We start from the raw sequence: 72,089 nt of genomic DNA on the forward strand, positions 1-72,089 counted from the left end.
AAATCAATCACGTCAGACACGATCCCCGAGAAAAAAGGAAAACCGTTTAAAAAGATAAAAGCGTTTGGAATTCCAAAAAAATGCGCCTCTTAAAGGCGCGCCTCTTTTAAATTTTCAGGATGTATATATGAAAGAGATACGTGAAAAACAATGGATTTTTGGAGGATGCGCCCTGAAGAAGGCGCGCCTTATAAGATAATATTGGTAAAGTATGAATTTATAAAAATTTTAAAAATGAAGGAAAGAAATTCCAATCCCATTTTCAATAGCATATGGAATTTGGGGGGGGGTAGTTGTTATGCCTGAAATTTGGTATAAACCCTATTTGGGTCAAAATCAGATAGAGTAGTCAAAACTGAGATAAGAATGCCTGGAATTAAGGAAGAGATAAAGTAAGTTTCCTTCCTGAATAGGAAACAGGCGCGCCCTCTTAATAAGGAAAGGCGCTCCCTATATTTGTAAAAGATTGATTGGATATATGCATGTAGTGGACGAAGGTGCGCCCTCATTATCTGAGGAAGGCGCGCCCTGTTATTGGGAAAAGGCTGACTAATTCTCTAAGATAGCTCATCACCTATGGCAGGTCTTATGGCGCGCCCGAGGTGAGAAAGATGGTTTATATTGGACTTCAACATGGACACTTGGACGGGTTCTTAGGAGGATTCAAGGAAGATGGAGATTATTATTACTAACATATTTGATGCAGGTACTCTATTGAAGAACTCTTTCCTGTAATGCAACCACAGGAAGGCGGGGTCCGTGGTAAAACTCTGGTGAGTGCTTTGGGAGCTCTGTCTCTGTAGTCAGCGGGTGTCCTCGTTGGGAGACTTCGGAGTATCCTGCACTTTGCACCCAAAAGCTTGGGATCACTTGTCCTGTAATCTGGTAGGGGCTCCTTATCCCGGGGAACAAGGATGCGTCAAACATTTGGGGTGAACCACGGTTGTACCTGCGTCCACAGCCTAGAGAAACAGCTGGTAGCGGAGGGTTATCCTTGGCCAGGGAGATGCCTTATCTGTGAAGTCTCGAAGCCGTGGACGAGTCTTGGGCCTTTGTGGTTGAGCCTCATCGGCGGACATTCCTAAAGCTAGTAGAAGACGGTTTCCAGTAGGTTTCCTACTGGGCCTCGGGACAAGAGATCTAAGCCCATTAGGTTTCTTGTTCTCCATGAACTACGTTAGCTTGATTCCCTATAAATAGGGATACGTAGGCAAATTATAAAGGGTCAGAAGCGAGACCGCAAAGGAGCCATCACTAACCCTAAGCAATCTAAGACACCAATAATCACAAACACCCAACACTGTTCATACTTTCCGACGATTACTGTTCACGTTTTCCGACGGAAAACCACCATCACAGATCTTGTTTCCAGCTACGAACCTCGAATTTTGTTGCTAGCAAATTCCTCCGTAAACAAATTGATTATGCTACAAAAATAACTAAATCGTGAAAAAAGTCAATAGTTTGTTTCAATATCAACAAGCCTCATTTGAGATGGGCCCAAAATACTGGTCAGATATGGAGGGGCTACAGCTCTACTCATCATCACCATCATCATAATTGAGTGCTAATGTGATTATCATTGCCAAAAACAATATTCTAAACTTAAGTCGTATCAGTACCATTATAAATCATAATGGTAATAAATGGCTAAATGACTAACTTGTCATGTTCTTCCAATAGTAGCTGAAGTCCTAATCTGTTCAGGGAATTGTTTAAATATGTGCTTATTTTGCAGGAATCCGATCTTTATTTAAAAATTCCCCCCTATAATCAAGGATTTCCTTCCAGGAAGAGATGGCTAGATTTTTAGCTAAACCATTTCTTTTCAAATTTTGTGCTAATATTTGGATGGGCTAGTCTTCAGCTCTAAAGAGCTGTAAATATTTGATCGAAAGATGGATGATCTTTAAGAAGAAGAGTCTACAGATGGCATTGCAGCCATAAGATTGTATAATTAGGACTCTCAAGAGTAATACTTTCTCTATCCCATTTTATGTAAGTTGGTTAATATACAGCTGCAGACATAATTACAACATCTGAGGGGACTGCTAGTTGCAACTCAGACATTTCACACACTCGGCCTATACTGAAATACTAGAGTTAAGGGGTAGAAAATTATAGCAAATTGAAAAATGGAACACAAAAAATACTTTGAAGGATGTACAGCTCTGATTATGTCTGCTTGATGAGAGATTATGCTAAAAACTTGTTTATCTTAGATTATTGTGCATGAAAATGAAATCTCGTTTTAATTATTTAATCATGTACTTGCTTCGGAGACTCGCAACCTAGTTATGCACATTCTTTTCCTTGTTACCAAGAATATTGCCATCATATTGTAAAGTAACCAACTCATATAATATCTCAAGGTGCTAGATAAGACCTTACCAGGATCTAATATTAATATCCTAAAACATAGAAGACAAAATTACTTGTTTTAGCAAATAATAGTGATTAGGAATTCAAATATGTAAAATTAACTAAAGCATTTCAGGCATCGTAAACGGCCTGGATCAAAGTTTGTTATAATAATGGCCAAATGAAAGCACTAAAATGTTGATTTCTCTGGGGTGTTTGCCTAGGATTATAGGGACAATTTTTTCAATAACCGACAAGTCTGAGTTATTTGTGTTCTGTTAACAACTTAACCATGGTCTAATCATCTTAGTGTTCGCGTGGCTAGGCGGGTATTTAGTTATCTCCATTTGTAAGTTTATAGTGTATCAGTTTTTTCCTTCATTTACTGGTATGATCTCATTGCCAACAAGTTGTCACGCCCAACTCAGTACTTCAACTTGAACAAATAAAACTTATTGGCACACACAAACATGTATAACAGTATATATCATTGCATTACTAATTGTCAATAATTTGAAAACATTATTAAGAATGATATGAATGATCGTACTGCAACAAGTTGGCAGCACGGCTTTGTTAATCCGTGATTTCTGATGATGTATTGAAGAAGTCTACAATAAGTCAGATTATTAGTTAGTTAGATAAGTATTAGAGTTTTGTTTAATGTTAACTTGGTTAACTGGATAACCTTTGACTTATTTTTAATCAAAACAAACTCTATTTTGGATAAACCTAATCTATTTCAAATAACCAATCTTTATCAGGTTTATCTCTTTCAAGAAACAAACTAACGGATTTCTGGTTTATACTCATTCAAATATTTCAAACATAATCTTATCTTTTATTATCTTCAAAAGAGTTTGAAATTCAATCTATCCGTTATATATTTTCTATATAAAATCGACTTGATATTTTCCAGAAACAACACAACTCTCTGCACTTTCCATCTTACTCTTTTCTGAGAAAAACACTCTCTTGATTACATACATTGCCTATCCAGTTAATTAAGAGATATAGTCGAGTTGTAATCTTTCACATTCTATTCTTTGTACTCGAAAGGTGTATTGTATCACTTGTCCCGGGTTGTGGGAGGTTGATTACAAGATCAAGGCCAAGTAACTATGTGCTAGGGAAAGATTTCTTTCAAGTGGGCCAAGTTTGTAATCAAGGAAAGTTTGTAAGTACTTTGTCTAAGGGGATATAATACATTCTGTATGCTAATTGGCATGGGGACTTGGATGTAGTCCATAGACTAGGTATAGGGGCCAAACCAAGTGAAAAACTCTTGGTGTTCTTGCTTTATTTTATTTCCAGCATTGCACGTTTCAGTTTCTGCAATTTCCATTCTGCTGATAAATAGGGTCTGTCTCATTTAGATTCAGTCTGTCTCATTTGCAATAGAGACTGTCCCATTTGTGAACAATCGTACTTTAACTGTAATTCGATTGTGTCTATGAATTTCATTTGGTAACAGAGCAGGTGCATTTAACTTGTCTTTTCGTGACTGTTTTGCTAGCGATCCATGGCACAATCAGAACGTGTGTCAATTAATATCCCTCCTCTCTTAATTGGAGCTGAAAATTACAATGACTGGAAATTTCGAATGAAGATCTTTCTTCAGCGAGATGCTTATGAATGGGATGCTGTTGAGAATGGCATAACTATTCCCATGAAAGAGGGAAAGCCAAAGCCTCTAAAGGATCTGTCTCCTGAAGAAGTCAATGCTTTAAACTATAATGCTAAAGCCATGAATGCCCTTCTAAGTGGAATGGCTGCAACAGAACTACGCAAAGTTTCTACATGTACTACGGCTAAACAAATCTGGGATACTATCCAAGTTAGCCACGAAGGAACGTCTAAGGTACGTGAAGTGAAACTTAGTATGCTAATAAGTGATTATGAAGCTTTCAGGTTGGAACGAGATGAAAATGTCAAAGATGCTCAAGGAAAGTTTTTGACCTTGATGAATTCTATCTCACTACTCGACAAGATCATTCCTCAAGCTGAAATCAACAGAAAAATCCTCAGAGCTATGCCTAAGAAGTTCTCCTCAAAGGTCACCATCCTTCAGGATTCTCCATACATATCAACTATGGAAACTCTCACTTTATTTAGTGAATTAGAGAAATTCGAGAACCAGCTAAGTAGATATGATGAAGAAGATGAAGCCCCCAGGAAAAAGACTTTAGCTCTTAATGCAGTTGCAGGTGATTCTTCTGAAGATTCTGATGAGGAGATTGCACTTCTCACTAAGAAGTTCCACAAATTTCTGGCCAAAAAGAATGCATCTAAATGACCCATGAAGTCTTCATTTCCAAAGAAAGAATTCAGACCTAGTTCAAGCAAGTAAAACAAAAATAATCAAAACATGGATGCATGCTTTGAGTGTGGAAAGAAAGGTCATTTCAAGAAGGACTGCTACAAGCTCAAAGCCAAAAAGAAAGCTTTACCCACATGGAGTGACGATGATTCTGAAGTGGAGATTGACTCAGACGATGAATTAGCTCAACTATGCTTTGCTGGACTTGAATATGACTCTAGTGACAATGATGAGGTACATACTGTTCAAATTAATAAAAATTCATCTCAGGATGTACTAACCTTGCAGGCTCAAAATAGAAAGTTAAAAGAAAAGAATGCTTATCTTAAACAAGCATTGAGAGAGGTTCTTAATGAGGTTGATGATTCCATCAAAGATGAATCCTTAGTAGAAGAAAACAAGCTATTATCTGAGAAGGTCTCTAAGCTGAAAGAAGAAGTCAACTACCTCAAGAATGAGATCGAGATGAAAGATGCATGTCTTGATGCATTAAAGAAGGAAACTTTTTCTGCCGAATCAAAGGCATCTTCTGATTCTATAGTTCCTGAACTCGAGCAAAAGGTTGCCCAGCTGGAAAATGATCTAGCCAAATGTTTCCATGGAGAAGGAACCCTGAATGCCTTACTTGCCCAACAGAAATCTTCTCTTGACAAAGAAGGTTTGGGGTATGGATCAGCCAAGAAGAAAGTCTTTCAAAGTGGCTACAAAAGAACTCCTATGAAATATAAGATGCCTTATAAAAAATGTCAAGACTGTGGCAAATCTGGTCACACTAATTCTGCATCTCGGTTATGTGGTATTAAGGGTCACGATCCTAACTCTGCAACCAGATCTAAATCTGTGCATAAATCTGTTAATATTGTTCAAATGTGGATTAAGAAATATGACAGGCATTTGTATAAGATTTATGATACTAACATTCAAGGACTCAAAGTCATGTGGGTACCTAAGAGATAAAGGATTTTTTGCAGGTATGCTTTAAAGTCCATGTCCCTCGAAATAAGTGGATTATTGATAGCGGTTGCTCTTGTCACATGACTGGAGATAAATCAAAGTTTCTCTCATTAATCGCTAAAGAGGGAGGCTTAGTTACTCTTGGAGATTCCAATACTGTACGTATTGTAGGTAAAGGTACCATTGGTAACGACAAGTTTGCTATTAATAATGTTCGTTTGGTTGATGGTCTAAAGTATAATCTTATTAGTGTAAGTCAGTTAACTGATGCTGGTCATAGTGTTAAGTTTGATAAAGATGTTTGTTATATTGGTAATAAAGCTAACGAGTTTGCTTTAGTAGCCAAAAGAAAGGGAAACATCTTTGTGTTAGATTTTGATGAGCAGCAAGAAGAAATCTGCCTAGCTACTGTTCAAGAACAACATAATCTGTGGCATAGGCGTCTTGGTCATGTTCATATGGATCTACTTCGAAAGATATCTTCACATGAGTTAGTTCGAGGTTTACCAAAGCTAAAATACAAGAAGTCAGAACCATGTTCAGCTTGCCAGCTTGGAAAACAGGCGAAAACTTCCTTTACTGTTAAGAATAAAGTATCAACTTTTGTTCCTTAGCAGTTGTTACATCTAGATCTCTTTGGTCCAGAAATATATGTAAGTTTGGGAGGTAAGAATTATGCTTTCGTTATAGTAGATGATTACTCTCGCTTTACTTGGGTGTTATTCTTGCGTACTAAAGATGAAGCTTTTAGTGAATTCAAAGATCTTATTACTAACCTTGAGACTAAGTATTCTTTAAAGCTCAAGACTATTCGTAGTGATCGTGGAGGAGAATTCGAGAAAGATTTCGTAACCTTCTACAAATCTAGAGGCATTACTCATGAATTCTCTGCCCCACGTACTCCTCAACAAAACAGAGTTGTTGAACGCAAGAACAGAACTCTACAGGAAACTGCTCGTACTCTACTTCATGAAAGTAATCTGCCACGTAAATTCTGGGCAGAAGCGGTAAACACTTCCTGTTATCTGTTAAATAGAGTGCTTATTCGTCCTATTTTGCTTAAAACTCCTTATGAATTGCTTAAGAATAAAATGCCTAACATCAGTTATTTTCGAGTATTTGGTTCAAAATGTTTTATCTTAGATACACAGAACACTCGAGGAAAATTTGATGCTAAGTCTTCGGAAGGAATTTTCTTGGGATACTCTACTACAAACAAGGCTTATAGAGTTTTTAATTCAATCAAGCACAAAGTTGAAGAATCTATCAACATTGCATTCAATGAATCTGCCTTGAAGTTATCTCAAATTGAAGAAGATGTTGTTGAACAGCCGTCTCATTCTCAAATGAGACAGTCTCAATCTCAAAAGGGTCAAGTTTCTCAGGAAAAATCAGATTGTCCAAGAACTCCTGATTCATCTACCTCTTCGGGAAATTCTCAAGACTCTCCTCAGACTCCTGATCAATGGTCAAATGACTCTTTCACTTCTCAGCAAGGAAATTCTACTCAAGATGAAATGAGACAGTTTCATTCCAAGTCTCAGTCTCAATCAAAAGAGACAACTCCTATTCCTTATCAAGCAGACAATTCTAATGAAGAGGAAATGAGTACTATCCAACTGCCAAAGTCTTCCAGAACAGTTAATAATCATCCACCAGATAATCTCCTTACAGATTTGGATCAAGGAATCTCTACGCGAAGCAGACTTCATAACTTATGTGCATTCTGTGCCTTTGTTGCTGAATTTGAACCGAAAAATGCTCAAGAAGCTATTGCAAATGAATGTTGGTCAGTTGCCATGCAAGAAGAATTGAACCATTTCGAATATTGTTAAGTCTGGGAACTTGTCTCTCCTCCTTCTAATGCCAAAGTCATTGGTACTCGTTGGGTTTTCAAGAATAAGAAGGATGAAGATGGTAACATCATTAGGAATAAAGCTCGTTTAGTAGCTCAGGGATACAACCAACAAGAATGAATTGATTTCGACGAGACATATGCCCCTGTAGCTCGTCTCAAAGCTATTCGGATTCTAATGGCATTTGCAGCTCACAAAGGATTCAAGCTTTACCAAATGGATGTTAAAAGCGCATTTTTGAATGGCTATCTCAAGGAAGAAGTTTACTTAAAGCAGCCCCAGGTTTCATTCATGAAAAATATCCACACTATGTATACAAGCTCAAAAAGTCTGTCTATGGATTGATACAGTCCCCTCGATGTTGGTATGAGCGTCTCAGTCAGTTTTTGCTAAAGAATGGTTTCACTCGTGGTACACTCGATCCAACCCTCTTTATTTATCATAAACATAATCATTTTCTATTAGTACAAGTTATGTAGATGATATTGTGTTTGGATCTACTGATGAATCTTTGTGTAAGTGGTTTTCTAACTGCATGCATAAAAAATTTGATATGAGTTTAATGGGTGAATTGCAATATTTTCTAGGCTTGCAAATTAATCAATCTGCTGCAGGTATTTTCATACATCAAAGTAAGTATGTTAATGATTTGCTTAAGAGATTTGCGTTAGAAAATATTTCTGCTAAAGCTACTCCGATGAGTACAACTGTCAACCTTACTAAGGATGAACAAGGTACACCTGTAGACATTACTAAATATCGAGGTATGATTGGCTCGTTATTATATTTAACTGCTTCTCGTTCTGATATTATGTATAGTGTTTGTCTCTGTGCTCGTTTTCAATCTCAACCTAAAGAATCTCATCTGAATGCAGTAAAACGGATTTTCAAGTATCTTAAGGGAACTAAAGATCTTAGAATATTTTATTCTAGTTCTATTTCTTTTAAGTTAATTGGTTTTTCAGATGCTGACTATGCAGGGTCACAGGTTGATAGAAAAAGTACAAGTGGCGCGTGTGAATATTTAGGCGATTGTTTGGTTGCATGGCACAGTAAAAAGCAAAAATCTGTAGCTCTTTCTACTGCTGAAAGAGAATACATTATAGCTGGTAGTTGCTGTGCTCAAATTCTCTGGATGCAACAAATATTACAAGATTTTGGTATTTTCTATACAAATATTCCAATTTATTGTGATAATACCTCTGCTATTAATATTTCTAAAAATCCTGTTATGCAATCTCGTACTAAGCATATTGATGTTCGTCACCATTTTCTGCGAGATAATGTCTCAAAAGGTAATATTGAGTTAATTTATATATCAACTGATAAGCAAAGAGCGGATATTTTTACCAAACCTTTAGGTGAAGACCGATTTTGTCTTATGAGATGTGAACTTGGTATGTGCACTATCTCTCATTAAGTTATCATATTTTTACATCTGTGCATGCATACTAATTAGTTTATTTATGTCAATTATTTGCATAATTCATCTTTGTGACTAAAATTGCATAATTGAGTGTTTAATTATTTGCTTAATTTAAATGCTGATTGGTCTATAGGATTTATTGATGGATTTTTGTGAATTAATTGTCATGTTTGGTTTAATTTAGTTTGCGTGTTTCAGTCTATAAATATATAATTTATATGTATTTATTTGATGGGACTCTTGAACTTTGGAACTGAACCGAGTTGCATGCATTATCCTTCAAGACTTTCAATTTGATTTGACTACTCAGTCTGTTTCTTCTCAATCTCTGTGCATGTCTCCTCATTTTTCGAGATACACTCCATCTCTCCACTTCTCCTAACTTCTATCTCTTCATATTCTTTTCTTGTTCTATTTAATCTCAACTTCTTTTTCTTTTCCTCTTTCCAAACGTTTATTTTCCTTCTCAACAATGTCGACCCCTAATACTCGATCCAAATCTAAACCCGCTAAAAACCCTAACCCATCATCATCTTCTCTCAAACGTCAAAAGACCATTTTTGAACCTTCCACTCAAATGTTACCCGAGAAATCCTCTCAGCCCAGTTTGTCTAAAATCTTGTCCAAACCTATTCTCAAGGAACGTCTTTGTGACCTTGTTTTGCTTCAACGAGTGGGTGTTGTTGATTTATTCTCCGCTCTTGGTTGTGAATCTCTTTTGTCTCCACTGGATGTTATTTACCCTTCTCTGGTCCGAGAATTTTATTCTAATTTCACAATGATGAAGGAGAATATGGTTTATTCTGAGGTTCAAGGTGTTCCGATTTTTTTCAATGCTAATTTGTTGTCTCGAGTTTGTGACGTTGCTTGTTCCGGTGTCTGTCCGTATACCACGCATGCAGCTTTCATGGAGATTCCGGGACAATAGTATGAAGAACAGCTGAAAGTGATTCTTGGTGAAAACTTTGTCGGTACCTCTCTTAAGCCCATGGTACATGATCTTACTCCACTTGCTTTATTGCTTTTTAAATATTTCACACCAATTTTTTGCCTCGTAAAAGTGGACGTGACCGCGTCACTTATCAGGATGTTGTTATAATTTATGTTTTCATGACTAAAACTCCCTGTGATATTGCTTCGTTGATTATCAAGTACATGAGTCATTGTGCGTCTCATGAGTCTATGAATTTGTCCTTTCATGCTTTGTTTACGAAGATATTTAGACATTTTTCTATTGTTTCTGAGGATGATGACACTGAGCCAGTGTCTAACATGTTTGATCTGTCTGTCTTGTCTGCTAATAATATTGAGGTTATTGAGTCTGGTGTTCTTATTTTTAGTGAGGGTCATAAATCTTTTGGTTCATTTCCTGAGTCTCCTCACTATATGTCTAATCCTGATCAAGAGGATTCTGTTTTGTTGAACTCGTTGTTGTCAAAAGTTTCTGAAAACAACAAATTTTTAGAGCATCTTAAAACACAGTTTCTTTCTATTGAGTCCCTGACATCCTTGACTTCTCAAGTCAGTATGATGCGTGCCTCCTATGAGATGTTTAATAAGTCTGTCACTGCTTCTCTTGAGTCAATAAATGCAAAGTTGGAGATTTTACATGTCCATGATAAAAAGATGAGTAGGGCTATAGATTTTGAGTTTGGTGCGCTGCATGAGGGAATGGTTACCCATGCCAAGGCCTTGGAGGAAGAATTTGTCAAGCTTTTCTATCAACTTGGTACAGAAACCAAGTACATATCTCAGCAGGTCTCTAATCGAAGCATGTCATGGCACCAGAAAAAGGATTGGCTTGGTGATATGACTCTGGCCGAGATTACCTCCCCTTTGCCCCTGCATGCAGTCCCTCCACCTGAAGCTTTTGGGATGACTCGTGCTAAATATCGCTAATATATCTTGGAATGGCTCCGTAGAAGGGATGGGAAAGCTCCAGATGAAGGCCAGTTGGACAAGCTCTTCTCTGAGTATGGTGCTCCGCCAGCCTACCACAACAAGGGAAAGAGAAAGACTCGAGATTCTGCTCCTGTCGAAGTTGATGATTCTGACTAGTTTTTCTATCCGCCTTTTATGATGCTGAGGGGGAGAATTTTTTAGTTATTGTTTATGTTTATTTAAGACGATTGCTTCATCTGGTTGGTTTTTGTTAAGACTTGGTTTTTATCTGTGATGATTTTAGTTTGGATAACACTGGTTTATGTGCTGGATTAAATGTTTAAGGTTTTATGACTTTAAGCACTGTTGGGTGTTTGGTTTTTTAATCTTGGTTTTTAATCTTATTTGATGTCCCATTTATTTTCATGTCTCATTTGATAAGTCATATGTTTCATTTGCATATTCACATGATTATCGACTGATTGTTGCATATATACACTGTTATTATCTAACATATTGCAACAGGTGATTAAAGTGTTTTTGATAGGGGGAGCATAACACTTCTTTACCCTTGGCATCATCATAAAAGGGGGAGAATGTTAATCCATGATTTCTGATTATGCATTGAAGAAGTCTACAACAAGTCAGATTGTTAGTTAGTTAGATAAGTATTAGAGTTTTGTTTAATGTTAACTTAGTTAACTGGATAACCTTTGACTTATCTTTTTCAAAAAAAACTCTATTTTGGATAAACCTAATCTATTTCAAATAACCAATCTTTATCAGGTTTATCTCTTTCAAGAAACAAACTAACGGATTACTGGTTTATACTCATTCAAATATTTCAAACCTAATCTTATCTTTTATTATCTTCAAAAGAGTTTGAAATTCAATCTATCCGTTACATGTTTTCTATATATAATCGACTTGATGTTTTCCAGAAACAACACAACTCTCTGCACTTTCCATCTTACTCTATTCTGAGAAAAACACTCTCTTGATTACATACATTGCCTATCCAGTTAATTAAGAGATATAGTCGAGTTGTAATCTTTCACATTCTATTCTTTGTACTCGAAAGGTGTATTGTATCACTTGTCCCGGGTTGTTGGAGGTTGATTACAAGATCAAGGCCAAGTAGCTGTGTGCTAGGGAAAGATTTCTTTCAAGTGGGCCAAGTTTGTAATCAAGGAAAGTTTGTAAGTACTTTGTTTTAAGTGGATATAATACATTCTGTATGCTAATTGGCATGGGGACTTGGATGTAGACCATAGACTAGGTATAGGGGCCGAACCAAGTGAAAAACTCTTGGTGTTCTTGCATTATTTTATTTCGAGCATTGCACGTGTCAGTTTCTGTAATTTCCATTCTGCTGATAAATAGGGTCTGTCTCATTTAGATTCAGTATGTCTAATTTGTAATAGAGACTGTTCTATTTGTGAACGGTCGTACTTTAACTGTAATTCGATTGTAACTACGAATTTCAGGCTTGTCAGAAACCTATGTAGCACAGGGAACTTAAACATATGGCTTGTAGTGGATTGCAGAGGCTAGTGTAATACAACGATTCAGACCGTTAAAGATACATCAAACAGTTAAATTTATGGACACGTATATGGTGACATTCATGATCATTTTAATCATGTTAGCCTCCATATTGCAGAAAACCTGTTACATTATTATAAAAATGATCAGCTTCCCGTCTGTCAAAAAATTATGTGTTGCCTCTCATGTATCAGAAACTAAAGCACCAACTGGCGCAGTACTCATACTTGAAGCATGTAAGATACACTGAGCAATGTGCATTCCAAGCAACAAAAAGTTTGAGGGTGCAATGAGTTATCCAACACACATTTTGTGTTGCAATGATCTCTTGTTCAAACATTTTGGCCATAACATTCCTATTGATTACTATTTTTTTCATGTTATAAGTTTCACATGTCAAGCCTTTACTAGACCTGGGAGTAATAGGATAATTAAGGTCGGTTTAGTTGATGGAGTGAATTATTTTGTGAGCAGACCATTTATCAATAGTTTATACAACCGGCAAAGAAGATTAATAGGTTAGTATATGGTGGTATAGTTGTTATCTAATACTACTCTATAATTAATACCCTGTTTAGATTAGGCACTAACTTCAGCAAACTCAGTTTATATGCTTTCAAGTTATTCAGTCAACTAAGCAAAGACGGTGGAGGCGGCTAAACGATATGATATACATGAAATTTACAATAATCTAAATATATGATGTGTACGTTTCACTCAAAGAGTGCACTTAGGCTGACCAAACAAATTTTTAAAGACCAGTTAATAAAAATTTAAGATATGTTATCTATCTATACTATACTATATTATAATAGCCGGAATAAAGATAATTTGATTAAACGGTTTGGTTCAACGATAATTCCCTAATTTTGATTATTACAAAAATAGATAAATAGTGTTATATATCTAATAAACTACTAAATTATTAAACTACTACTAAATATATTATACTTATCTTACTAAACTATGAATACAATTTATCCTATTATTAAAAGATATAAATAATAGTGTTAAATATCTGTTAAACTACTAGAAATAATCTATTTATTCTACTAAATTACGACCACATATTATTGTATTATTTTTATTATAAATTTATAATCATTATATATTTATATAAATATTTTAAAAATATAATATAACTTGATAAATAAAAATTTAAAATATTAATGAAAATCCGTGCATCGCACGAGATTTATACTAGTATATTTAACTAATGAACTCCACACAAAATACGCAAAAAATTGCATGATAGTATTTTGTGTTTTCTGTCGAAACTAGTTAATTTTTGTGCGCTAACGTTAAATAATTGTCTTAATTAATTTTTAGATGATACTCATGAATAAAAGGGTGTTTCATTCGATGGTTAATGTGTCCATTTAGTTGAAATCGTACTATTGAATCTTGGATTAGCAATTTAGTATAGTGAATTTCATTTGGTCCGGTCTGGATAATTAAATCAAAACTATTTACATTTTATTTTCATTCACATTAATATCATTTTTTTTATTTTTATTCTGATTCTCATTTTTATAATACATCCAAATGCTGCATTTTATTTTTTTCACATTGATCTCATTTCCTCATTTCATTTTCAATTTTTATTTCGGTGATACATCCTGACGCATTTCATTCTCATCCACACTAGTGTCATTTCTCCATTTTTATTTCCAATTTTCATTCTTATCATGCATTGAAACGCCTCTTATATATTTTTCTATTCGCTTCATAGTTTAACTTGGATCGTGAAGAAGAAAAGTTTCGCTAAATTGTATAATTTAACCGGAACTCGCGGATTAAATTAGTTTCCTAACCAGTTAGTTTGGCCTTAACACCAATCTAATATAATATAGCATCATTTTGTTTTCGATTGGGTGAAAATCAATTTCAGAACATAGTATGTTCTTGTTGAATTGGTGAATGAATACCTTTGCACAACATCGAATCCAGAAATTCAAATTTCTCGGATTTTGTTTTCGATTGAATGAGAATCAACTTCAGAACATAGCATGTTCTTGTTGAATTGGTGAATGAATACCTTTACACAGCGGCGGATCCAGAAACAACTCAAATTTCTCGGACATCATACTCAAGTGAATATGTCATAAGTAGTGGTTCAAATTTATTTATTTTTTTAATTATTTTTATTATATTTTTCAATTTTTTTTAATATTTAAATATTAAAAACTAGTATTTCAACCATTTAATATCCAACTTATAATCATATAATTCTATATAAAATTAAATATGTCTCAAAATATGATAGGAGCACTTAACAATTTTTTAATGAGGACATTTTACAAAAATATACAGATTTATAATTTTTAAATTTTTTTATACAAAATCGCTAATTTTTATTTTTATGATGGCACGTATTTCCGTTGACGCCTATATGAATCCGTTACGGCTGTCAAATGATAATTCGGATACGGATTTACCTATATCCGTATCCGAATCCGAATCCGAAAATTCGTATCTGTATCCGAATCCGGAAATATTTAAAGAATAATATTTGAATCTGGATCCGACGGATACTATCCGGATACGGATAATATCCGGATCCGAATCTGATTTTCAATCAGATTTTTTATTTTTATAATAAAAATTCAAAAAAAATTGAAAAAAATACAGTAAAAATTTAAATTCCATTTTTAAAAATTAAAAAAGAGTTAAAATGATTTAATCCTATTTAATTTTATCAAAAATAATTTTTATTTATCTTTTCAATATATTTTTTAACTTTAAATTGTTGAACTCAATTTTTTTTTTATATATGTCAATACTATTTTTACAATTATATAAAATTTCTATAAATATAATATTTATATATATATATACATATATATGTGTGTATTTATATACATATACACACTATAAATTTATTATAATAAATTTTAAATTATATAAATATTTTAATATAATATATTTATTCGGATTCGGATATTATCGGATATGTATTCGTATCCGTATCCGCATCTGCAATCGTCGGATTCGGATACGAATAATATCCGTTTTCTTTCGGATACGGATAATATCCGCTATATTTCGGATACGAATGCAGATTTTTCGGACGAATATCGGATTTTTCGAATTTTTTTGACAGCCCTAGAATCCATCGTTGGTTGTGCAGACATGGCTAAATCTTGCTCATTATTCGGCAATTAAATATTGTTAAAATATATTTTAGAAAAAAAACAGAATAGACGGAAAGTATGCTAATTACGAAAACGAACTATGGCCAACCTAGTGGTTTTAATATAGGCATAGTTATTTTCTTGGTGGTGCATGTTTTAATTTGAATTAGTAGATTCCAGTGCCTGTCTATTAATAGCACTAGCTAACCTTGGACTACTCTAATGCTAAAGCTACTTCTCTTTTACCTAAATTAAGATTAAAATTTTGACTTCTTTCATCTACACCTAAACCTCCTCTTCATTTTTACAGCATGCACGTTGCAGTTACTTTCCCTTCAGAGATTTGGAGGGAAAGTTTTCAATCATGAATAGCAGTGCTTGTCGTGATTGTCAAGTCTCTGCTTGTTATCCGTTAAATACCGGAAACTAACGACGAAACTACCTTATATTACTAGAATTTTTGCATGCTGCATTATAACCGAGGAGCCTGAGATATATAAATTTGTTTTGGTGCAGAACTTAAAGAACCAATTAACCATTTGGTCTCAAAAATAAAGAATGGTGGTTTTGGCCTTTCAGTTACTCAAACGATTAAGAAATGTTCAAAATGCATGACAAGTGCATATAAGCTTCAGAATCCATTTGGCTTATGACTAGGAAAGAGGACCCTTAATTTAATCTAAAATGTTGATACTCTATATGCATTGTTTTCTGAGATGAATGAGGTGTGATTATATTACCACATTTCTGAGAATGCATTGGTGAAAATTCTTTATTTACTGGTTTTCTTTGTTTGTATATATTCTGATAAAAATGCGGCTGCCCTAACATCTCAGCAAAGTGAAACACACAAGAAGAATCCAATTTAAATGTTCATACTTTTGAAGATGAATCTGAGGCATAAAAATCATCCTTTGGTTAAAAGTGACAATGTTTGGATTATTGTCTACTCGAATGATATGGAATTTTTGAATCTGCTTATGTGACTCTTCTTTTTTGTACACTTTCGATTAAAATAATATATCAACTTTAAGAGGGAGGCCTATATAAAGCCCCTATTTTACGTCCACATTCCCCCTACATTACAATCTCTCATCACCATTATATCTCAGTTTACAAGTATCAGCTGATATCAGAATGGCTTGCCTGAAATTTTGGTTCTGCATAATATTGTTCTTGGTTTCAGTTGCATGTTCTGATGCTCGTGCTCTCGAATCGTTTCCAAATAAGACGAAGCAAGCATTGATCGAGACTGGTACTGAAATTATAAGAGTAAGCATGCAAAAACATGAACTGAATAATGGAGGATTTGACAAGCCTAATCGGCTAAGTCCCGGAGGTCCTGATCCTAAGCACCATTAGCCATTCAGTACAGAAAGACGAAGAAGAGATTGCCCATGATAAATTTTAAAGAAAAAAGGGAGAGGGGATTTATTTTGTTTACCTTTTATGTTTTACTTATTTATAGTTGCCTTGATACATGATCATCTGATAGTGATATTGTAATGCAACATAATCTTACAGAACGAGGAATGCAACGTTTGTTTTTTTGCAATATAAGTTTGTGATCAAGTTCAACTAAGACGCATACTTTATATGACATGTTCGTTTCGTTAAATAAGATGATACTATGCTGTGGCCCTTGGTGCATAATACTAATCACTGTAAGAAAATCTGCATACAGTGACAGATAGCTTGTGACGAATGGAGCGCATATCTTAATTCTCTTGAAATGAACATATCCTACTTTAATTGTGCATCATCCTCTCTTAGTGTACACACAAGCCAGAGATCTGTCAGCCTCTTCGTCATTTTGAGAGAAGGTAAAGCTGTGATAGGCCACATAATACACTTGGCCAAGCTAAAACTCCAAAAAGACCCAAAATAAAGGAATCCAAACCCAAAGACATACACATGATTGTACCCAGAAGGTATTGTGACATCAGAATATTTCTCTGAATGATTGAATGATTAGGTTGTGAGTATGAGAAATATACCCTAATCATGGGTCACGCACATACATGGCACACCTAACACACCCCAACATAAAAAGAAGACACCTGGACACGTGTAACCATCATTGGCGTCCAAATGCCCTGAGTCCAGAAATTTTCATTGTTGTAGATCCAAGGTAACAACCCTCAAACACTAATTACAAGCCTATAGAAGACTCTTAAACAGGTGTTTGTTTTGTACATTTTTTACTCACATGCACACCTATACACACATCACACATATATTTAATTAATTCTTATTAAACCCTTCTTCTCCAAACCCTATCTCATTCTTACGCCAGAGTTTTCGCGGGATGCCACCTCCTCCGGTTTAGTTTTGGAGGAACCACATCCGAGCTAAACCTCAAACACCCATATTCATGGTCAAATGGAGTCTGAATCCGGATAGACAAAGGGGAGGACCACGGAAAAAAATTGGAATTATCATTGGCGCTAGAAGGAGGGGGAGAACCTCCGTTTTGTGGTGGTGTTTTCACCTGCTCATCTCCGTCCAGGAGACCGTAATCTTACACCCAGGTAAGATCGTTCTCATACCCTCAGATCTACTTTTTTAGTCTATCAAAACTATTACTTAGCTAAATAGATCTAGATTGAAGTTAGATCTAGCGAATTAATTTGCTTGCGTACATCTAATTTAAGTGTCGAAGGGTTTGCCTATGATATTGTCGTCAGTTGAACTCTATTAATTGATTGAAATTGCGAAAATTACCACAAAGAAAAACAAACTTATTGGATCAAGTTCGGTACCCAGGAACAGGGATGATCTTGTTGAAGATGCGGAAGATGAGCTCCCCATAACCCACACTTCAACCCAAAATCTCCCACATGGAGATCAAAGGATCCACACAAATATACTGACGTTCCAAAAACTCCTTGGGGAAACATGATCCCAGATAAAATTTAGGCAGCGTTGATTCTGTGGAAGAAAAAGAATCGCCCAGACCCGGAACTTTAGCAGGAAGAACAACATGATGACTCCGGGAACTCACATCATATGTTGTGCCTACATAACAAGACTAAGTCACTTTGACAACCCTAAGAATCAGTTGTATGATAATCTTATTGAATTTTGTATTTGTATTTCTTGAGTCTGTAAAAGTGTTAAGGAGATTAGACTAGAGGATTTTTCTATGAATATCCATCAAGCTAAGGTATAAACTCTAGAAGAAGATCAATCATGATCATGCTTTAGAGAGAAGTGTAGAAGCTTGGATTTGAATAATGTTATTTTTGGAAAATGTTTTAAGTCACATATCGACATGTTACAAATCAAGAAGTATAGAGATGTATGTCGAGAAGTCAAAAATGACTTGTAGAGAAGTCCCAAGAGATATTGACAAGTCAATTCGCTTGTAGAGAAGTCAAGATATCGACAAGTCAAAAAGTCCATGTAGAGAACTAGAGATATCGACAAGTCAAAATCTACTTGTAGAAAACTGGAGATATTGATAAGACAAAATCTACTTGTAAAGAACTGGAGATATCGACAAGTCAAAAGTCTATGTAGAGAACTAGAGATATCGACAAATCAATCTACTTATAAAGAACTGAAGATCTCGACAAGGCATAAACTTATTGAGAAGTAGAGATATCGATAAGTCATTCCACATATCGATATGTGACTTCTCTATATAGCAAAATAGATCTCGACAACAGCCTCAAAATTCAGTATACGAACAACTTAAATATCCAGGATTATCAGTTAACAAATAGTTATACCACTGAATTGGAAAGCTTACAAAAACAACTTAAAGAATGAAAGATTAAGGATCAAGATGAAGTGGACAAAGGAGAGTCACAGACCTGTTAGATTGTATGAAGCTTATGGAATTCACAGTTTTTCTCTTATGACTGGACCTCTTCATTTTTACTTTATGACAAGCCTCACAAACTTCACTTTGAACAAATTCCAGATTTGGCATATCTCTTACTAATTCCTTTTCCACCAAGGTATAATTGCTTTGTAATACAGGTGAGAGAGTTTCTTGTGCCATAGCTTGCTTTGCTCAATGGATGCCTTGGTATAGAAGCAGCAAATTCCATCCTTGTTTGCTGAATTTAGGTCTGCTACAAACAAGCTTCCTTTTCATACTCCTTTCATAGCAGTTTCACCAGTTTTTTTGCTGATAATTGAGCAGTCTTCTTTTTCAAAATTTACCTTGAATCCTTTGTCAGTAAATTGGCTGACACTTAGAAGATTAACTTCAAGTCTAATAACCAGTGCTACATCTTCTATGACAATATTTCCAGAAACCAGCTTGTCATATCCCATTGTGAATCCTTTGAGGTTGTCTCCAAAAGTCACCAATGGGCCAACCATCTCCTCAAATTGTGATAGCAGAGCCTTATCACCTGTCATATGCCTGGAGCATCCACTGTTAATGATCCATATGACTCTTTTCATTTTGCCCTGCACACAATGAGGATTAAGTGTGTTTAGTTACCCGAGCAATGTTGGGTACTTTTTTCCTTTTCACAGAAGTTGCAGAAGTAGAATTTGATGATTCAAAAAGAACAGTATTTATTGATTAATTTGCATTTTCCTTTTTAGATGTAGATCCAAGATTAACTTCTTTGAGGTCTACTCTCAGTTTATGATAGCTTGTTATCATTTTCATATTGCAAGGAATGCAATCAAATTTGTCACAAAATGAATAGGGATCTTCAGCCAATGCTTTATTGTATTTGCAGACTCCCAACTTTGGCTCACTAATAGCCTTTTTACAAAGGTGAGTTAGGTGATTTGTTGATCCACATCTTTGACACTGCTTTCTGGGGGCATTTACAAAAAAGGTATAGTTGTTGTTTTTTTTGCTAAACTTTTTTATATAAGAGAAAAAACAGGAAACAAAATAGGGAAGTTCCCTAGCTCTATGACAAGCCATAGATGGGACTATCTATGATCAATCTAAAGAAGATTGAAAATAGAAAGCAAAAGGAGGCGCCATCCTCAAACAAGCCAACTAGTTATAGTATTTAAACAGTCATGTTTTATAAGCCAACTAGCGTTAGTAATACGAGCTTTAATATCTACAACAATGGCTGGAATAATCTTTGAAGGGCCAAAAATTCATTTGTTATGAGCTCTCGCATTCCATTCTCGCCAAATATGGTAAGCAAATATTTGAGCTGTTAGCAAGGCTAAATCTCGATAACCTGGATGACAAATGGTACCCCGGTGACTTAAGAAATCAAGCCAAGTATCACCTCAGATACTAGTATGGATGATGACAGATAAGGCTCGAAGAACATAGTTACTGTAAGGGCATTGGAGAAAGAGATGATCCAGATGCTCGACCCCTCCAACACAAAAGAAGCAAGCAGTACTGTTGGATATACCAAACGCAGCAAGGCGGATTAGAGTAGGAAGCCTGTTAAGGCAGACCAACCATTCATGATGAGCATACCTAGTGACATGAAGCTTATGTTAGACCCAATTAAACCAGGTAATTCTAGGAAGTCTAAACCTGATGGAATCCTAGATGTGACGGGCCTTCAGCTTGGTAACCATGAAGTCATTCCAGTAAATTGTGTCTGAGGTGTTAGAGTAAAAAATGGGGTGATCAAAGTTGTTTAACCAATGAGCAAAGGTAACACTGAGGTGATGAGTTCTCGTACTTGGTTGAGGTAGGAGCCAATTACCATTATGGATGATGGCAGAGACTGTGGCCGAAGAAGGGATACCTGATTGCGTGATGATGGGATCTGTGTTGATAGGTGCAAGACAGGAGTTGTGCCACCAAGGGTCAAACCACAGGGAGAAAGCAGTGCCATTTCTAACTTTAAATTTGAGAAACTGTAAAGCTAGTGGTCTGAGTTCAAGAATACGTCTCCATATCCACGAACAATCAGTAGGGATGTTCATAATCCAGAAGTGACATCTTTTACACCTATTTTTCCATTCCTGTTCTTTTTCTTTTTCCCAATATTCTCAATTTTAATTTTCTTGGTTGGTGTCTTGATAACTTGATTGACTATTGGTTTCTTTTTAGGTTCATTTGTGGTTGTGGTTTCTACATTTTTCTTTTCACTGTCTTCATCTGCAAGTTCTTGCTTGATGACCAACTCAACCTCACTAAAATTAACCTCACATGCCTTGAACAAAGGTGCATCAACTTTTTTCAGCATAACTTGGACATCTTGATTTACAATTGCTTTCCCTTTATCACCTTTATTTTTATTATTATTGTTCAAGGCATCATAGTCCAAACCAATAGATATATTAACACATGATTTGTTTTTCTCATGGTATTGTCCAATCAACTGAGATGCATTTTTAAACGACTTCAATTTCACTTCGTTCTTTTCCAATTTTTCCCTCAGCACTGCTTCAAAGTCACTTGCACACTTTAGCTTCTTTTTCAGATATTCATTTTCTTGCTTGGTTGTTTCAAGCTCAACAAGTTGCAGTTCCAATTCTTGCTTTTCAATCCCAAGCTTCTCATTAATCTTTGACAGTAAACTAACTTTCTCGGTAGCTGCCACCATGCTTCTGTGGATGTGAAATATTTCTATACTCATCTTTTCAACATTTCCTTAAATTGGATTATATGTAAATCAATGGTAGTTAGAGTTAGTACCTCTGATTTTGATGAGGATGATTCTCATTGCTCTAAATCCATGAGTGCATAATTTCCAAATTCTTCATTATCATCATCTTCATCAGTGTCATCCTAACTCTTGTCTTCAGCTATGTAAGCCTTTACCTGTTATTTCTTCAAGAGAGCTTCATAATTTACTTCTAAATCCACGTAAGCTTTATCCTTCTTCACTTTCTTTGGCTTCCTACACTCAGTTGCAAAGTGGCCCAACTCATCACAGTTGTAACACCTTATTTTTGATCTGTCAACATACCCAGTTCTGTAGACACCTTTACCACCTGAGTTGTACTGAGTTTTTCCCTTCCAGTTATTGTTATTTGAGGTTTGTCCCTTGCTCTTGAAATACTTTGGCCTTTTCACCCTTATTTTAGAAAATTTTCTAGCAAGGTAAGCCATAGATTAATCCATCTCATCTAGCTCATCAAGGGTATAATACTCAACATCTTCTAGATCCAATATGACATGTTTCTGTTGGGTTTCGAAGGCATAAAACGCAGCGGATAAACGTAAATAAAACAAAAAATTTCGAAACCCAAAAACAGGATCCATGTATAATTATGGGCAGATTATGGAGATAACGAATCATACCTTTCAAGAGCTTAACTTTCACGAACTCAACGGAGATCCTAGCTATCACGCTTTGTGTCTACCTCTCGGAGAAACACCTCTATGGTATCCACACGAGCACCTTCAAGAACGTCTCACGAGCTTGACTATGGAATGGATGTACTAGCCTCCTTCTTGACGATCTAAATTGCCTATGCCTCTCTTTGCTGCTAGGGTTTTCTAAAAAAAACGTACACACCTCTTTTAACCTATCATTATGTATTTATAATGGCTGATTAAAAAGGCCCATAATAGCAAAGCCCAACCCTAGTAGGTATTGGATTAAATAATAAAAATGAATTTCTATTATTTAATTAATAACTAAGTCATACTTAATTATTATGGGCAAAAACATTCCTTTTAATTCGAATTTATATTATCTCAATTAAGTCTTACTTAATAATAATAAAATTCGAATAATCATCAATTAATTTAAATCCATAATTTAAATTAACTATTCCATTAAGTGCTCTATTTGTGCGATACTATAGGCTATTATTTAATTGGCAATAATTTTATTCTCTAATAAAATTATAAACAATGAGCGGTATCTAGTAATACATCATTGTTACCCAATTAAACAATAATTAAATCGTGATTAGATAAAACCTTTCGTGATTAATGTTTTTCGTGTAATATAATCCCTTTAACCATACATATTATAGATTAAACTCGAGGCATGTATTTAGTCATCCTCTTCAACATTTAATCCGGGCTTACTTGATCCATGAGTAGATTATCAAGACAAATCATTATTTGAGCATGACCATGCTTTTATAATTTCACTCAATCAAGAGGCCAATAATATCTATCCTAATTATAGGAGGGTTAAATCCTTTATCTATCATTCATATTTCTCATACAACTCATGATATACCCGATGTCCACTTTTATCATCACCCGATCAAAAGTAACTTTTTAATGTAGTCAAAGTATATTAATCCTCGTATAGAAATATAATGATTTCAAGTCAAAGGATCGTTACACCATTATCACTGTGAGTCTTTCTTATGACTTTATTAAACATGAAGAATCTCACTGTGGGTCTGTCCAGTACCATGTACTCTCACATGTACCTATGTATTGACTTTAGTATCACCATACTTATAACCAATGAGATGTGGTTATCTTGTCAAACAACATACTAGTCTATCTATGTATTATTATTGTCCTATATAATAATACTCGACTAGGGACCTTTAAGAATATGATATATTATATAATCTCAAGTTCAAGTCATATACTTAAACTATACAATGTGTATCATGATTCTAAGGACATTTATCATGCTAACAAAATATCGCAGTAATTAAGGTCATAATAAATACATTTATTGAATGATCAACTGACATAAAGATTTAAAAGAATAATGTATTGCCTCTAGGGCACCTACACTAACAATCTCCCACTTGCACTAGAGCCAATCACCCATATATCTAATACCCATAGAACTAGTGTGACCATCGTGCTTCTGCTGCGATAAGCCTTTGGTCAGTGGGTCTGCAATGTTATCATTTGTGTGCACTTTACATATGTGTATATCACCCCTTTCATTAATCTCTCGAATAAGGTGAAATCTCCTGAGTATATGTTTAGCCCGGGAGTGTGATCTAGGTTCTTTAGCCTGTGCAATGGCTCCATTATTATCGCAGTATAGATCAATGGGATCTGCGATCGATGGAACCACTCTCAAATCATAAATGAACTTTCGAATCCAAACGACCTCCTTAGCTGCTTCACAAGCTACAATGTACTCAGCCTCCATTGTAGAATCAGCTACTGTTTCTTGCTTTGAACTCTTCCAGCTTACAGCACCTCCGTTTAAAGAAAACACAAAACCAGACTGTGATACAGTATCATCTCTGTCTGTTTGGAAACTTGCATCGGTGTAACCTTTTACAACGAGTTTCTCTTCTCCTCCATACACCAAGAATGAATCTTTAGTTCTTTTCAGGTACTTAAGAATATTCTTGACTGCCGTCCAGTGACCTTCACCCGGATTAGACTGGTATCAGCTCGTCATGCTCAAAGCATACGAGACATCTGGGCGAGTACATACCATTGCATAAATGATAGATCCAATTGCTGAAGCATATGGAACTTTATTCATGTGGTCCTTCTCATCCAATGATTTCGGACACTGGTCCTTAGAGATTGTTATCCCTTGAGACACGGGGACATATCCCCTTTTTGCATTTTGCATTCCAAAGCGATGCAAAACCTTATCAATGTATGTGCTTTGACTTAGACCGATCATCCTTCTAGATCTTTCTCTATAGATCCTCATTCCTAGAATGTAGGATGCCTCACCAAAGACTTTCATGGAGAAATTGCTCCCTAACCAAGTCTTAACAGCCTTTAGAGAAGGTATGTCATTCCCCATTAGTAGTATATCATCAACATATAGTACTATGAATGCCACATAGCTCCCACTAACCTTCTTGTAAACACACGGTTCATCTTCGTTTTAAACAAAGCCATACTCTGTGACTAATTCATCAAAACGGATATTCCATCTCCTAGAGGATTGCTTCAATCCATAAATGGATCGACGCAATTTACATACCTTGCCAGCATTCCTTGGATCGACAAAACCCTCAGGTTGTGTCATGTACACATCCTCTTCAAGACTTCCATTAAGGAAGGCTGTTTTGACATCCATTTGCCAGATTTCATAATCATGGAATTCTGCAATGACAAGTAAAATCCTTATAGACTTGACCATAGCCACTAGTGAGAAAGTTTCATCATAGTCAATACCATGAATTTGTTTGAAACCTTTTGCAACCAGCCTAGCTTTATAGGTCTGAACATTTCCATCCATGCCCTTTTTCTTCTTAAAAACCCATTTGCACCCTATGGGTTTTACCCCTTCAGGTGGATCAACCAAAGTCCATACTTGGTTTTCGTACATGGAATCTATCTCGGATTTCATGGATTCAAGCCATCTCTTAAAGTCTGGACTGTTCATAGCATCTTGGTATGTGAGAGGCTCATCTTCATCTATGAGCATCAAATCACCACACTGAGTCATGAGAAATCCATATCTCTCTGGCTCATGGCGAAATCTACCAGATCTACGAACAACCTGTGTTTGTTGAGCATTATCATTATTCTGCTCTTGTTCCACTTCAGGTTCAATGCTATTTTGCGGTTCTCGATCTTCATCGAGATCTATAGTTCTCCCACTGTTTCTTTTGGAAACAAGATCTCTTTCCATGAAGACAGCATCTCGAGCAATAAACACTTTTTGCTAAGAAGGACTATAAAAATATACGCCTTTATTTCATTAGGGTATCCCACAAATATGCACTCTTTGGATTTAGGTCCAAGTTGTCAGATTCTTGACGTTTCACAAATGCCTTACATCCCCAAACTTTCATAAAGTTCATGCCTGACCGTTTCTCCTTCCATATCTCATATGGAGTCTTTTGAACCTTCTTAGTAGGAACACGGTTAAGTGTGAAAGCCGTTGTTTCTAGAGCGTAACCCCAGAAACTTATTGGAAGATCTGTATGACTCATCATCGATCGCATCATGTCCAACAAGGTGCGATTTCTCCTCTCTGAAACTCCATTCCATTGAGGTGTTCCTGGCGGAGTGAGTTGTGATACAATACCACACTCTTTTAAATACTCTCTAAATTCGGTGCTTAAGTATTCACTCCCACGATCGGATCGTAAGATCTTAATACTTGCATCTCCGCCAATTTGCTTCTCTACTTCAACCTTGTATTCTTTAAATTTTTCAAAAGAATCGGATTTGTTCTTCATAAGATATATATATCCATATCTACTGAAATCATCAGTAAATGTTATGAAGTAGTAGTAGCCTCCTCTAGCCATTACACGCATTGGGCCACATACATCACTATGTATTAGCTCCAGACGTTTAGTGGCCCTTTGACCCTTACCAGTGAAAGGGGCTTTAGTCATCTTACCAAGCAAACAAGATTCACATTCTTGGTATGATTCAAAATCAAACTTATCCAAGTATTCATCCTTATGTAATTTGGATATGTGTTTCTCATTTATGTGGCCTAGACGACAATGCCAGAGGTATGTTTGATTTGAGTCATTTATTTTAAGTTGTTTGTTTTCTATATTACAGACAGGATTATCTAAATCAAGAACATATAAACCATTAAATAAACGCGCAACACCATAGTTTAAATCATTCAAAGCAAAAGAGCAACTGTTATTCTTTATTATAAACGAAAAACCTTTCTTGTCCAAACAAGAAACATAAATAATGTTTCTGCGAATCGCAGGCATGTAAAAACAGTCTTCTAGTTCTAAAACAAGCCCAGAGGGCATAGATAAATAATAAGTCCCTACAGCTAAAGCAACAACTTTTGCTCCATTGCCTACTCTTAGGTCCACTTCTCCCTTAGCCAAAGTCCTACTTCTCTGCAGGCCCTGCACATTTATACAAATATGAGAAGCACATCCAGTATCAAATACCCAAGATGTAGAAATAGACAAATTGACTTCTATAACATAAATACCTGATCCAGAAATCTGAACTACTTTCATTTTCTTCAGATCCTCCAAGTAAATTGGACAGTTTCTCTTCCAGTGACCAGCTTTCTTACAGTAGTGACATTCACCCTTGGCCACACCACCTTTAGGCTTTAAAGCCTATTTGGGACCTGATTTTGGCTTGGGTGTAGAATCAGATCCAATCTTCTTCTTACCCTTCCACTTGCCCTTCCCTTAGGCCTTACCTTTATTTCCCACCATCAGTATGGGAGCAGGTTCAGCTGTCTTCATGTTGGTCTCATATGTTCTCAACATATGCAACAATTCAGTAGGTGTTTTTTCAAATTCATTCATATTGTAGTTCACAACAAACTGAGTGAATTTGTTGTTCAAAGAATTCATGATTAGGTCAATACTAGTTTCCGGACCAATCGGGAAACCCAAAGTTTCAAGGTACTCAATGTAACCAATCATCTTCAGAACATGTGGGCCAACTGGTTCACTTGCCCCTTGTTTGCAATTAAAAAGTGACTTACTCGTGTTGAACCTTTCTTGATGAGTTTGGCTTGCAAACATGCTTTGCAAGTGCTCATTGATAGTATATGCATCCATATGCACATGTTGTCTTTGAAGCTCAGCACTCATAGTTGCCAACATAAGACATGCAACATTATTTGCATCATTCTCATTCCTTGTGCGTGCTGCTCGTTCATCAGCAGTAGCACCCTCAGGAAGGGGGCCTGGAAGAGGAATATCAATGACATGAAGCTTGCGCTCCTGCCTGAGGACAATCCTCAAATTCCTCTGCCAGTCTAGGAAGTTGTTTCCTCCTGTCAGCTTGTCCTTCTCAAGAATTGAACGTATGGATAGTGTGTTTGTGTTGTTTGCCATTACTCAGTATCTACAATAATAAAAGCGCAAAATAAACATTAGATTGTCTGAGTTAAAATTTTATGTTCATATGATTATGATATATTCATAATATATCTCCCACTATTTTTTTATCAAATTAATAGCCCTAACTATTAATTCGGAAAGTATATCCCATAAATCTTTCTAGTGAGCCAAGATCCATATTTCGTCCTGTCCTAAGTCAACCACTGGTATCCTTAAAACATGATTATTTAGGTAGACAACAATTGTCAATTATATCATATATAATTCTTGGATAATTTGGTGAACAACAATTGATCTTATCTATCCAATAGATTTTTAACCAAACTCTATGCTTCTAAGTTCATAATAGTTGAATATAACCGTTTATATTCACCTTATTATGATGACTCAGTTAAGTTAGACCCAATGATACAACGTCCGAATATAACCGTTTATATTCGTCGCATTTCACCACGATAGATAGGAGTCCCCTGCCACTAACAGCCCTTCCCCTTATCGATCTAGGATTCAATGAGTGTTCATTCATTGGAAAGCATCTGATTAAAACTTAATATTTTTACTTAGGGATTTTTAATTTAGAACGATCATGATCCCATCATAAAGAGATTCCCAATTTTTCCTTGAATAAAATACTTCAAATCAATACTCGTCAATGGTTTGATTTCCAGGTAGTGGAGGAGTCACATCGGTCTCGCTTAAAACCCACAGCCTTACAAGTTCTATGAACCCGTTGTCGACAAAATCGCCCCATGTCAGAAATAAAGAAAATTTGTATTTTATTCCGTGTTTCATAAACACGAGAATCTCATGATCGTTTGTTGATTTTAAATCTTGAGTCGTTACAGATTTTATCTTGTTTAAAGGCATGGCATGGGTGATGTATCTAATACATACATGCATCATTAATCTAATTAAAACATGCATTTTCTACTCTACACATACTATTTATACATCATATGAAAAGTGCGTAAAGTAAACGTGCAATAGTTATGGCCCAATCCTATGTGATCTTTTCAGGCTAATGAAAAGATCAAGGTCAATCTATGGTGTAAAAATAACTATTGCATATGTCTTCTCTATTGCTTCCATTGTCTCCTTGGCCTCCATAGGATGTCTCCTTGTTCCCTTGTCCTTCTTGGATGTTACATTAAGAATTATACTAATGAACTTACAAAAGAACTCGAGTTACATTCAAGATAAAACAACTACAAATAGAAAATGACATGCAAGTCGTATTTCTAACAAACCAAAAGAATAAACCATTACAACTAAGGTCTTAAGGCCATAACTATGCACCATGCTCAAGTAACCATTAAAGAACATTATAGATCATATAAAGATGACATACTATTTATCACTTATCATGATCCAATCAAGAATAATAAATAAGTAAAGCATATGTCATAAGCACAAATTAAAAATGAAACCCTAAGCACGCGGATCGACCTCCGCGGTGAGGTCGCTGGGGGGTTCGGGGGGGCAGCGAGCCCCCCGATGGCGGAAATTTTTGCAAAATCAGGTATCAGAATACTAGCAAAACATGTATCATAATACTATTCCAAAAGCATGTATCAGTATACACACGACCCATATCCCAATTACCAAAAACATGTATCAGTATACATATTATAAGAGATCGCATACATATGAGTTATGGCAGATCTTAAACATACTAGTATCATCATATAGATCATTAACAGATTTATCATATCATTCATATAACATAACTGTTATCATGGCAGACTCATATAACATAACTGTTATCATGGCAGACTCATATAACGTAATTGTTATCATGGCAGACTCATCACACATGCATACTTGTAAAAATACAGTAAACACGTAACCAAATCAGCCCCTTATACACGTAGCTCTGATGCCATTGTTGGGTCCGAAGGCATAAAACGCAGCGGATAAACATAAATAAAACAAAAAAATTCGAAACCCAAAAACAGGATCCATGTATAATTATGGGCAGATTATGGAGATAACGAATCATACATTTCAAGAGCTTAACTTTCAAGAACTCAACGGAGATCCTAGCTATCACGCTTTGTGTCTACCTCTCGGAGAAACACCTCTATGGTATCCACACGAGCATCTTCAAGAACGTCTCACGAGCTTGACTACGGAATGAATGTACTAGCCTCCTTCTTGACGATCCGAATTGCCTCTGCCTCTCTTTGCTGCTAGGGTTTTCTCAAAAAAAACGTACACACCTCTTTTAACCTATCATTATGTATTTATAATGGCTGATTAAAAAGGCCCATAACAGCAAAGCCCAACCCTAGTAGGTATTGAATTAAATAATAAAAAAGAATTTCTATTATTTAATTAATAACTAAGTCATACTTAATTATTATGGGCAAAAACATTCCTTTTAATTCGAATTTATATTATCTCAATTAAGTCTTACTTAATTATAATAAAATTCGAATAATCATCAATTAATTTAAAATAACTATTCCATTAAGTGTTCTATTTGTGCGACCCTATAGGCTATTATTTAATTGGCAATAATTTTATTCTCTAATAAAATTATAAACAATGAGCGGTATCTAGTAATACATCATTGTTACCCAATTAAACAATAATTAAATCGTGATTAGATAAAACCTTTCATGATTAATGTTTTTCATGTAATATAATCTCTTTAACCATACATATTATAGATTAAACTCGAGGCATGTATTTAGTCATCCTCTTCAACATTTAATCCGGGTTTACTTGATCCATGAGTAGATTATCAAGACAAATCATTATTTGAGCATGACCATGCTTTTATAATCTCACTCAATCAAGAGGCCAATAATATCTCTCCTAATTATAGGAGGGTTAAATCATTTATCTATCATTCATATTTCTCATACAACTCATGATATACCCGATGTCCACTTTTATCATCACCCGATCAAAAGTAACTTTTAATGTAGTCAAAGTATATTAATCCTCGTATAGAAATATAATGATTTCAAGTCAAAGGATCGTTACACCATTATCACTATGAGTCTTTCTTATGACTTTATTAAACATGAAGAATCTCACTGTGGGTCTGTCCAGTGTCATGTACTCTCACATGTACCTATGTATTGACTTTAGTATCACCATACTTATAACCAATGAGATATGGTTATCTTGTCAAACAACATACTAGTCTATCTATGTATTATTATTGTCCTATATAATAATACTCGACTAGAGACCTTTAAGAATATGATATATTATATAATCTCAAGTTCAAGTCATGTACTTAAACTATACAATGTGTATCATGATTCTAAGGACATTTATTATGCTAACAAAATATCACAGTAATTAAGGTCATAATAAATACATTTATTGAATGATCAACTGACATAAAGATTTAAAAGAATAATGTATTGCCTCTAGGGCACCTACACTAACAGTTTCTGAGGCTCCTTGTTCTTTTTCTCAACTGCATGAGTGACTGGAGTTTGAACTTCTTGTTCATCTTCAAGTATTGAAATGGCATTGACCATCAAGGCACTAGATCCATCAACCACATGTCCTTGGTTTTCCTTTAATGACTTTTTCTACAATATTTCAAGCTCATATGTTTTCAGAATCCCATATAGGACCTCCAATGTCATTCTGCTCAAGTCTCTTCCTTCTCTAATAGCAGATATCTTTTGTTCAAGATGGTCAGGAAGGGCTAGAAAAAACTTTAGGTTAACCTCCTCAGCTTTATAATATTTATCATGAAGTTGCAAGTCATTAATCAATTTGTTGAACCTTTCAAAAACTTCAGCAATTCTTTCTTTAGGTCTAGCCATGAATCCCTCATACTGAGACACCAGTAATCTCCTTTGATTTCATCTAACTTTCTCTGTATCTTCACACGGAATTTCAATTTTCTCCCAAATCTGCTTGTTTGTGTCACAGTTGATAATTTTGTTGTACATTACATTATCAAGTGACTCGATCAATATTAGTTACAACTTACAAGCCACTGTCCAGGGAGACCTTTTCCATTTTAGGCTCTAAGTATGTTGCAGGGTCTTTAGGTGCAAAGTGAGCTAGAATGACCATATCTCCATCAGTAGACTCGTGAACCCTTTCCATAGAAATAAAAGGTCCATTCTTGAGAATTTGAATGTACACGGGGTTGGTCATTCTTATAAATAACATCATTTTCTTTTTCCATAGTGTGCAGTTAGCTTTGTCAAAGGCTGGTATCTCTGAGATCTCTATATGAGAAATTGACTTGTCGATATCTCCAATTCTTCACATCTTCATTTGACTTGTCGATATCTTTGAGATCTCTACATGCAAATATGACTTATCGATATATCCAGTTCTCTACATTTTCATTTGACTTGTCGATATCTCTGAGACTTCTTTATAAGCCATTTTGGACTTCTCTACAAGTCATTTGGGCTTCTCGAATGACTTCTCGATATAACTTGATCTGTGAGTTGTCGATATCTTGACTTAAAACATTGTTCATAGAATAACTTTATTCAACTCCAAACTTCTACATCTTTTCTCTGAGGCATGATCGTGGCTTGATCTTCTTCCAGAGTTTATTCCTTAGCTTGAATCTGTTCACAGAAAAATCCCCCAGTCTAATCTTCTAACCATTTTTACAGACTCAAGAAATACAATACCGAATACAGATTTAGATTATCATACAACTTAATCTTAGGGTTGTCATTGTGACTTAGTCTTGTTATTATACATGCATGTCTTGCACAACAGTTGTTCATCTCTTTCTCATTGGCTTGTCTTATCTTCTTCTCTTTTTTTTATCTCTTTCACTCTCTCCTCTTCTCTCAATCCCTTTCTCTCTTCACCTCCCTCTTTCATAAAAATAACGCAAGTCCCTTTTTTTTTACAAACCCTATCTCTTTTTTTTTTCTTTTTTTAAACCCTCATTTTTTTAATAAAAGCCTTACTATTTTTTAACCAGCACTCTTAAACTAATATTTTGATTATAAATAAAAAAAATTACTTAAACAAACTGATTTAATTATAACTCACTAATATATAATATATTTAAATCAATTAGTTTAACTAAAAATAATCATAAAATATCGGGATGTTACATAAAGGCACTAGGATTCACCTCATTTACCTAAATAGTGCCCATGAATTATATCCTTAGTGAACCCACTTGAGCCTTTTATCAGTTATTTTGATATGTCACCACTCTAAGTGCTTGAGACTACTTATTTATTCTTGTCTTGATTTACTAGTAGAGCATTTTGATTTATTTGAGGATTGGTGAAAATATAGTATGGGGATATCTTTGTTATAGTATGTTAGTTTTGTGGGAATTGATAAGGTTGGCTAGCTACTCCCTTTTTTTATAAGTTTGTGGAAAGAGGAAGAAAAAAAAGTGAAGTTTTCTAGAAAAAATATCAATAAAGAAAAAAAAAAGAGGTCAAGTGTTTTGAGACTAATGGCGAGTTCAATTCCATATGAAAGGGACGATTATTGTGCATGTGATGATATTAAGTGCATTGTACTAGAAATTAAGGAGGATTAACTTAATACTACTTATTTTTCTTCGTGACTTTTCACTACCTTTGGTTACTGGAGAATTATTTGACTATGAAAAAAAAAGAAAAGAGAAGATCATGTAGAGGTGTGTTTATTAGTTCGTACAATGTGAAGTGGTAAAGTACACGGCAACATGTGCTTAAACTTAATATTCTTAAGAGTTTGCTAACTTTTACATGATTTGATTTCATATTTGAGTGCTTAATTAAAAAATGAACATTATGCTCTATTAGTTTATCAAGTTACCCACTTGTTGGTTTTTTTCTTGATATCCTACCCTTCACCTTAGTCATGTTACAACCCTTAATGAAGACATTTTGATTTGTGCATGCTTATATTTTAAGTAGTGGAGATTCGGTGGACAACCAAGATAATGGTAGCACATGACTTCATTGATTGAACTTGAGAGAATACACTTAACCTATACATTTGTGTGATTTGAGAGTTCTGTGAGCTTATCTATCCATGGCATGTTACTTATAAAAAGCGACTTTAATGTTTGTTTCCTGTTATTTTGTCTATCTAGACAATGTGTGCATACTTGGATAGTTGTGTACAAATGATGTACGAATAAGAAAGACTAACGAAATTGTGTAATTGCAGTTTACATGTGTGAACTACTATGATATATTTGCACACTTGAAACTTGGCAGAAAAAAATGTATTTTGTGGGTATATTCGCTATAAACTCTCATGAGACAACACTCGTCCTATTAGGAAGATCAAGTAGAGGTGTGTTCATTTGTTCGTACAATGTGAAGTGGTAAAGTACATGGTAATATGTGCTTAAACTTAATGCTTGTTAGAGTTCACTCAACTTTTACATGATTTGATTTCATATTTGAGTGCTTAATTAAAAATTGAACATTATGCTCTATTAGTTTATCAAGTTACCCACGTGTTAGCCTTTTTCTTGATATCCTACCCTACATCTTAGCCATGTTACAACCTTTAACGAAGACCTTTTAATTTGTGCATGCATATATTCAAAGTAGTGGATATTCGATGGACAGCCAAACTTATGGTAACACATGACTTTATTGATTTAACTTGAGAAAATACACTTAACCTACACACTTGTGTGATTTAAGAGTTTTGTGAGCTCATCTATCCATGACATGTTACTTACAAAAAATGACTTTGATGTTTATTTCATGTTATTTTTGTCTATCTGGACAATGTGTGCATACTTGGATAGTTGTGTACAAATGATGTGCGAATAAGAAAGACTAATGAAATTGTGTAATTGCAGTTTACATGTGTGGAGTACTATGATATATTTACATACTTGAAACTTGGCAGAAAAAATGAATTTTGTGGGTATATTCAGTATAAACTCTCACGAGACAATAGTCGTCCTACTAGGGTTGCCTGGGGGTTTAACGGCTTGTTGCATATACTCAATGCAATCGTGTCATCGACGAAAGTGATGTTAGTTAGGACTTAGTTTTTATTTATCTTATTTTCCCGATAACGTCAAATGCTTATTGTGGGATGTTTGAGATAATGTGTATATATATTTTTTAAAATGATTTTGTCATCATATTTATTATGTTTTGCACTGATTTGGATATTAATTTAATAGGTTTTGGTGTTTTACTATAGGTTACAAAGAAATTCTAGACTTGGAAGAATTTGGAGCAAAAATAATATTTTAAAGTAAAAATAGAGGAATATTCGTATTATTGGGCTACACGGGCTGCCAATACTATTTGAGCCGTATCTTGAGTTCCAGAAGTCCGTTTTTGACGATTTTACAGCCCACGCGAAATTTTTGAAATTCTCTTTAATTTAGGGATGACCCATAAGGAGAATTCAACTGGAGAAGCCCAGTAACTACAGTGAACAGACACCTACGAATTTTAATTAAAGAATCATATTCGATTTAGAAATTTCACTTTTAATTTTATTAGAATAAGAAAATACTTTTATTAGACTAGACATCAGATTTTATTATGGGCAAACACAGATACACGCGTACGTTTATATAAACATATCGAAGGTTTATTTTATTCTTCATATCTTCCATTGTTTTAGCTTGGATTCATTATTCTCCATTAGTATAAAATTTTAGGTATTTGGTATATATTTTACATGTTGTTCATCAATATTTTTAGTGCTTTTATATATAGTATGAGTGAGTAGTTTCATTTCAGGGTGCGAGGGGAATCCATGTTTGCACCGTAAATATGTTTTAATTTGATTAGTAGTTTAATGAGTAAAAAGTAATAATAATCGATATGTTTTAATACTTAATCTGTGTAATTAGCAATATCATAGATTACTAGTATGCAATAGGAGTAATAGATCGAGAGATTTTACTCACTAGAGGCACACATACGATAGCAGAATTGAAAGTGAAAGCGAGAGTATCATTGGATTTCCGAAAGTGTTAAAGCTCGAGATAGATTAACTTTTATTTTAATTACTTGACCCACTGAATTGTTATACTTTGTGATTAGTTTGGTATAAATATGATGAACCAACATCTTTCTAGATCTTTAGTTAATTGATTTTAAGTCATATTTAATTAGCATTAGTATTTAGTTAAAAATCTTCAATATTCGTTCTTCTCTCGAAAATCATTTATAATAGTTAAATTGAAATTCTTGAAACTTGTCTACTTGTGGATAAGACATTCACTTGACACTTTGTACTAGTAATAGACACGGTGCGCTTGCAGTTAGATATAAAATAACACATCACGTATTGCCTGGATTATGTATTGAATATTCACAAATACATCGACAAAAATTGTACGATAATCTACATATCCCAAATTTGATATAATATCAATTGAATTTAAGATTTTTGGAAATAAGCGTCATATCTACATATTATGTCGCTCGCTATTGCACTTCATAATAACTTCATTATTACGAGAATTATTAAATTATACCAAAAACAAATATGTGTATACTCGAGGCAGAATGAAAAATATCATATTAATGTGATGTTAACGCATGATAACAAGTAAAACATAACATTTAAAACATTGTTATGCCATAATATATACATTTATAACATTATATATATATGTCTTTTTTCAAGAGAGAACTTTCTTATAAAGAGAACCGTACAAAACTCTTGATTCCATTATAGAATTTTATCAAATTTGTTATTAATGTAGAATAATAATTATATTTAAATATAATAAAAAATTTAACAACTGAAATTTTAAAAAATATATTTTTTAAATTTGATTCTACTATGAAATAATTTTTGATAAATATGAGTTTACTGTGATTCCACTACAGAACCACTTTAAACTATTTCATCAAATTTTAATGATTTTTTAAAGAAAAAAATTGTGCAACTTCGTTTTTAATTTGGTAATTAAAATTTGTAACTATATATGATGAAAAATGAAATAAATTATATATTTATACTTTATTATATAATGGTTCTCTACGGACCTTCTAAGTGAGCCCTTCATGAATTGCCACACATATATATATATATATGATAGCGTATATATAGCATTTTATGAATAATTCTCTTATATAGAGAATTGTGTAGAATCATTATTTAAAAAATATAAAATTTATAATTTATTTCATTTTTCATCATATATAGTTACAAATTTCAGTTACCAAGTTAAAAATCAAATTTACTCAATTGTTTTATTTAATTTTTTTGAAATTAATGAATTTTTTTTAATTGGTTCTATAATAGAATCATAATAAAATCACACTTATCAAAAATTATTCCACTATAGAATAAAATTTAAAATCAATTATGTTTTCAAATTTTTAATTGTTAATTCTTTTTTTATTATAATCAAATATAATTATTATTCTAGATTAGCATCGAATTTTATATTTTTTGAAATAAAATTTTACAATTTATGATAAGATTCTATAACAGAATCAATGATTCTCCACGATTTTTCATATAAAATGGTTCCCTATAGAGTAAAGGCATGTATATATAAAGCGAGACTTGAATCTAAGAATTATCATATTCAAATTCGATTTGATAGCTTTTTATGACATATTTCATTCGAATAAAAAGTACTAAAATCCCCAAAAACAAGTCATCAAGTAGTATCTATAAATACTTGTGACTTATCTGGAAGACAGAACACAAAGAACTCACCAAGATAAACTTCGTGTAAAAACCGACCGCCTTAAAATCACAAGGCGCGTACGATCCCAATCTCTCTATAAATAAGTCTCTTTTCCCCCAAAAATATCCACAACTTCGGATCTGCTTCGCTCTCCCCCAATCCCAAACCCTAATTTACCAGGTTTGTTTTTTCTATAAACCCTAATTCTATTCCAATTAATCCTCTTTATCATGTAAAGTTCACATCTTTATATTCTTAAACACATCTTTATCATACCTTTTTGTGTGATTCGTGTTTAATTTTGTTATTGATAATAAAGACCTAGTTTTTTGATAGTTTAATTTATTGGGGGAAATCTAGGGTTTTTTTTGTTGGGTTTTGTGTATGTATGTATGGCTACGAGTGAATTTCAAGAAAAGAAAAGGTGGGGTGATTTGAGTAAGGTGTATACGCGGAAGAAACGTAATAAGCGTCTCAAGAATTGCGATACGGGTGAGGCTGAGGCTGATACTTCCTCTGCCACACCCGTAAACGAGGCGGTTTCTACTGAGACTGTTACTGATATTACTAATAATCAAGAGAGGGGTGGGTTTGAGAAGGGTGGTGATAGCGTGAGTTTGCGGTTGGACTTGGTTGATAAGGATGGTGATTTGGCGCGGAAGAATTTGTTGAATGTGGTGTCGGATGAGGATCAGGTGCAAGAGGGGGGTGATTTGACGAATAAGGTGCGGGAAGTGGTGAATGGGAATACGGTGATTAATCCTGTTGTAGTTAGGGTTGATGATCGGGTTAGGATTAATTTTGCAGCGGCTAATTCGAGAGATGAGATTTGGGAGTTAAGGAGGAAGTTACTTGATGAGCTTGATCAAGTTAGGGCTATGTCTAAACAGCTTGAAGCTAAACAGGTTGAACTAAGTGGTGTTTATTCTAATACTGCTACTACTGTTGCTGCTGCTGCTGCCTATAGTCTGTCTCAGCATTCGGAGAACAATGAGAAGAGGGAATTTGTTAAGGCAAATCCTGAGGTGGCTTCGGTGCGTAACCTTAAGTTTAAGCCTTTTCGTGCTGCAAGTCTGTCAGGAATGGAGAATAATGGTTTTGCTTCAGTAAGGGAGAATGACAGTTTGATGGGTGGAAGTCAGTTGATGAGAGTGAATTCTGAGTTGGATTCTGTTGTGACTGTTCAAGAATATAGGCCTTTCCGGCAATTAAATATATCTGTGCCGGAGAACAATAATCATAGTCACGGTTTCATTGAATATGAGAAAGAGAAAAGGACTCCAAAAGCTAATCGGTATTATCGGAACTCCGATTTTCTCCTTGCTAAGGATAGATTGCCTCCTGAAACGAACAAAAAAGCGAAATCCAGTGGTCGTAGAAAACATGGCCAACTGGACTATGCATCCAGTATAGATAGATTTTGGAATCAAGCTTTTAAGAATTGCAGCAATTTGCTCCAGAGGTTGATGAAGCACAAACATGGTTGGGTTTTTAATGAACCTGTCAATGCCAGGTTGCTTAATCTACATGATTATCATGATATTATCAAAAATCCAATGGATTTGGGGACTATTAAGAGTAGGCTAGCACACTACTTATACAAGTCCCCCAGGGATTTTGCTGAAGATGTAAGGCTCACCTTTCGTAATGCCAAGACATATAATCCCGTGGGGCATGATGTTCACATTATGGCGGACCAATTATTGGCAATTTTTGAAGAAAGATGGGCTGTTATAGAGAACAAGTATAATCCTGAGATGATCTATGACATGAGTCAATATGGTGGACTGCCAACTCCAATGTCAAGGAAGGTAGTCCAAACTCCTCGCCCCGTACCTATCTTACCAGCAAGGCATTTGGATAGATCCGAGTACATGGCAGAACCTGTTGAATTTAGACCAAAGCCATTTGTTCTTCCTGCCGCTAGGACCCCTGTTCCCAAGAAGCCTAAAGCGAAGGATCTGAATAAGAGGAACATGACGTTTGACGAGAAGAGGAAACTTAGCGTAAACCTTGAAAGCCTACCCGTGGAGAAGCTTGAAAGCGTTGTTCTAATAATTCAGAAGAGAAATTCTGTACTCAAACAACAGGATGATGAAATTGAATTAGATATTGACAGTTTTGATGCAGAAACGCTTTGGGAACTTGATAGGTTTGTTACAAATTACAAGAAGAGTTTGAGCAAGTACAAGAGAAGAGCCGAACTTGCTCAAGCAAGAGCACAGGCTCAAAAAAGTATTCATGCGCCTGTAAGTGCTTTGACTATTAACTCCTGGATTTTATTTATATAAGCCAGATTATATCATAGATTTATGTTCTGTTTTAAAATTAATCATTGCAGAAGCTAGACCCTGCCTATACAGTAGCGGCTGAAGAAAGTAAAACAGGTGACATATTAAAACTGTTGTAGGTTGTCTGCAAGCCAGAAATGCACTGTAGACTTGTTAACATATTTCTTTCCTTCAATTGGTTTTGTTAAGCAGGTGAAAACAGAGTTGCTACCAAATCTCTCGTTCAAGCCGAAAAGCAAGGTGATGACGTCTCAAGTAGTTCTAGCAGCTCTTCTAGCGACTCTGATTCGTCATCAAGTGGTAATTATATATTCATGGTGTTAGTTCATTTTGTTTTATGGTTTGACTTGGTGGCCTTCTTGTTGTGCATTTCTTTTAATACAAACATTGGCTAATTCTCTTCACACTATTTATGCAGATTCAGACAGTGATAGTTCTTCCGCTCAAGGTTCAGATGGAGACTGATCATCTAGGGCTAGAATGGAGTAGAATAAGGAGGGATTTCCTAGTGCCTAGCTGACTGAAGTCATTTGTTTATGGTTCTCTCACTTGACCTTTGCCAGTTTTGTCTTTGAAGAGCATTCATTTCCATTGTATTTTGCTCATAAAGGAGTGTAAATTCTTGACGAGCTAACTGTGGTCCATCTCATGCTTGCTATTAGAAGAACAAGGACAAATAATGAAGAATTGAGCTGGAAAACTATAATGAGTCTGGTTAATCCCTTGCCATTAATGGATAACTTGGTATGAAATTGAAACTGGCCAGTTTTGAAAAAGATCAATTGCCTGTTATCGAAATTGAAATTGTATGACCATATTGTTGTTGCTTGATCAGATTGCTATTGCTGAATCAGATTGCATAAAAAGATTGCTAATAATAATCAGATTTAGATCAGACTTGCCCTTTTGTAATTGGATGTTATAACTTGTAGCATAATTTATGCAATTTTAGTTTTAGCTTTAAACATATAATCTAAGATTTGCTTTATTTCAGTGTAGATGTGGAGTAATATAATATTTTATTGTCTAATTGTTTTACAACCTGCATATAATTCTTTGGTTACCATTAGTCTCCTTGCAGAAAGTATCTTCCAGTTAGATGTTATTATCTCCGTCGTTTCTTCTTTACATTTCTTTTTCACTGCACGGCATTCATGTTAAAGTGTATATAATGTTAAAGCGTATATAAAGTATAGTTTCATAACTCATTATTAAAATTTTCTTTTTCTCAATAAAAATTTAATTGAGAATAATTTTGTTTAAAAATAATAATTTCTGAAACTATACTATATAGGAGTTTTGAAATGTGTGCCGAACCATTAAAGAATTAAGAGGGATGTAAAAAAAATTAGAGGGACATAAATGAAATTTGTTTTGATTGAAATTTGTCTAGATTTTCGCATGCATATTCATGCAATCTGATCTGATACATGCAACTAAAAGCATGTACCTTTGTTTGTATCTAGGGTATGTTTGGTATTGCTGTTGCAGCAGCTTTTCGCTGAAAAGCAGTTAAAAAACTGTTTGGTAAAATTTAAAAGCTGCTTTTCTGAAAAGTGCTTTTGGCTTAAAAGCTGCTGTTAGAGAAAGCAAGTCCCCCATGCTTTTAGAAAAAGCTGATTTTCAGCTGTTACGGGAAGCAGATGCTGATTTCACCATCAAACCTTACCAAAAACATCATTATATTTAATTTTTTGCATCAAAACATATACGAATCAAAAAAATTACCAAACAGTCATCTGATTTTTACAACAGCACTTTTTGCAGCAGCACTTTTTCTAACAGCACAGCAATTTTTAACAGCAATCCCAAACAGAACCTTAGTCTCTAGCAATCAATTTTTTTTTTTACTAAATAGGAAATTACATTCAAGTTTAACATGGCAACAAACAATGTTGGACCACTCTACCAAGCCAATGATGATGATGTGTCCCTACAAGTAAAATACAACCGAGTCAATTTAATTGTTCTTGGAGATGCCTGATGAGAGTCCCAAATCACTACAATTATTTGCAAGTTCTTTCAACTACCTTGGTATCAATGTTGCTAATGAAAAAACTTCCTTGTCCTTGAAGAGGAACATAACAAATATGGTGGGGGTTAAAACTTTGCAAAAATGGAGGTACATATAATAGTGGTGTGGTGGCATGGCAATACTCAAGATACTCGGAGAACTTATTTAACTCTGATTGGCAAACTTAACGCCCTTCTCAATAGAACTTTTAAGCTCGGGCAAAAGAGCTTCTAGTCCTTGCTTTTCATAGTCTGAAAGTGCACCTAACCCAAGGACTTCCTCCACACCATTCTTTCCGAGCCTCACCTGCAGCACAAGACAAAGCACCCATATGAAAACTGCAGGAGTAGAACAATCAATCCATGACAACCAATTTTAGGTGCTTCGTAACAACATTATTCTCCTGTCTGTTTGCAAGAAAAAAAACTCAAGAGTTTGTGCTCAATGTTCACATAAAAATATTTAAAACATACATACAGACATTCTTCTTAATCACTTTTCAATTGATTTTATAGGAGCTATTAGCCTCACATTCCCCTGGGGATTGATTTACTAATGCAGGGTTGTGAGACACGATTACTAGCACATTTTTTGTAGGAGCAAGATTTTGAAAAGTAGCAGTTTCTTTGTAAATTTCAAAGCAGAAATAAAGCGTCAATCAATACAAAAAACTCAGGAAATAATGGTTCGATACTTCGATTTAAATTAACCTTTACAGAAGAAACATAAAAATTACCATTTCTCTCCCACCTAAAATGCACTCATGGGATTTCAACTCTCGGAAACAAAGGATTAACTGCTGAAAATGCATTAGTCCGAGGGGTTTCCAACCATGGAAGGGACAATATTTATTGGTTGCAACACTTTAACAAAGAGAATCAATTTAATTCGATAACATGCGAATATTCAAGTCTTGTAGTAGGCACTATAATACTTATAGAGGAAATAAAATTTTAGTAATAAACCTAACGGACCCGTTAATATTTGGGATTATTATACAGAATCTTCTACATATTTGATAAACTACCGCCCTGCATTTAAAATACGCTAATTACCTCACACTAGATAGGAGTAAGCTATTTACTAATAAAAAAATATAAAATAAATTAATTCTTACTTCCGTTCCTCATCACATGACACGGAAACAAGACATAAAACCAATGTACTTTGGTACACAATACCCAGAGTACAGGAAACGTGACATTACTACCGCATCTGCTAAATATAGTATAACTATAGCAAATAATCAATAATCCTGCTCAAAGTTAAACAGTGCTAATGGAATTAACTTCCAAAAAGAAGCAACTCGAAAAATGATCACTTAGTCATATTATGCAAATAACCAGGTGAAGCCATTGGCCAAACATCAAGAGAAAATAAATTTTTTTTGCAAGATTTCTCTTGATCAACAAAGATAATCAGACTAACAGATCACCACTTACTGATTAGCTTTCTATGAAACAACTTACTAAATTTCCAGTAGATGTGTTCAAGGAAGCTTTTTAAAAAAAAAAAATTGGGACTGAAATGAGATAAGGGTTACCTTAGATGCAAAAAATGGTAGTTCAGTTATGCTTGACTGCACAAATGAACATTCAACAACGTCTGGAACTCCATTAAGTCCTTTCAAACATGCGTCAGCAAATAAAGCTCCAGCATAACTACAGAATCAGAAACAGATATTATATCTTCTATTATATTATTACATCACGAAGAAATCTAACTGAAATCTACTTACGCCATAGAGAGTGTAGCTGAACCCTTTCCAGCCTTAGCTTCCACAACTTCTGTCCCGCCATCTTGTGTACGTTTCGTCAGAGCTGTAAGTACTTCATCAGACAAATTGTTTGCTTGTGGTGTAGCCTAATGGCATTGAAACATAAAAACAAGTGAATAATCAAACAAAACATTGACACTTGGTTTTTTGAAGAAATGAACACCAACAAATCAAGTACCTGTGAAAATAATGGGAGAATAGTTACTCCCGCATGACCACCAACAACTGGCACGTTGACCTCTGCAACAAAGAACCGCAAGTTGAATATCAAATGGAAGCAATTATTTTAGGCCTAACAATCTTCACAAACTTAAAGCAATGGATACCTGCAACATTAACATTGGCTTTTCCGGCATAAAAAGTCTTAGCCCTGACTACATCAAGTGTAGTCACCCCGAAAAGTCTCCTCTCATCATAAGAACCGGCTTTCTTAAACACTTCGGAAGCAATAGGGACAGTGGAATTAACAGGGTTACTTATCATATTGACAAGAGCCTGCAATTAAAAAAGACCAACATAAATTAAGAACAAAAGCAACTTAACATGCCACTAAAACAACCAAAAAAGGGAATTAAAGCACACACATTAGGACAATACTTAGCAATCGCAGTGCATAACCCTTTGACAATACCAGCATTGATGTTAAAGAGATCATCACGAGTCATTCCAGGCTTTCTCGGGACACCAGCAGGAATGATAACAATATCACATCCCTCTAGTGCCGTACCTAGCTGGTCTTCACCCACGTAACCCATAACCTAAAGGAAACAATTCATAGATAACTAAATTATGATCATTATGGATGATTTAAACAATTAATTAAATGCATAAAAAAATATATTCAAAATGCAGACTAAAACCCTAAAAACAAAATGAAATTTCACATAAATACTTATACCATCTATCTACATAAACATAATTGCAAATGTGTGAACATTCACAGAAAGAGAGGGAGAGGGAGAGGGAGAGAGGGAGGGTGGAGAGAGACAGAGAGAGAGGGAGAGAGAAACAGGGAGAGGGAGAGAGAGAGGGAGAGGGAGGGGGAGAGACAGAGAGGGAGAGAGAAACAGGGAGAGAGAGAGATGGAGAAAGGAGGGAGAGAGAGAGAGAGAGGGAGAGAGATGGAGAGAGGAGGGAGAGAGAAACAGGGAGAGAGAGAGTCAGAGAGAGTCAGAGAGATGGAGAGAGGAGGGAGAGAGAGACAGGGAAAGGGAGAGATGGAGAGAGAGACCTGGGATCTGGTGTTGATGTGGCTGACATCGGCGGCGACACCAGGAGTTCCGGCAATATCGTAAAGAGAGAGTTGAGAAACGAGAGGGTTCAGTTTCATAAGAAGCGAAAGCGGCTGACCGATACCGCCGGCAGCACCCAAGACGGCTACTTTACGATGCGGTTTGGACGAGAAGTTACGGGCATTGAGTTGTGAAGCTGAGGAGCTTCTTCCTCTCCTTAGAGATAGTTGTATTGCAGATCTCAACATCCCCCTTGATTTTGTATGTCCTAATTATAAAGATACCCAGAGAGAGATACAATAGTAACCAGCGAGCGAGGGGAGTGAAGAAGAAAAAATAGAAGTTACGGGATACAGTTTAATTTTCAGAGACGGAGGATTATAGGTTTGTTCCGACCAAAATGTCACAATTTCAATAAAAAATGCTCAAAATATTAAAATATTATTTTTAAAAGTTATAGTCCAAAATGTCATTTCAAATACTCAAAATATTAAAATATGATTTTTAAAAATTATAATCCAAAATGTCATCTCAAAACGAGCTAACGCGTAGTGTTTAGAAAATTGGTGTAACTTTACTCTAGTTTAGACTATGTACCGTTAGTGTTGTAGGTTGTTTTTTTTTGTTTTTTTAGCCTTTTATTGTATATTATTTTGTGGCCAAAAAATACTACTTAATGTTATGTGTTTAGTAGTCAGTTTTAAATTAATATTTTAAAATTTAATAGGTACCCTAATTTAACCATTTTTAAATTTTAGGGTTCAATAACCCCCTTTTGGTTTTTAGAAATATTAAAAAAATGAATAAAATACTTATCTAATTTAACAATTTTTAACATTTTAGGGTTCATCAATCCCATTTTGGGTTTTAGAAATATTAAAAAAAAATAAATAAATTTTACATCGATTTAGAGTTTAGGGTTTAGGGTCTAAACACTAATTTAAGCTAGGGTTTAGGAGGCCCTAAACCCCATGAACCAAAAATATAAATTTTAAATTAATATTAAATTTAAAAGTATAACTTAATTTAATAATTTTTAACATTTTAGGGTTTTTTATCGTAGAGAACCCACAACCGCTACCCTTCGGGTGTGTACTGGGTAAACTCCACGGGCACATGCAATAGCATGTAAACAACGTAAATCATGATAAACTGCATTTAAGTGACATGCTTTGGCTCAGGAGGCATAATCATAAATTCTCCTCCCCTTGTGACCAAGAGGATATTTATCCCCTCTTTAACCAACTGAGCTAACATTTGCGGGCACATTTTAGGGTTCACCAATCCTGTTTTAGGTTTTAGAAACAATTTAAATAATTGTTTAGTATTTTGGGAATTAACAATTTTTATTTGAGGTTAAAAATATATATTTTTTAAAATATATATGTGTAAAACGCTAGATGAAGTAGTGATTTGGGGCCAAAACGCTACATGATGTAACGTTTGGAACCAAAACACTACTTAAAGTCATGTTTTGTACATTAAATAAATAAGCACAACACTACTTAAAGTCACGTTTTGTACATTAAAAAAAATTAAGCAAAACGCTACATAGTGTAGCGTTTTGGGCTTCTTGCCTAAACGCTACACAATATACTGTTTTGATGTGACATTTATGGCCATAATTTTCAGAAATGACATTTTAGACCATTTTCACCTCAAAATGATATTTAGGGCCACCACCTGGCACGAAAGGTAAGAAAAAATATGATTTTATAAATAAAAAAGAGTGGGTAAAATATAAGTATCATTTGTAACATTATGCACATTTTCCCTCGGAGACAATCTCCCCTCCAAATTTGATGCTTGGAACAACTTCGAGAAGTAGTTAGTAATAACACCTTGGATATCTTCTTTATATCATTCTATTAATCATTATCATCTTTGATCCTTTTTATCAGAAAATTATTTCTCCTGAATGATGCATACTTGTGGAAAAAATGAGTGTTATGGTATTCATCTTTTAGCCAATGGAATTTTGCTAGTTGTTTCCAGTAACTCTTGCCTCTCCAACAAATTGAGATACTCCCACAATACTGCACTTTATTTCTGAATGCTCAGGTTATCTCTTCGACACTTAATCGATAGAGTAAATGATAAAAAAGATATTTCTTTGTTTCTACCATCACTCTAGCAAGATCACCAATATTGTTCAAATGAGCAAATCTCCAATCTTCTTTTACATTGTCAATCTAGCAATGTCCATGCTCAATAGCAATCTTCTCCGCATAACTAAAATCATCAGGATAAAAATCAACTAATCTCATTAACTTTAATGAGTCAAATGCACCAAATGAATTGCGTGGATCCAAGGCAGCCATACAAGTTAGCAACTCGGAGTTTACCTTATTAAAACGATCATCAAACTCTGCAAGTTGCATATCTACAACAACATTAAAACAATAAAAAGAATAATGATGTTCATACGTAATTCCTTTTTTTTGTCTTCTATTTTTTGGCTTAATGAACAGATCAGCCATATTCAACTTTTCTATGCCACGATTGTCACAAAAAGAAAAGATCTTCTCTAAAAGATTAACACATCCATCAAGTCTAGACTTCTGCAATTACCTTTTAGTTGATTTAACTAATGAAACAGCATTCAAAAAATCTTGATCTTTTCTTTTAAAGTGCTTTTGTCAAAGATTCAGTTAGCCCAGAAATGTGCAACATCAAGTGCAAATAGAATACAAAATCAAAAGATGTAAAATATATTTGAAGACCATTTACTTGACGTCTTTGCACATCTTTTTCACCCACTTCAACGTAATTAAGAACATCCATAACATCTTCATACAAATTAACCAAACACAAAAGTGTTTTGTAATGAGAACTTCATCGTGTGTCTCCAGCTCCATTTAGAGAAGGCTCTTGATTTAATCCACGATCGGTTTCTCTTTCACCACTACCTATCTCTTTGAACAATTTCTCTCTTTGACTATCTCGAATCATACATGTTTGTTTGTAAGAACCACCAGGCACATTTATCAAGACTGATATCATGTCAAAGAAATCTCCAACAACAAAATATTTCTTCGCAGTAGCCACAATAACCAACTGAAATTGGTGAGCAAAATAATGTACATAATATGCCGACCTATTTTCTCTCAAGATTAAGGTTTTTAACCCATCAAACTCACCACGCATATTGCTTGCACCATCATAACCCTGTCATCTAACTCTTTTTAATGTCAAACCAAATTCACTAAGTAAAGAATCAATAGTCAACTTAAGATTCAAAAAAGATGTCTCCTTCACATGAACAAGATCAATAAATCTCTCCTTAATCAAACCACATTTGTTCATTCTTAGAAACATCACTAGACTCATCAACTAATAAAGCAGACACATCATCACCAATTTCCATAAGAATATATTTGAGTATTTCTTGTGCAAAACAATGACATATATCTTTTTGAATCTTTGGAGACACCATTTGATTATTTCCCGAACACTTTTTAGTATAACCTTCCGAACAATTTCACTTTGGTTTTGAGTTTATTTTACTATTTCTAGAAAATGTCCTCTATAAAGAGAGTTTTCAGACTCATCATGACTACGAAAAGCTAATGCACTATTCAACAAACATCTTGACACATCAATTGAAGCATTTAATTGAATCTGGTATTCATTTTTCGAGATATCACTTTGCTTATGTAAAGCAACGACAATATATTGATGTTATCTCATTAGATCATCATAATTTTTAACAGCCTTATCATGGTTACTACCAACATCTCAAATATGAGACTTAAGTCCTTCATGTAATTTATTCTAACTGCTAAAACCTTCCAGTACGAAAGTATCACCCCCCCTTCTTTCCAACTTGATCTTTAAATAAGTAACATGGCAAGCTAAAAAGACTATCGTCTTTTACACTATACTCTAACCAATCAAAGTCTTCATACCATTTAGGACTAAAGCGTCTCAGCTTATCCCCAGCCATCTTTTGTGGATATACAAACCCTGCGGGTCTAGTAGGCCCCCTAAGTATGTATGTTTGTATTATTTCATCTCTTTGATTAGGATGATAATCTAGAATTATTTCCCTATCACAGGGATCCGAAGGAAGTTCTTTCAAATCAATTAGTTTAGGCATCATGGGAGTTGAACTAGATTGAGACACTTTAACATTTCCACTCGAGATAATATTAGTAGCGGTAACAATTGAGATGGCTCCAATGATTTTCTTTTAAAATATCTTTTCATTTTAAATCTGTAAATAATCATCAATATAATTCAACAATTAACATTTATTTATTATCATCAATATTCAAAAATTAAACATAAAATAAAATAAAAAAGAATTAATCATCAATGACAATAAAACTAAATTATGTAGCACATACTAATAGAATATAGGCATACAAAGAAAGAAGAGTTAAAAACTTACAAAATAAGGGAGTGAAAATGATATTTTGTAGACTTGGAAATGATTCTTGAAGTACTAAACAAAGAGCCAGATATGAGGGAATAGGGATGATAGGGCGCCAGATTTTTTTTCACCGAGAGGCGGTAAGTGATTGTGAGATCAGGAAGATAGAGACACACAGTAATGAATTATTGGTTTGACTTGATTTACTAATTTTTCTTTATCTACCGTGTTCAATTATTTGGACTTGTAATGGGCTGATTTCTTTTTTTTACCCCATAGTCTTTTAGATGAATGTTACTGGGTTGGGCTGCTACTACATAGAGTGGGTTCCTATCCAAAATTTAAGTGGTTCCCAATTAAATTTATACTATATTAATGCCCTAAACCCAGAACCAAGTGGTTCCTGGGCACCCTCTTAATACTATGTCGGCCCGCCGCTGCATAAATCCATCCATTAGCAACCGCGGGTGTCTTCTTCCACCTCGTTTCTCATCAACGTACATCAAGTCATTAAAATCCCATGACACATCATGGTAGCATTGAGTTACAAGATAAACCTTGTAAAATATCCTATGATTCCCTCCTTCCTCGCTTTGAAAGACCATAAAAACCAGTATATCTCCACCTCCGCACTTGCTCATTCTCCACTTTAAAATCAATATAATTACATCTTTCATCAATAATTCTAATAATTTTACTATTTTTCAAAAATATCGTTAATCCTCCACTATGACATTGCATATCAATAATCTAATAATGAGACCTAATTGTCTACTTACTTCCTCTACTTTATTATTTACAACTTATATCTCTGGTGAAAATACAAAACTATGACTTATTTGATAGGTAATTTCCTTAAGAAATAAACTATACATGGTTTGGCCAGCTCACGATAGTTCCAGGCTATCATAGTCATTGTACTAGGCAAGCCTGATCCACGGGGTCCCGCTTAAGAAAGTTTTTTGGCTCATTATTCAACTTAAGCCCATAATCTAATTTGTTTTGATTTCCAATATCATCACTTATTTTTGCATGTTAAACCCTTTCTCATTTACGATCGACAACAATTGTTTCCCCTTTTGCGTTTCCTTATTCATTATTTTCTCTCTTGTATGCAAAATATAATTCTTCGTAACAACCCCCTAAATTCTCTCTACAATTTGAATCACCCATTCTCCTCCTAAGTTTTATCTCAGATTTTTATCTACTTCGATAAAATTCTCCTCATATCTCCACCGTGCATGGCCGCTGTTGGCTTGGCACCACCTTCGAATGTCGCTCATACACTACTTCTATCATATACATTACTTAACCATCATGCTCCTGTATTCTTATTACAAGCATTTTGACTAGGTGTTGTAACCACACACCATAAGCTTTATCAAATTCCATCTTTGGATTTGCATATACGAGTGCACAATTTCTTTTTGAATGTCCCATCATACCACAAACTTAGCAGAAAGTACTGAATCTTTCGTATTTAAAAGTAATCCAACTTCATGTTCCTCCATCTCTCTTAATCTTCATTCTTCTCTTGATAGGTATATCTATATCCATTGTCATTCTAATTCATAAACATAATTTGTTTGTCCCAAACTATCGTAGAAGGGGGTTGAATACGAGACTTACAAATTCTTTTCAATTCATTTCAAGTTCTTTGTTCAAAGTAAGGAATAAAAATAGGCACAAAATGATTCAAGGAATATATTAATAATATAAACCTTGAGGTTATTACACTCTAATCAATAATGATGCTACAACAAATTCAACAACATAACGGTATGTTTACAAGCTTAATAAATATGGCCTTCAATAGAGCTCTCGTAAAAATACAGTAGGGTTACTGAGAAGATGAAGTAAATACACTTATGCTTTTTTTGGTGTAGACTTCAAAATCTTTGGACACGTGGCATCGTGTTAGCCAATGATTCTGATTTTGCTTCATTTCTCATACAAGTCGACAATGTTCCTTCTTCAATCTCCACAAATCGACTGCACGAATTTGTACTAGTCGACTTCTTTGATTTTATTAATCTTACCTATGTTCCACTAATCGACAACTTCTTACATTTTACTAATCGACATCACTCTTCTACTAATCGACAATAGAGAGGTCGATTAGTAAAGATCAATACTTGCTTGGTCGATTAGTAAGATTTGGATTTACTAGGACTTAGTCGACTAGTAGATATTAATAACATTGATTATGAGCCTTGGGCTTGATTTCAATTGGCCTTTGCATTTGCCTTGGAACAATTTCCAACCTAGTTCATTTCTTTTTTTCTTCAGTCTTTTCAAACCAAGTCTTGTATTAAACTGAATTCTACTTATTTGAACTTAAAGAACTGTTTCTTGATTTGCTGATATTTAGTGCACTAGTCTGGTTCGCAAATGACTAGCATTGAGCTGATTCTTCTTGTTCTCCTTATTTCATCAGTTAATGTATGCCATATATAGCTTCTTGAGATTAGTCCATGTAAAGCCTGAGATCTTTAATACTATGAATCAGTGCATTTTCTTGTCACTCAGCCTTTTGATCTTTTATTCTTCACGGAAGCTTGAACATATTAATGAACATCTTTCCATAACCCTGTTACAGACTTAGCACGTTAATTTCATATTTTGATTCTTTGTATTTATCCAATCTCCGCCTTCTGGATTCTTGTGCTTCATAATTAATATTATTTACCTGTTTCTTTTTCATGTTGAGTTATATTTCCTCGATTACATATTACATTACATTATGCTTTATATGGTTTCTACATGCCATCAAAGTTTGCAGGATCTGATTTAACAAAAGCCCTACAAAACTTCCAATATTTTGCAATATTTCTTCGATATACAACCTTGTCGAAAATCATACACTTGCACTTAGATATCCATCGAGTTCAAAATTTTCATGTGAGGATCTTCATTCTCTCTTAACTAATGATATACCAATAATTTTTGCACAAACACCCATGGACCTCCATCCAATACTTTCTTTATATCCAAGACATTATAAAACACATGCGAGAAGCGTATCCCCCTAGATCATGAACTTTCATTCCCTCTTTCGGTCGCATTAGTGATGCAAGGACATTTTGCATCGCATTAAAGTTTATGTTCTTCCCCGTAAAAAAATTCCTACTAGCATATATGTGTTTTTGGATTGACGTTATTCTTCTTCCCCATCATAATTCGACCATCATCCTCTTTCTCTAACAGGAACCTTAAATATAGTTTTTCCATGCTATCTCCTAATGACTACATATCTTACTCAATTTGACTAAATATTGAGAGAAAACTAAATTTGGTATAACTGAAAACTTTTAAAAAGAAAACTTATCATAGAGATAAGATAAAACTTGCTAATATGTAACACATTTCCATTTACATTAATTGTTCTGAAAAAAAAAATATTCTTAATTAAGTGAGGCTATAAAAACGGAATTTCGGATTAAAAATTACTTCTGATTAGTTTAAAATTATGATTCATTTTTTCTACTTTCTATATAATATCTCTTAATTTTTAAAGATGAGTATTATTAAAAAAATCCTATTGGCAATTTTGTACTCGTACACATCTGATCATTGATATCGAGTATTCGTGTGAATACCGATAAAACGTAGATCGCGAGAAGCGGGATACGTTAGTGTTACATGTAATTAAGGACCTCCATAAGCCATAGAATCCAAATTGTTAAAGCGTTTGAAGGTAAAACAATCATACTCTGAAATAAATATTATTATTTTTACATGAATTTTGATTTTAAGTTTCAATTCTATTTATTTTAGTTACCGTTTTTCGCTGCATTTATCACCTAAAACCCAACAAAAAAATTGAATTCGTGTAATTTTGAAGGGTAATAATAGTTAACTGCTCCAAGCTGAACATGTCCGAAAAATAAAATCACAAAAATAGATACGAATATATGACTAAAACTGATAAATTAAGTATGGTACATATATCATTATAATTTTATATATATAAAAAGAATGTTATTCTCGCATCAATTTTATAAAATTAAACTTGTTATTTTTTTAATATATAATTAGCTTATAAGGTTAGTGTGATTCATCCATCAAGTTAAAGCAGAGTTGTAAACGAGTCGAGTCGAACTAAACACTGTGAGGCTAGAGTTCAAGTTCGACTAACTAGTTCGGGTTGGAGTTCGAGCTCAAAATCGACATATCCATAAATTTCAAGTAAAAAACTCAGTTGCATCAAAGTTTGATATGTTCGAGTTCGGCTTGAAAGCTTGACTTTACTTTATCAAGTATTGAGAAAAACTCGAATGCAATAAGTTTGGCTCGATGAAATATGTTATATATATATAAATATTAAATATTTATTTAATAATATATAAATAACATATATAAATAGATAAAATTATTAAAAATTTGATTAGACTTGCGAGTCTTGCTAACCAACTAATATGAAGCACGAACTCGAGTTCGGCTCAATTACTATCGAGTTAAAATTGAATATTTTTTTAGCCGAACTCGAGTAACTCATAAACCATCTGGATTATTTACACCCTAGGTTAAAGTAATCATATCAAAAAACAATTATATTTTTAACAACAAAATCATTTTGATGAAGTTAAAATGTGATTTTGTTATCAGTTTCATCTTACACGGATTAAAAGCTTGTATGATGTAATTCTAGTTATGATTGTGCAAGTACTTACTGTTAACCAGATCTTAAAAGTTGAATAAAATACATTGTATGGTCGAGTACAAATAAAAACTAAATAACACTAAATGAAATACAAACAACGCCAATCAGAATAAGTAAACATACAACGCATAATAAGCATAAAAAACCTCAAAACCACTAATAACTTTTCATTAGTATTTTATCATTGAAGTACCAAATCGGAGCTTTCACCTCTAATATGACAATAGAGTAACAACATTAAATCAATATCTTCAATGCAGTTGATTATGCTCCACTAATATTGCGATTATGTGATAGAATTGATATGTGGACTTGTAAATTTATGAGCACTGCAGGGTGGCTTCAATTACTAAAATATATTTCATTTGGTATTCAAAACCATTGGAGCATGTGCTTGTTTTTACCAAAGCCTGTGTTGAAGAGGGTTAAAGCTATTATTTGTAATTTTTTGTGGAGTTGTGAGCATAGTTATTCAGTTTTGCGCAAAGTCTTTTCAGAGGAGTGTTGCATACCAAAGTGTAAAGGTGGATCACACATTCAGGACCTAATAGAAGTCAATAGAGCAGTTGTGTTTTATCAACTTTGGATTGTGATTCAATAAGATTCTCAGTCCCTTTGGGTGAAGTAGTTTTATGGCTACTTTCTTCGTGAAAAGCCTTTCTAGACGACTGTAATCCTCATAACCTTGGGGGCTAGACAAATTCTTAATGCAAGATCAGATGACATTGTGTAACTAAATTACAAGGTAGGACTGAACTCCAAGTTTTTTCCCTGGCATGATCAATGAAAAATGGCATCTAATCAAATTTTTGGGGGATATAATAGTCTTAGTCATGGAAACAACATCTCTTATTCAAGTTAAAGCAGTCATTGGAGACTATAGGTGTCGAGAATTTGATTTCAATCATGTTCTAGCTATTGAAACTCGTCATCTTGCTACCCTACCCATTTTAGGGCGTGACAGTATTAATTAAGATGATTTTAATTCTCGTCTAGTTTGTTCCTCATTAGTTTTTCTGGTCTTTGCATATGGCTCGTACTCCACCAGCTAGGATCAATTACATTTGGCATCAAGTAGCTATCCGTCTGTGTGCTTTCAGTTTGTAGTTAATGCTGAAAAATAGAATACTCACGAAAGATAATAAGTTAAATTCAACATGTTAATATATGGTTCTAAAAATGCTCATACACTTCCATTTTTCTAGTAGATCTACAATGACCTATTACGAGAAATTAGAATGACTGGAAGGATGACTTTGGGCAATGTCACAAAGCTAGAAAGAATATGTGCATATCTAGTGTATTAAGTGGTATTTTATTTGATATAGAAGGAAAGGAATTTCCTAATTCATGAGCTGAGTGGCAGGAAAAAGAATTCTATGGTAGAGGAAAATTGCATATGTACTCTCTTTATAAAAAAGGTGTAGAAAACATTAGTTTAAATACTAGATTGTACTAGGTGATCTAATATGATTCAGTTGCTAGTTTTAACTTTTTTACGGGGTATGCCTTTAAGAGCATCTGCAACGCGAACAACCTACTTCCCTCTTTATAAGACCCCACTTGATGCCACGTAGATTGTAAATGGGCTAGAAAAAATTTGGTCATCCTCGTCCAATGCTACCAGCCTAATACCATCTTTTACAGGACCTACATTTTAATAAATATACAAATATATGGGTAAAGTAACAGAGATTGCTGGATAACGTACAACAAAAAATATAAAAAAATCAAGTTGGCCCTGCCCACTTTGGTGACCAATCCCAACTTATATAGCTTCCCTCCAATACAAAAATAAATAAATTGATGAGTCCAATTTTATTTTACAAGTCCCAATGCATTAAATGGGCATGCATTGAAGGTGCTCTTAGGGTCGTTCCTAAGTCCAGGGTGACAAAAAAGGCCCCTAAACATGTTGCTCTGGTTATTGATATAAATTATTACGTCGAAATACATAATAATCGTTAAACAACTAATGTAAAAGATAATTTTCTTAAAAATAATTCGATGCAAAATTGTTAATAATAGTATATATCAATGTTCGCCTACATATATTTATCACAGAATTATATTGTAACATTTGGATTTTAAAATTTAGCAAACTGAACAACCTCAAACGCATAAACAAGATCACCATTTTAATAGATTTACAAAACTAACAATTATTGGTCAAAAAAAATTATTCCAACTATCTTAAACTATAAAAATATATAATATAATTTTCTAAAAATTGGGCCTTCTAAAGTTTGTTGCCCTAAGCGGTCGCCCTCGCTTCAAGACCGACCTCGTTACTGTCTTGGTTTTCTTATGAGAAATAAAATTTAATTAGCAAAAAAAATGAAAACATCAACCAATGCTACTTAAAGAGTCTTCAGTAATTATAAAAGTGATACATCGGTACAAAATCAAGCTAATTTTTCCATTTGAAAGTTCATACTTCTTTAAAAAGGTAAATTCTATCGAGTTTCTAATGACGATAAATACTACATAGTTAAAAGAGTAAAAGATCAGATTTATAATGCAAATTTAACAGAAACATTATTGAATATCTAGCTTTATAGTGCAAATTATCAATATCTCGATTTTTATACCATTAGAATCATGTACTTGCAAAATGGAGGTTATGTAAATAAATGCGTTAAGACATATTTACAAGTTAAAATCCTCCACCATAAAGTATATAAACATACCTCGACCTTCATAAGTTTCTATCAGATCGACTAGCAAAGTTTGTATTAGTTTAAACACATATAAAACATGTTAAAATTTTCATTCAATCAAAGAATTTTCTTCACTTTGTTGCTCCTAGCTTGCAGTATGTTCTCCTTTTCTTCAAATATTTACAATTTTTACAGAATTAAACTCTAATAATATTGTGATAATTATTTATTCAGGTTCTATACAGATTGAAAAGGCAAGTGGACAACCGAGATGCAAAACTACTGCCGATTGCCTTAATCAAGTATTGCCTTGCGATTTTGTTGCTTGCGACCAGGGTGTATGTGTATGTGATACTGTAACTACAAATTTTCCGGTTCTTGAAGGACAAAGACCATAGAAGTTATTGTCGCAAATAATCGTGTGCACACTGGGATGATGGTGAATATTTGTGTGATTATTAATATGTAATTCAAATGCAATTTAAATAACTTATATGATAATTATAATAATGAGAATTACAGATTTGGTTTTGCCAATGTAATTTTTCTTTTTGAATAATTTGGCTTAATGTGATTAGCTATTCTGACAAATATCGGGTGTAAACGAGAATCGAAGCCAGTGCCTAGCGCTGAGACGACAATAAATAATCCCTTATCACTTGAACCCATTTACTAATTTATGCTTATGGATTTATTTAAAATGTACACGCTAAGCAGCAAAAGAGAGTTGATATTAGAGTCTAGAAAATTATCATAAATTAGGCTGACTTTGCTTGAGGGAGAAATTTGATGATAAATTTTTGTGCAACCATATAATAGGTTAGCTGATATCAAAAACCTTATTATAAAAATTATTGTTAAGAACTAACTAACCAATCTTGGAGCTGCCTAGAAAAAGTAATGTATATCAATATCATTCTCCGAATCTCTGGACATGAGATCCTGGGCCTAGGAAACTATTAAAGATATAAACGAGTATAAGAAGTATCACGAATGTGATTGAGTGGGTAGCTGAACTTAACCAAATTTACACAAGTCGTGCATATATTTTTCATTTCTTGTCAAAATACGACTCTAAATCCTAACAAATAGTATAATTTTTCCAGAGTAAGGAACTAATACAGAAGTAAGTGGTTAAGCTTATTCCCTTTCTCCTTCGCCCACGTCAAAAATTAAAGAAAAAAGTAGAATTTTAAATAGACCGGTTCATTACGCTGATAAACATTCCCATGCCCGTCTTACAAAGAAATTTTTAACCTCATAGTCGCCTCATTTTTTGCAAGAATTCTACTTTTATCTCCATTATCACTCCACAGTGCAAGATTCAGTCTTATCTGACCATAGCGGAGATTCACGAAGTAGTATTGCGTTATTTACCGGTGAGTGGTATTATTGGACTGATCTTTTGGTGGGAAATGTTCTTCATTTTAGATAATGAAAGCGGGAGAAAGTTTTGCTTTCTAGGATCGAGATGTTGCCACGGGTTTGCCGTAATGCTGAAACTATGGCGAATGCGGCTCCCCTTTCCATCATGGCAGGAAGTGATTCGGCTAGGAGGGCTCGCTAGACTAGCAGAGGGGTACGAAGTTGGACTAATTTGGAAACATTGGGCAATTCTTCGGAATATCCTCATCTCTTACTCGTAACTGGTGGTAACCCGATCTCAAATCTATCTTCGAAAAGTACTTCGCCCCTTGCAGCTGCTCTTTCATCTCCAACCACTTTTAATAAATAATTTTTATTTTCAAAATTAGTTAAAAAATTATTATAATTTAATGGAGAATTGACTTTTTGACATGCATATTAAGGCATTAAAAGGTAATAGTTGTATTTAAAATGAATTTTCGATTTTTATGTCAAATTGAAGTTTAAATTATTTTTTTAATTTTATTTGATACATATTTTAGAAATGATTATTATGTTCTTTTTTAATACCTTAATTTACATGTAAAAAAATCAAAAGTAGTTAAAACTGGACAAAGCAGTATATATTGTAGAACATTAAAGCAAATACATAAAATATACAATAAACCTATGGATATTTCTAAATACATTATATAAAAAATTATAATTTATTACATATTAAAAATATATTATAATACTATATTAAATTGGGGTCGAGAAGGTTTTCCAAGGATGATGGCCTTTTGTGCCTAAATTACAGAAACAGTGGCACAATATGCTGAGATGCGGAAGTAGCGGCCTTTTATACCTACCAAACACGCATTTTTAAAAACCGTATCACCTGATGCGCATGATAGACATGCGTGTCGGTATGCACGTATTTCAAGCAATCGTATTTTGGCAGGATAAACTTCTTTTCTCAAATACCAGAAATCATCTTTTCTCAAATACTAGAAATCGTGAAAAGGACATAGATACGCAACCCCATCCATCGTATCGTAGATACGCATCATTGAATAACGTATTCCGTCTTGATTTCCTGCACCGCATGACTTATTAAAAACAAAGATGTACCAGCATGCATAAACAAAATCAACAAAATGAGTGCAACAATCTCAATTTGAAGTCATGGACATGAAAGTGAAACATAACTCTAAATTGCCAATTGAAATCATTGTTAGTGGATTGGAAAAGAAGTATATAAACACCTCTATATCCTAAACTAACATATAACCAAAACCCCCAAATTAAATATAAACTTAGATATTATGTATGAACCCTATCAATGATTTAGAGTAGATAATTATAGATGAGATGAAAAGCAGTAAGGAATTCGGGAATCACAGCAAATACTGGTAACGAGTATACAATTTTGAAAGAAAGGGTAGAAACGGAGGAGGAATAATGTGTATATTTTTGTTGTGGGGTATGGTATTGTGGTATCGAATCACATACAAAGAAGGTGTTAATAATAGGAATAAGATACGCATTACCTGGTACGCATGTCATGGGTATTTAGGGCCATAACGCCGAATATAGGTAAATCAGGCCTTCCTTCCTCAAAAATAGGTATTTTGGGCATTTTCTCATTTTCCTACACATAAGTTATATAAATACTATAGTAGTCCCATCTTTAAATGGGACAAAATATTAATCTTCTTCATCGCCCCATTTTTCATTTAGATAGTCCATTTTCATCGGTTCAAGTTACAACCTCACGGGTTTTCATTTTTTCTATACTACTCAGAAGCAAGGAAAATGCAATCTCATCATAAGCAAGGTGATCTCCGTAATAACAAAATAATACAAAGCACAATACAAATAACTCAGAATGAAGAAGACATAAACGTTATAGTAAGTATCTTGCACAAAAAGATATGCAGCTAAATCTTAATAAACGGTATTACAAACTTGTCCTCATATCCTCTAGACGGAGGATCATACTACAGTTAAACATCTTTAAAGTAATAGGGTCGGTACCAAGAAAAAATATTACTTTAGCGAGTTTATTAATTTACCGGGAATAAAAATAAACTGTGTCCATTAGGTTGGGACCTGAGAAAAATATTATTTTAGCGAGATTATTACTTTATCGATTATTACTTCATCGAGGTCTAACTATACCAATAACTAAATAGACAAATACTGTAATACCCTTCTACTTGTGAGTCACTACATGGATTACAAGACAAAGTTATGACCCTACATACTCGACTGTAAAGGTTACAAAAAGCTACAAATAAGAGTAACCACGGAGAGTAGGATTATTTAATAGTAATGCAATTTCATTGATGGTAATCTCCTTCATTACTCCCCCTCAAGTGGAGAGGAATGCTTAGCAGAGGTTCCAAAATTATCCAGGAGATAGCAGTGTTGCTTGATTGATACTGATTTGGTGATGATGTCTATGACATGTGCATAGGATGGGACATAAGCAGTTTAAATATTACTTGCATTGATTTTGTCACGTATGTAGTGAAAGTTAATTTCCACGTGCTTTGTTCGTTCATGTGAGACTGGGTTTGCTGCAATTTGAAGAGCTGCCTGATTATCTAATTTTAATATTGCAGGAGGCATATTGGGAAGACCCATGTCTTTAAGAAGTTATGGATTTCACAAGCTATAAGATCCATTGCTCTATTCTCGAGTTCTGCACTGGATCGAGTAACAACCATTTGCTTCTTTGTCTTCCAGGATATAGGTGAGGAACCAAGCATTATGCACAAACATGTAGTGGATATTCTAATGGATTGGTAGCTTGCCAAAATACTATTACTATATGTAACCAGCTGTGTTGTCGTGGATGAAGCCAGTAGTATGCCTTGAGCAAGATTTTCATTGAGATATCAAAGAATTCTCTTGGCAGCCTACATGTGAACAGTAGAAGGTTGTTGCATAAATTGAGTTAAATATGAACATAGATGTCTGGTCTGTTGACTGTTAGGTAATTAAGTTTCTATTAGGTCCCGAATTATCATAGAAAGGGGGGTTGAATACGATAATCACTAAATTAAAAATTCTTTCGAATCTTTAGCGGATAAAATATTTAGTGCTCGGTTAGTGGTTTCGTGTTTTTGAGAAGAATAGTGTTTGAAATGATAAAAACGAGGAACACAAGACATTCGGGGAAATATATATTCGTATATAAATCCTCGAGGGGTGTTGCTACACTCCGGTAAATAAATTAACCGGCTACAATCTAAGAACAATAAAGTTCCTAGCTACTACAAAGATTTACAAATCAAATCCTATACAATAATCTAGCTTTTGTTTGTACTAGGATTTAATTACCGGGTAACGATTATAATGCCACTAAGAATATACAAGTGTTAAATCGGGCATTATAACGTTACTCCGGTGAGAAGTTAAACGGATATTCAAGGTGCCGGAGCTTCTCTGTAAATCTCCGCTTCTTGTTTTATCAGCTCTCTTTTTGTTGGAGAAGATGATAAACAGAACTATATCAGATCTGCTGCAAAGTGTAGACTTTATACACCATAAAATTGTGTGGCTGAGAATTGAGTACTCTGTGTGGCAACAGCTTTTCTCTGTGGCGACAAGGGGGCACAACTCTGCTTTGTGGCGACAACTACTAGTACATGCAAAATTGATTATTATTAATCTAACACCCCTGTGGCGACCACAGGGGTTACTAGCAAATATTATATGTTAGATATATTTGATAATGTCATGGCTAATATGTTTTATTTTTAGATTTCAGATCTTATTTGAACAGAACAAATCAGTACTTAACTGATCAGTACTTATACTGGACGACAGAACTTAAGGGATATCAGTACTTATGTTATCAGGAGATAAGCATCAGGAGATAGATATCGGAACTTAAGTGCTGAAGGACGATCAGATAAGGACAGTAGCTGATTAAAGTTAAGAAGATCAAGATAAACATAAGAAGAGATATGCATGAAGAAGGAATTCCGTGAAGAATGGAATACTTGGAATAGAAGATATCTGATTGATATATTTTAGGAAGCAGAATTATATTCCATATCAATTAGCGATTATCTTGTAACTGTGTAGTATATAAACACAGACATAGGGTTTACACTATAAGTGTTATCATTATCGAGAATATTATTTACTATAACCCTAGCAGCTCTCGTGATATTTTGTTCATCACTGAGAGATAACAGTTCCAGATTGTAACAGAGTTTATTGTTTAAATAAAGTTTGTTTTCTGTTACATAAGTTCTTGAAGTTTGATTTGATTGTAATAAACACTGTATTCACCCCCTCTACAGTGAAAGTGTGACCTAACAAGTGGTATCAGAGCCTTCTGTTAACACACATACAGTTAAAGATCCAAACACAATCATGTCTGACACAGAAACTCCAACTAAGCCTACCAAAACTGAGGAATCTTCAAAGACATCAACTCAGAGTCGATATGAGACTATCAGAGTTCCCATATTGAGACCATCTGAATATCCCATATGGAAGGTAAGGATGACCATGTTTCTGGAAGCAACAGATCCAGAATACCTTGATAGAATCAAGGAAGGGCCTCACAAACCTACCAAGCTCGCTGTTGTAGTTGCAGGTGAAGCAGCAATGACCGTACCAAAGGAAAAGAGTGATTACACTGCTGAAGATATAGCATCTATTGCTAAGGATGCCAAGGTACGACACTTATTGCATAGTGCCATTGATAATGTAATGTCAAACAGGGTAATCAACTGCAAGACTGCTAAGGAGATATGGGATGCACTGGAGACAAGGTGTCAAGGAACTGAAACAGTTAAGAAGAATAGGAAGACAATACTCACTCAAGAGTATGAACACTTTGACTCTAGGACTAATGAGTCATTGACTGATGTATATGATAGATTTGTCAAACTCTTGAATGACTTGTCGTTGGTTAATAAGGAGTATGATCTTGAAGATACAAACCTTAAATTCCTGTTAGCTCTTCCTGAATGTTGGGATTTGAAGGCAACAACAATAAGAGACAACTACAATCTTGATGAAACAACTCTTGATGAAATCTATGGAATGCTCAAGACTCATGAACTTGAGATGGAACAAAGAAGCAAGAGGAAAGGAGGAAAGTCAAGGACAGTTGCTCTCAAGGCTGAAGAGGAATCCCCCAAACCACCTTCCTCAAAGAAAGACAAGGGTAAAGCTCTTATCATAAAATCTGATACTGAGTCATCAAGTTCTGAGAGTGATGATGACTCAGATTCTGAAAGCTTGCCTGAAACTGATGCTGATGAGGAGATGATGAAGCTGTGTGCTCTTATGGTGAAAGGAGTCACAAAGATTGCACACAGGAAGTTCAGGAAGGGAAAGAAGTTTTCCAGAAAAGGCATAATTTCTGATAAGAAGAATTTCAGAAGATCTGAAGGAAGAGGAGGAAAGTCTGACAGAGGAGATTACGCTAATGTTAAATGTTATAATTGTGGTGAGAAAGGCCACATATCTCCTGATTGCAAGAAGACCAAGAGTGACAAAGGCAAAGCTCTTGTCACAAAGCAGAAAAGCTGGACAGACACCTCAGACTCTGAAAGTGAGGAGAACTATGCATTGATGGCAAATGCTGATAAATCAAGTTCTGAGAGCAGTTCTGAAGCTGCTGAAACAAAGGTACCTCAGACTACTTATGCTTTTCATACTGATGATAATAATGAGTTGAGAAGATATCTTAAAACCATGTTTGTTAGTTATAGAGATCAAACTTTAACATGTGAAAGATTAACTTCTGAAAATCTTGCTTTTAGGAAAAGAAATGATTTCTTAGAAAAAGAGTTAGTCATGTTCCATCAAACTCAGCAGGATAGAGATGATGCTTTTTATGTTAGGGATGAAGTGCTAAAAATGAATGAATCTCTAAAAACTGAGTTAGAAAAGGAGAGAGAGATTATCAGAACTTGGACTAACTCTGGCAAAACAACTCAAAATTTGCTAAGCAGTGGAAACTGGAAAGAGGGCTTAGGTTATGGAGAAAATAAAAATGAAAAAGGAACTGTAGAAATTAAGCTTGTTGATAAGCAAAAGCCGAAGTTAAAACCTGTTAAGTTTGTAACTGAAAAATCTGAAAATGAGAAATCAGAAGTTAAAAAGGAATTAGCTTCTGACAAACTAAAACAGGAAAAGACAGCTGAAGTTAACATAGGCTTAATGACAAAGAAGCAGCTTAAGCATAAGCTGAAAGATGTTAAGAATGCAAACAAGGTAAAATCACCTAGGAGAAACAGGAATGGAAAGGAAGGTGTGAATAAAAGCAATAACTATAAATCTGTTCCTGATGCTCCTAGGAAAGCATGTCATAACTGTGGAAGTTCTAACCATCTGGCTTCTTTTTGCAGGAAGAATAAGAATATTAACTCCTTATCTACAAAGTCAGGAGTTAAGAGTCAGTTTGTTAGATACAAACCACAAAATCCTTATTTTCATTGTGGTAGTTTATGGCATTCCATTTATACTTGTAAGGAATATCATAGTTTGTACTATGATTATTATCAAATAAAACCTTCTTTAAAGAAAGTTTCTGTTGTTCCTTCTAGTGTAAGTTCTGATTCAAAGTCTGGTAGTATAAGTTCTGATGAGAAAACTGTTAACATAAAATCTGATGCTAAATCCGCTGCAAATGTTAACAAACCTAAAAAGGCCAAAGGATCCAAGCAAGTCTGGGTCCTTAAAACTAATAATTAGTGGTCTTTTTGATTGCAGGGCAACAGGAAAAATATTTTAGTTCTGGACAGTGGATGTTCAGGACATATGACTGGAAATAAGGCCCTGCTATCAGACTTTGTGGAGAAAGCTGGCCCAAGTGTTTCTTATGGAGATGGCAACATTGGAAAAACTTTGGGATATGGCAACATCAATCTTGGGAATGTCATCATTAAAGATGTAGCTCTGGTCTCAGGACTTAAACACAACTTACTGAGTATAAGTCAAATTTGTGACAGAGGTTATCATGTTGATTTCTTTGCAGAACATTGTGAAATAGTTAGTAAATCTAAAGAAAAAATTGTTCTGAAGGGATTCAGGCATGGTAACATTTATGAAGCTAAGCTTTCAACAAGTTCTGATGGTTCTGCAATCTGTTTAGTGAGTAGAGCCTCAACTGAAGAAAGCTGGAATTGGCACAAGAAACTCTCTCATTTAAACTTCAACAAGATAAATGAACTGATCAAGAAAGATCTTGTGAGAGGACTGCCAAAATCAGTGTTTGTTCCTGATGGTCTTTGTGACTCATGTCAGAAGGCTAAACAAAGAAAATCTTCGTTCAAGAGCAAGACTGAATCATCAATTCTTGAGCCTTATTATCTACTTCATGTTGATCTATTTGGTCCAGTGAATGTCATGTCTATTGCAAAGAAGAAATATGCATTGGTCATAGTAGATGAGTTCACCAGATACACATGGGTGTATTTCTTGCACACAAAAAGTGAAACTGCATCTATCCTGATTGATCATGTCAAACATCTGGATAAATTGATCAAAGATTCTGTGAAAATTTTGAGGAGTGATAATGGCACTGAATTCAAGAATCTGATAATGGAAGAGTTCTGCAAAAATCATGGAATAAAGCAGGAATTTTCTGCTCCTGGAACTCCACAGCAAAATGGAGTTGTTGAAAGGAAGAATAGAACTCTCATTGAAGCTGCACGAACAATGCTTGAAGAAGCAAAGCTTCCAACCTATTTCTGGGCTGAAGCTGTGCAGACTGCTTGTTTTACTCAAAATGCAACACTCATTAACAAGCATGGAAAAACACCATATGAGATGGTGAAGAACAAGAAGCCAAATCTCAAATACTTTCATGTATTTGGATGTAAGTGTTTTGTTCTCAAGACTCATCCTGAACAGCTATCCAAGTTTGATCTAAAAGCTGATGAGGGAATCTTTGTGGGATATCCACTTTCTACAAAAGCCTTCAGAGTCTATAATTTGAGAACAAAAGTGGTCATGGAATCTATCAATGTCTCTTTTGATGACAAGAAGATCACTGGACTTGAAGATTGCATTGATCATGATCAGCTGAGATTTGAAAATGAAGATTCATATTCTGATACCTCAAGTCCTGACAGTCTAAGTCCTGATACTGTAAATTCTGATGGATTAAACTCTGATGTTATTGAAACTGTGGTGACTACGTCAAAGGAAGATGCACCAAAGCAGGGGGAGCATACTCAAGATATTATCACATCTCAAGAAGCATCAGAACATACATCTGGCTCTTCAAATTCTGATTCGTCAAGTTCTGATAAGCCAAGTACTGATAGTACTGAAAATCTAAATACTGAAGGATCCAACTCAGAGAGCATAGTTTCAGGGGGAGCATCAGAAAATGAAACCGAAGACAGCATGAATGATGGGGGAGCATCCAGTTCTATAGAAAATCTTCCATCTGCAAGGAAGTGGACAAAATCACATACACCTGATTTGATAATTGGAAATCCTGAGGCAGGTGTCAGAACTAGAACAGGTACTTCGAATGAATGTCTTTACAATTCTTTTCTCTCTCAGTCTGAGCCAAAGAAAGTGGAAGAAGCTCTTCAAGATGCTGATTGGGTGCAAGCAATGCAGGAAGAGTTGAATGAATTTGAAAGAAACAAAGTCTGGACCTTAGTGCCAAGACCTAAGAATAGATCGGTTGTTGGTACAAAGTGGGTATTCAGAAACAAAACTGACAGTGATGGCATAATTGTAAGGAACAAGGCAAGGCTGGTTGCAAAAGGATATTCTCAACAGGAGGGAATTGACTATGATGAAACATTTGCGCCAGTTGCTAGGTTAGAAGCCATAAGGATATTCATGGCTTATGCTGCTCACAAAAAGTTTACTGTCTTTCAAATGGATGTGAAAAGTGCTTTTCTCAATGGAGAATTGGAAGAGGAAGTATATGTTGAACAACCTCCAGGCTTTGTAGATTCCAAACATCCAGATTATGTCTACAGGCTTGATAAAGCACTTTATGGACTTAAGCAAGCTCCTAGAGCATGGTATGAGACTTTAGCTCAGTTTCTTCTGGAAAGTGGATTCAACAGAGGAACTATTGACAAAACACTGTTCTATCTCAACCATGGCAAGGACTTACTTTTGATCCAGATTTATGTTGATGATATTATTTTTGGGTCTCCAAATGACAAACTTTGCAAAAAGTTTGCCAAACTAATGCAGTCAAGATATCAGATGAGTATGATGGGAGAACTCAGTTATTTTCTGGGCCTTCAAGTCAAGCAGAGTGAAGAAGGAACTTTTATTTGTCAATCTAAGTACACCAGAAACTTGCTGAAGAAATTTGGAATGCAAGACTGTTCAAGTGCATCCACTCCCATGGCCACTGCAACAAAACTGGATAAGGATACTGGTAATTCAGTAGATATTACTGATTACAGAGGTATGATTGGCTCACTTCTCTATCTAACTGCTAGTAGACTAGATATCATGTTTGCTACATGTCTTTGTGCAAGATTTCAAGCAGATCCAAGAGAACCTCACTTAACAGCTGTAAAAAGAATCTTTAAGTATCTTAAAGGAACAGCTGATCTAGGATTATGGTATCCTAGAGACTCAGATTTTAAATTAATAGGTTACTCAGATGCAGATTTTGCAGGTTGCAAGATTGACAGGAAAAGCACAAGTGGTAGCTGCCAATTTCTTGGAGGCAGGTTGGTTTCTTGGTATAGCAAGAAACAAAAGTCAATTTCCACATCAACTGCAGAAGCAGAGTATATTGCTGCAGGAAGCTGCTGTGCACAGATTCTCTGGATGAAGAATCAGTTACTGGATTATGGGTTAACATATTTCAAAATCCCTATTTACTGTGATAATCAAAGTGCTATTGCTATGACAGGTAATCCAGTTCAACACTCTATGACAAAGCACATCAGCATCAGGTACCATTTCATCAGGGAACATGTGGATGAAGGTACAGTGGAATTGCATTTTGTTCCCACAGATCAACAAGTAGCAGATATCTTCACAAAACCACTGTGTGAAGCTACCTTTTCAAAATTGGTAAATGAACTTGGAATGATTTCAGGTTCTTTCTCTAAATCTGCTTAAACTTGTTCTATGTTATCAGACTTTATGATCAGTATTTACAGAATTAATCTCTTTGTATATTCTGTGCATTAATTGATAAATGTCTTTAAGTACTGACTGTTGTCTGATATATGTTTCTAAACTCTGATAAGTGATATGTCTGTTTCAGTAACTATTCAATCCTATGAGGATAACTGTGCTAGATACTGACCTACTAGTCTTCAATAAACAAATGATCCCATGAAAGAAGTAATTATTTCTGTGGAAATCTTATGACACAAGCAAATTCTGATACTTGAGCTTAGTTTAGTTTACTTTATTCATCTTACTACTAAGTCCCAAATTAGAATAATGCTACTCATCTGTTTAAGTTCTGATTCTAGTAAAACTGCTGAATGTACTAAGTGCTGATAAACCTCACTTATCAAAAGAAGAAGAAAAAGATCAAAAAAAAAAATCAGGTACTCCTTTGAGATCTAGAGTAAAAATGTGGAAGGGACGACCCAAGTGAATTGCTGGTATTAAGTAAATATGCATCAGAAAAGCAAAATATTTTCTTGGTGACTTTTCACACTCTATGATTACTGGAGAAATACTCTGATAATAGCATAAATTCTGATAAACAGTCGTGACTCACTTACACTGAGAAGCCACTGTAAAATAGAATTTCAAAAGATGCATAAAATTAGCACAAAAACAGTTGAGGTGGACTCATGCATGAACTCATTTATCAGTAGGTTTCAGGATAATGACAGCTCTTTAGCAAAATTTTAATTATGACTTATTTCTAAGATGTACTGAAGTGAATCAGACTTTACTCTTTGTCTGTTATTTAGCTTAATGCACACACACATCACTCCATATGAATGATGAAATTTCTGTGGTGGTCTATGTGATTTTAGATAAACAGTCATTGTGTCACTTTTGCACAAATTCTGAGGACAAGTTCTAGTTACACGTTCTGATGATTAAGTTCTGACGTTCATAACTAAGAACTTGTATGAGTATTTACTAAGATAGATATTCCTTGTTCGAGTTAAGACATTATGTTCTGATGACTGTTAAGTTCTGGTATAGGTCTAAGTTCTGATTTGTCAGTCTAACCCTTTACTTGACTTATCTATGAGTAAAATTTGGTAACAGTCTCAGATTAATTTCGAAATGTTGAAGTGGAAGATTAATAGTCTATGGTTAAAACATAATGGCACTCATCCTTGAACAGTTCACTCTTGTTACATGTGCACATTCCTTTTCCAATGACTGTTATTCTTTTTCAAAGTCTAGGGAGACGAGGTAGAATTAATTCTACCTGTCAGCATTAAATATCTTTGCGTCTCTTGGCATTCTCTTGCCTATATAAACAACCACTTCACATCAGTCTTTCCATCACATTCTTCTCACACACTTATCCTCCTTCTTCTGTCAAAAACACAATGGTTCGATACAACATGTTTTTGAACACATAAACCTTCACAATGGAGCTAAGTTGTGCCGAGTGGCAGCAGGAGTGGCATATAACAGCCATTCCTGAGGAGATCTGGGACTCTGTCCCACAGGAGGTGCTGGCTCACCTTCTATTCTTCGAGATGGATTACCATCGCCATCTGGAGCGCCTAGAGGAGGAAAGGCGGGAAGCTATCCGTCAGCAAGAGCGAATCATTCGACTCGCTATCTTGTTTGTCGAAGATAGGAAGAGGAAGATGACTTAATCTCGTCTTCTTCCTGTTCTTCTTCATCCTCAGCTTTGTCAGGCTTCTTAGCTAGGACTAAAGCTGTTGACGTTAGGATTAGAAGCTTAGGGAAAATCTTGTATTGATGTAATTTCTATTTCATATATGTATTGACTTGATATATTAATGAAAACTGATTTTACTTCAAGATTTTGTCTCTGAGTTATTTTTTTCTTGTGTTATTAAATCCTGCTTGATATTCTGCTGACCATTTAAATTTTGTCTTTATTTAAGTTCTGATTCTTTGTCAGCACTTATTCATCGAAATTATCTCGGTCATTTTTAACATGATTCATTTTCAGAATATTAATGTTGCAGTGCAAAATAATTCAATCAGTGCTAACGGTTTCAATTTTGAATTAAAACTGTGTCTCTTGATAACTGAAATGGTTTTTCCTTGAAACAAGGCAACTGGGTAAGTAATCATTCCTGTTTTCTCGAGCCCAGTAACTATCCGTTATTACTGCATGTCTGACAGGTGTCCAACGGTAACATTTTTTTCAGAGTATAAGAACAACAGAGAGAAGATTTCTTTAATCTTTTATTTTCTTTATACTTTATCTCTCTTCTTACTTTTACTCTCTTTCTCATTCTTTCTCACGTTGGTTTTTCATACAGACATTATCTCAAACACCTAACAGGCATACTTGAATTTCAATATTTTTTCACATGGCACCAAAGGATTTAATCATTGATGGAGCAAAGTTTGTTCCAAACAACTATGCTGCAATTCTTGATCATGCTGAAGCTCCATCTGAATTGCATTTTGTGCAAGATCTTCTTGCACATAGTGAGGTTGGGTACGCCTTAACTCAGCCTGAATTCTTTTCAAGTCAACAAGTTCTGCGGTTCTGGAGGACTGGAGTTTTTGATGATGGTGGTAAACGAGGAACTCCCAGTATTATCTTCCAAGTGGGTGATTCATCCTATGTAGTCACTCCTGGTACAGTACGAAGAGCATTACATCTTCCAGAAGATTGTACCTTCTCTATACCAGAGGAATCAGAACTTCGGGGGTTAATGACTGATTTGGGATATGAAAAGAGTCTGATGAAACTTGGACAGTTGAAGCGGGCTAATATCAGAAGAGAATGGAGTTTCTTCTTCGATTACATCACCAAGGCTTTTGGCAACAAGTGTTCAAATTTTGATGCCATCCCAATTCTGAGTCAGCACATCGGGTATGCTATTATCCATCAAACTCATTTTGATTTTGCAACTGGAATAATTGGTTTTATTGGGGATAGGATGACAGAGGATCGAGATGTTGTTTATTTTGCTAGATTCTGTCAACTTATTTATACGTATTGTACTGCTGAACCCCAGTTAGTCAGCACTCAAACCCCACCTTTTAAGGTTGCAAAAAGGTACTTTAACGACCTGATAAATGCTGACACAAAGAAATCAATGGTGAGACAATTACAGATTCCTCAGTCTGTGAAACAGATTCTGGTAACTGCTGATCCTGCTACTTACAAATCTGTTTACTCAAATATTCAACCAACTCACCATAACCAAAATCCATCAACCTCAGTCCCTACCTCTCATTCTACTCAACCTACCCTCAGAACTTATCTCAAATCCTATCTCTCCACTTCATAGACTGCTCAACCTTCTTCTTCAGCACCTACTGTGAAGCCTACATCCTCTAAACCAAAGAGAACAAAGACTGTTCCTCAAACATCTCAGAAGAAGAGGAGGATTACTTTGAGAGATGAATCAGATTCTGAGGATCAGATTCCCTCTTCAGAACCTGTGGTAGATGAAGCTGAGAAGGCAACTTCTCAGAAGGATTCTGCAATTGGGGGTTCTAGGCTTCTCAAGAGGCTTAGACGTATGACGGTTCCTGAAACTCCCAAGGAATCCAAATCAATAAGGAAGTACAAGAAACAGAGGGCACAAAGGCCAGTTTCAGATGATGAGGAGGAAGCAGCTAAGGAAGGGGATCAGGAATCTCTGATCTCACAAGACAAGGAATTTGCTCCAGTCACTTCTTCTCCATCAACTCCATCTCAGGAACCTGTATCTGACAAGGCTAATTCACCTTCTATGTCTCTTGTTGATCCAGGCACAAGTGCTGAAATTGATATTCAGAACCTGGTTGTGCCTGAAATACTTTTTTTAGAAGCTCCAACAGCAAATAATCCTTCCACAACACCTGTTACTGATGCTGTTCAAACTCCTGAGTTATCACTAACACCTTCTCTGCATCAAGATGTTGATGATCAGATTTTCGGTGAGCATCAGGATATGGCTGTTG

General features: G+C 34.8%; 3 protein-coding genes across 4 annotated transcripts; 2 read left to right on the forward strand and 1 right to left on the reverse strand.

Annotated features, from left to right (window-relative positions):
* Nucleotides 1-16,578: 16,578 nt before the first annotated feature.
* On the forward strand, nt 16,579-16,892 carry LOC141697026 (CLAVATA3/ESR (CLE)-related protein 1-like). Its single transcript, XM_074501207.1, has one exon. The coding sequence runs from the start codon at nt 16,615-16,617 to the stop codon at nt 16,837-16,839; it is 225 nt and encodes a 74-aa protein (XP_074357308.1). The 5' UTR covers nt 16,579-16,614; the 3' UTR covers nt 16,840-16,892.
* Nucleotides 16,893-37,678: 20,786 nt separating this feature from the next.
* LOC141696952 (transcription factor GTE4-like) lies at nt 37,679-40,932 on the forward strand. 2 transcript variants are annotated; one of them, XM_074501113.1, is made up of 4 exons: nt 37,679-39,918; nt 40,011-40,056; nt 40,150-40,260; nt 40,379-40,932. In XM_074501113.1, the coding sequence occupies exons 1-4, from the start codon at nt 38,062-38,064 to the stop codon at nt 40,423-40,425; spliced, it is 2,061 nt and encodes a 686-aa protein (XP_074357214.1). In that variant the 5' UTR covers nt 37,679-38,061; the 3' UTR covers nt 40,426-40,932. The 2 variants fall into 2 exon arrangements, with proteins under 2 accessions (XP_074357214.1, XP_074357215.1); XM_074501114.1 differs by having other exon boundaries at nt 37,680-39,918; nt 40,153-40,260.
* Nucleotides 40,933-41,780: 848 nt separating this feature from the next.
* On the reverse strand, nt 41,781-45,371 carry LOC141697697 (malate dehydrogenase, mitochondrial-like). The gene is made up of 7 exons (XM_074502198.1): nt 44,983-45,371; nt 44,336-44,509; nt 44,078-44,246; nt 43,930-43,991; nt 43,713-43,837; nt 43,518-43,635; nt 41,781-42,280 (listed from the first exon to the last, which is right to left on the reverse strand). Exons 1-7 carry the CDS (start codon nt 45,229-45,231, stop codon nt 42,140-42,142), a joined length of 1,038 nt encoding a protein of 345 aa, XP_074358299.1. The 5' UTR covers nt 45,232-45,371; the 3' UTR covers nt 41,781-42,139.
* Between the last annotated feature and the right edge of the window lie 26,718 nt (nt 45,372-72,089).

The sequence above is a fragment of the Apium graveolens genome, chromosome 11, assembly GCF_009905375.1.
Source record: "Apium graveolens cultivar Ventura chromosome 11, ASM990537v1, whole genome shotgun sequence".
Lineage (NCBI taxonomy): Eukaryota > Viridiplantae > Streptophyta > Magnoliopsida > Apiales > Apiaceae > Apium > Apium graveolens.

Excerpts from the sequence above, each read along its gene's own strand:
- LOC141697697 (XM_074502198.1), bottom strand. The coding sequence starts at position 45,231 with ATGTTGAGATCTGCAATACAACTATCTCTAAGGAGAGGAAGAAGCTCC. Across the intron at positions 43,992-44,077 it reads AGCCAATGTTAATGTTGCAG|AGGTCAACGTGCCAGTTGTT; the intron begins GTATCCATTGCT and ends TCTTTGTTGCAG. Across the intron at positions 43,838-43,929 it reads TTCTCCCATTATTTTCACAG|GCTACACCACAAGCAAACAA; the intron begins GTACTTGATTTG and ends CAATGCCATTAG.
- LOC141696952 (XM_074501113.1), top strand. The coding sequence starts at position 38,062 with ATGGCTACGAGTGAATTTCAAGAAAAGAAAAGGTGGGGTGATTTGAGT. Across the intron at positions 40,057-40,149 it reads GGCTGAAGAAAGTAAAACAG|CAGGTGAAAACAGAGTTGCT; the intron begins GTGACATATTAA and ends GGTTTTGTTAAG. Across the intron at positions 40,261-40,378 it reads CTCTGATTCGTCATCAAGTG|ATTCAGACAGTGATAGTTCT; the intron begins GTAATTATATAT and ends CTATTTATGCAG.
- LOC141697026 (XM_074501207.1), top strand. The coding sequence starts at position 16,615 with ATGGCTTGCCTGAAATTTTGGTTCTGCATAATATTGTTCTTGGTTTCA.